This window comes from Pelobates fuscus, chromosome 7 (genome assembly GCF_036172605.1).
Source record: "Pelobates fuscus isolate aPelFus1 chromosome 7, aPelFus1.pri, whole genome shotgun sequence".
Taxonomy (NCBI): Eukaryota; Metazoa; Chordata; class Amphibia; order Anura; family Pelobatidae; genus Pelobates; species Pelobates fuscus.
In genome coordinates, this window is record NC_086323.1 from 174,128,734 (window position 1) to 174,200,822 (window position 72,089).

At 44.4% G+C, this 72,089-nt stretch overlaps 1 protein-coding gene across 2 annotated transcripts; it reads right to left on the reverse strand.

Moving 5' to 3' along the window:
• Window positions 1-10,060: 10,060 nt before the first annotated feature.
• TAMM41 (TAM41 mitochondrial translocator assembly and maintenance homolog) lies at window positions 10,061-37,981 on the reverse strand. 2 transcript variants are annotated; one of them, XM_063427571.1, is made up of 9 exons: window positions 37,967-37,981; window positions 37,521-37,753; window positions 35,737-35,919; window positions 34,399-34,491; window positions 23,453-23,603; window positions 17,681-17,826; window positions 17,405-17,570; window positions 12,745-12,807; window positions 10,061-10,279 (listed from the first exon to the last, which is right to left on the reverse strand). In XM_063427571.1, exons 2-9 carry the CDS (start codon window positions 37,656-37,658, stop codon window positions 10,203-10,205), a joined length of 1,017 nt encoding a protein of 338 aa, XP_063283641.1. In that variant the 5' UTR covers window positions 37,659-37,753; window positions 37,967-37,981; the 3' UTR covers window positions 10,061-10,202. The 2 variants fall into 2 exon arrangements, with proteins under 2 accessions (XP_063283641.1, XP_063283640.1); XM_063427570.1 differs by lacking the exon at window positions 37,967-37,981 and adding an exon at window positions 37,914-37,952.
• Between the last annotated feature and the right edge of the window lie 34,108 nt (window positions 37,982-72,089).

Here is a 72,089-nt window from a genome sequence, read left to right on the forward strand (position 1 = left end):
TCGCGCGCCCGCAGGACCAGCCAGCTGGGTGACACCACTGGACCCCAGGGAATCCCCTCAGCTCTCCCACAGGTAAGGAGGCTGGGGGGATTAAATAAAAAAACAACAAAAAAATAAACGTGTGTGTGTGTGTGTGAGTGTATGTTAGTGAGTGTATGTTAGTGAGTGTGTATGTTAGTAAGTGTGTGTTAGTGTGTGTGTGAGTGTGTTAGTGTATGTTAGTGTGAGTGTATGTTAGTGAGTGTGTGTATCTTAGTGTGAGTGTATGTTAGTGAGTGTGTGAGTGTATGTTAGTGAGTGTATGTTTGTGTATGTTAGTGAGTGTGTGTTAGTGTGTGTGTGAGTGTATGTTTGTGTGTGTGTGTGAGTGTTAGTGTGTGTGTGAGTGTATGTTAGTGTGTGTGTGTGAGTGAGTGTATGTTAGTGAGTGTATGTTAGTGTGTGTGAGAGTGTATGTTAGTGTGTGTGTGAGTGTGTTAGTGTATGTTAGTGAGTGTGTGTGTGAGAGTGTATGTTAGTGTGTGTGTGAGTGTATGTTAGTGAGTGTGTGTGTGTTAGTGTATGTGTGTTAGTGAGTGTGTGTGTGTGTTAGAGTGTGTGTGTGAGCGTGTGTTAGAGTGTGTGTTAGTGTGTGTGTGTGTTAGAGTGTGTGTGTGTTAGAGTGTGTGTGTGTTAGAGTGTGCGTGTGTTAGAGTGTGCGTGTGTGTCTGTGTGCGTCTGTTAGTGAGTGTGTATGTATGTTTGTCACTGAGTGTGTGTCTGTCAGTTAATGTGTGCGTGCGTGTGTGTCCGCCCCGATCCGCCTCTCAGCTCCGAATGCGCATTCATGGCAAGAGCCACGCGCGCATTCAAACCGCCCATAGGAAAGCATTTCCTATGGACGTTCAGCGTCTTCTCACTGTGATTTTCACAGTGAGAATCGCAGAAAATCCTCTAGCGGCTGTCAATGAGACAGCCTCTAGAGGCTGGATTAACCCTCAGTGAAACATATCAGTTTCTCTGAAACTGCTGTTTTCAGCTGCAGGGTTAAAACTAGAGAGACCTGGCACCCAGACCACTTCATTGAGCTGATGTGATCTGGGTGTCTGTAGTGGTCCTTTAAGTGTATGTGTTTATGCATGCACTGGCGTACATACCGTGGTCGCAGGGGTCGCAGCCCTGCGACCAGGTGCCCGCCGCCATGTGTTGCGGACCCAGCCCGCGCAGAGTAAGCGCGTGCGCGGGGGGGGCCCACGGATCAGTTTTCGCACCGGGGCCCCATGGGTTGTGTGTACGCCACTGATTGTGTTTATTGTTTTTTTGTATGATTTTATGCATGTAGGGTATTATTAAACTGTAAAATTTGTGTTAAAATGCCGTAATTTTGGGGGTCTGGAACAGATGAATCTAATTCACATTAATTCTTATGACAATTTTTTATTTGGTTTTCAAACAGCCTTCTGGAACAAATTAAGTTTAAGTTCCGAGGTTACACGGTATGGTTGTTAGGGCCCAAAATTTGCAATCCCCTTGTAAAATCACCACAACTACTAATTTAGTGAATACACTGAATACAATAACAATTGTACTATTATGACAAAAAATAAATAAAAATCTAACAAAGTAATCATATGGAAAACGTCAGTGAGCACCTCTACAATGGAGCTGTGCGAGTGGAGAGTAATGGGCCCCCACACTAGGCTTAAAACTGTTTTACGACAATGCAATAGAGCTGTGCAAATTCAAATGACTTGAGGCCTGTTTATCCTACCATAACTACAAGAATTTGCAATGTTTTGATTGTAATTTTCTTTGTCAAGTCCAGACGAAGACCACTAGAGTCGAAACGTTACCAAATCCACAAGTAATGCTGGATAAAACTGGTTACTAACTATAAATCTTTAAAGTTGCAGAGTTCTTTTGCACTTACCTACTTCTTGTTTCCAGTTCATAAGAATTTATTGCTTAGCCTGTAAACCCAAATTGTGTAACGTGTTGGAAACACATAATCTATGTCACAAAAAACTGATATTCGTAGGCACTGAATCTAACCAACGGGCAGTCAACATGTAGCTCTCCACATGTTGCGTGTTGCGTATAGCTGGATGAAAAAAACATTGTTGTTCATTAACAGGTGAAAGACATGCAAGAAAATGCAGGTATTACGGCGTAACAATAAAAGTGGCCCAAACATATTTTTTATAAATAATGACAACCTCTGTGACATCGCACTGAGCTCCAAGACTGGTAGTTGTGTTTGTTGTAGTGTATGAATCATGTTGTAATCATTCTTGGACCACATCCAAACAAGTAAAAGAAATGCAGGGCCCAGTGCCTGGAGGGAGAAGGTAGGGCCCTCTATAAATAATCCATGATATACTCTACCAAGGAGAAAAAAACAAACACAACCAAATAGAGCTCTCTAATACCGCCCTGAAATCCCACGCCACATTACAAGATTGGTGCAATCTTTTAAACAGATGGAGAACATGACAAGGCAAGGGTTAGAAGCTGGGGAGGAGGATAACCTGTTCTTCTCTCTAGAGGAATAATAGGCCTTAAGCGTTGTTAAACACAAAGACAGCTCCTCCGGTTCAACACAAACTGTCCTCCTTCAGGACAAATGCAATGCTCTCATGTTACAGGCAAGCCCTGCAACAAAGTCAGACAATGACAGAAGCTGGTAGAACCATGCAAAGAAAAGCTGGAAATGTATCCCCCAGAACTGAATATCTTAAAGTGCCATACTTGGAGAGCCTGGTTGTTAAATTCATGGAAATTGCTAGTGCCACACATGGAGATATCAAAATAGAGCTGAACACGTATTATTCATGTCACCTGTCTGCCACTTAGAAAATGTAACAATTTAAGATTCTAAAGGACCACTAAAGTCACCCAGGCCATGAAGTGAAAAATCAGAAAAGGACAAAGATTACTTTGCAGGGTTAAACATACCTCTAGTGTCTGTCATACTGACTTAAAATAAAACCTAATCTTAAGAAACTGGATTTAATGCTTCTCTATTAGAAGCATTGGATGTGCACAACGAGCACACCGCGCATGTGCATCAGGTTCCCAGTGCTCTCCTATGAGAAGCATTTGATTGGACCATTGCCCTAGGAAGTCATGCCTCCTTAATGACGTCGCAGAAGGTGGAGAGGTGAGTCAAATCTTTATTTTCTTCATTGTGTTAGAAAAAAAAAGGGGTGGGGGTGTATGTAACTATGGACAGGGTATTCCTCTAAATCAGGCTTCCCCAAACTCCGGCCCTCCATTTGTTGCTGAACAACTCCACCATGATTCTATGAATGAAATAGATAGGCTGAGAATCATGGAAGTTGTAGTTCAGTAACATCTGGACAGCTGGAGTTTGGAGAAGCCTGCTCTAAATAGTACTTTAACCTTTCAGTGCCCTATGTTGACAGAAATGTGGGCTGCTTAGGATTTCGCTGAACCATAAGTTGGGAAGGTGCAGATACTTAAATTACAATGTTTGGACATATTTATGTATTCCATAAAGCATTTAGACATTCAGTTAAATAAATATACACGTTGGTTCAGTCCCTAGATTTCTGTAGATTGTGTCCTACTCTGCATGTACATACATACAAGCAGTGGTGTATCCTGGTTTTGTGCTGCCCTAGGCAGGACAAAACTCAGGCGCCCCCCTCCCCCCGCGCCACCCCCACCCAACCTTTCCCCCCGCCCCGCATTCTAAATACACACACACACACTCGCTAACAGAAACACACACACACTAACAGACACACTCACTAACAGACAAACACACTCACTCACTAGCAGACACAAACTAACATACACACACACTAACAGACACACACACTAACAGACACACACACTAACAGACACACACACACACTAACAGACACAAACACTAACAGACACAAACACTGACACACACACACTAACAGACACAGACACTAACAGACACAGACACTAACAGACACAGACACACACTCACCCACCCACATTAACCCTTTTTTTTTAAAATTTATTTTTAACACATTTTTATTTTTTTTTAACACGTTTTTTTAAAATTTATTTCTAACACTTTTTTTTTTAAATTAATTTTTAACACATTTTTTTTTTTTTTATTTAACCCCCCCAGCCTCCTTACCTTTGGGAATGCTGGGGAGGGGGGTGTCTCTTCCTCCCTGGTGGTCCAGTGGCTGCTGGGCGATCGGGCGGCACTGCCTGCCGGGCGGGCGGGCGGCGAGGGAGCACTTCCTCTGAGCGGTCTGCTCAGCTCCCTCGCGCGCCGCAGAGTGAGGCTGGGAGCCGGAATATGACGTCATATTCCGGCTCCGCCTCCCAGCATCACTCTGCGGCGCACGAGGGAGCTGAGCAGACAGCTCAGAGGAAGTGCTCCCTCGCCAGCCGCCCGCCCGCCAGGCAGTGCCGCCCGATCGCCCAGCAGCCCGCCGGCATGTCTGTTAGCCGCAAGGCTAACAAGACATTTGCCCTGGGCATTTGGGGGCGGCTTTTTTTGCCGCCCCCTGGAAAATGCCGCCCAAGGCAAATGCCTTGTTTGCCTCGCGGCTAATACGCCCCTGCATACAAGCATTGTGCATATATATATATATATGCGTATAGTAAAGGGTGAGCCAAGGGTTTGCAGTTGCAAGTATTTTCTTAGTCTCCCGTTTCATGGTTTAATTAACCACTCCTATTTATAAAGATGTTACAAGTCTCTGCACCCCCTCATGTGGTTAGGCAAAAAAGTTACAGATAATAAGACAGTGTCATTGTCTCCCCCCCCCATATTCTATAATACTTTCACATATATTAGCCAATATATTCTTTATATTTGTTGCCCCATGTATTGTATATCATATACGTTGCAACTTTACCTTTAAATTACCCATACCATATCACCCTCACATTGCAGCCACACATATACACATTCTGATAAGAACACACATACATCCACATGCAGTCACAATGTGCATTGGGCTGTGTGTATTTCTGATTATGCCTGGCATTGTCTACCTCTGCATGTGCCTAAGAGTATGTCTCTGACAGTGAGTATCCTTGTGTGTTAATGTACGTCTCTGTGTATGTATGTGTCTGGGGCGGTGTGGGGTAGTTGCTTGCGGTGTGTGGTATGTATGGGGGCTGCCTGTGGCATATGTGCATTGGGTTTATGGCGAGGCTATGTTTCATGATGGTGTGTATAATGATTGTATTCTGAGGGTGACTGTGGCAGGGTAGGTAAAGGGTAATTGTGGCTGGTTGAGTGTGAGAGGGCTGAGGCAGGTTTTGGGGTGAGTGCTACAGGTTTGAAGGAGGGAGTGTAACAGGGAGAGGGGAGGTAAGTGTGACAGGATTAAGGGGGTTAACGTGACATTGTGAGTGTGGCATGGTTGCTGGCGTAAGTGTGACATAGTTGGAGGAGGCAGTGTATCAGGATGAGGGGAGGTGAGTGTGACAGGATTAGAAAGGTTAATGTGACAAGATAAGGCTGAGTGGTGAGTGCTACAGGGTTGGGTTGAATGTGGCATAGTTGGAGGAGGGAGTGTGACGGGGCAAGGGGAGGAGAGCGTGACAAGATTAAAGGGGGGTTTATGTGAAAGGGTGAGTGTGACATAGTTTTGGGGGAGGGGTATGATAGGATTGGAGGGGTTAATATATTAAGATGAGTGTGTGGTGTGAGTGTGGCAAAGTGATGGAGGATGAGTGCGACAGGGTTTGTGGGTGACTGTGACAGGATTAGGTTAATGTAAATTTGATTGTCTGTGGAGGGTGACAGTGTGTGGGAGGGCGACAATGTGACCAGCTTCCCCACGCTATATATTTATTTCTGCAGTAAGCTATTCCCTATTGGTCCAGTGGTCTCCCTCCCTGATGGGCCGGTGCCTTGATATCCAGTTTGCAGCTGAGCCGGGTGCAGACAGACCATGTGGATATCTTGCAAGCTCTGGCACTGGTCGCTATTTCACGGTCTGCAGCTCTGCACCAGGTGGAGCTGAAGATTCAAGGGTGCGCTGGGCTTTCGCTCCCCTGTGGAGACTGAGTGGAGGCACCCGGCATCACACAGAGTAAGCTACTGAGCCCACTGCCGATGTCTGGCTCTTGGTTATGGGCAACAAGGCCCCAGAGAGCGTGAAGCCTTAGGCTACCACCTAACTCAGCTATTTAAAGAGCCACCTCTGGAGTGGAGTGGACTTCATCCACACTGGTGCTGGAATGTGCAGGCTCAGCAGCAGGTGAAGTCAAATGCTGGCCCTGTCAAAGTGCAGCCTGCGGACATGGCCCCATCGGTACCCATGCACGGGCCTACTTTGCATGTACATACATTCAAGCATTGAGAATAGAAATGAAAGCGCATGCACATACATACACATGGTCCCAGCAGTAGGCCTGCCACGGGACTGCCTGAGGCCTTGTACATGATACTCACACTCACACATAAATACACCCACCACACTAGGGCACATTGGGAGAGAGTTAACGTGATTGTGGAAGAACTTATCAGCTCCAGTCACCCACGCTGCTCCCCTTGTCGTGCGAGCCAAACGCATCACCTGAACGGGAATATTATATTTACCATTCACCCTGGTAAATAGCTCCTTCTACAGGTTCACACAGGCCAGAATCTATATAGCAGTTTCTTCTCGGTAGTATCTTAGATGCTGTGGCTTGAATGGCGCGTTTGTTTATGTACTTACAAAAAGGGATGTCATGCCCACCCTTAAAATGATTATGTTACATCATTGACCTCATATTCAATTAATTTGGAGTCGCTGAGATGACATGGACCAATCAGAAAGTGTGTTAGCCTATATAAAGTTAATTTGGGCCCTTGCTCATTGCCCTATTGTGGTTTTTGCCTTAGAACATTTTAGTGTTTATAGTAAGTCTCTGTTGACATCATGATATTGACCTTGGCTTGTATTTGACTGGGTATTTCTGGTATCCTGACCTGGTTTGTTTCTGACTTTGATTACTTCTGGTATTCTGACCCGGATTGTTATTTAATTTATTCATACTTCTAATATCCTGACCATGGCTATTTCTGACTTTGTCTTTATCTTTATTTATGTTAAGTCCAGCCACTCTAAGGCCCGATAAAACGTCTATCTTGTACCTCTGTTTGAGATGGAATTTGCTATTTCTGTAAGTCGGGGTATGACCCTATGATCTCTGGGTGATAACACCTAGTATTCTGTTGAGTGGCCTGGTCAAGCAGTGGGGCCCATGTACACTGGACATTACTGCAGAACCTGGCCCATTTACTAACTGCACTGACTACATCGTCTTCACTCTTGTGTGGAGTGCTACAAGGAAGTGATGTTAAAACACTTCCTCCCAGCATGCATGGAAGCCGTGCAGGAGGTAAGGAGAGGAGCCTGCCATCCGCAGCCCTCTGCCACATTGATCCCCACTGGACACCAGAGAAGTCACCCTCCATCTGCAAAATAGCAACTAAAAAGGAGAGTTACTAACTAAAACATCCGTTTTAATGTATGTGTATGTAGAGTGTGTGTTGCAATGTATGTGTATGTAGCTGGGTGTGTGCTTATCAATGTAAATGAGTAGCATTGTGTGTTTTTGAAGTGTGATTTTGTGTGTATGTTTATCAGAGTACATGCAAAAAATACATTTTTGCAACAATGTGTATCTGTGTATCCAGTGAAGAATGCATGTTTGTGAGTGTGTGCCAGGGTACCTTATTGGTAAATTACAAGACCAATAGCGATTTATCAGAAATATGCAGTGTTTCGGCTCTAATAATCAGAAGATGTTGTACCGATCGGAGAAAGACTAAATGTGTATGAGGCACAAATCATTATACTGCCCATAATTTAAGCTTTGCCTAGGGACTCAGAAAATGAGTACATATATACAAATACATAAATACTTGTTCATATATATATATATATATAGTGTAATTACACAGATAAAAATACATATTAACACCCTGTTCAAGTGGAATTCAAAGCAGGTTCAGCTTATCCCCTATTACTGAATTAATAGTGGCATTGACATTGATAATAAGCATGTGTACATTCTATATTGTTGAGTGAGCTGGAAATGGGATGGTCCTTGATTAACAAGGATAGACCTGATTTTATCAAACTGCTCCCACACGGTTTGACAAAAAGAAGTGGATGTAACACATGGGCTCTTGCCAATGCAACCTCTACACCGAGCAGGTGGTTATTTCTTAATCTGCTCTTTTTAATGCATAGTCAGAGAACACTTCCATTGCTGAAGAAGCAAGCACTGAAAAAGATTATTCTATGTGATGTAAAAACTTTTGAACTAGTGAAATGCTTCTCCAGGATTTCTGATTCATATATGTGAATAGCACTTTTTTATTATTATTAAATTGCCCTATTATCCTTTGACTTTATTTTTCTGAAAAGTCCATTACTGGATATTATCCAACACCATGACAAGTCCTAACATGAAAATTAGCCCGGAGCTGATGTGCATTAGATGTGATGATATTCCCTGTCACAACTCGTTCACTCCGTAACCATTACAGAGAATAGGACTGGAAATTTCCAGTGTTAATAAAAGGTCTGGTGAGATGCAAGCTTTAATAAGCCACTGTTTTATGCAGTACGGACTACTGTATGATCCGGCACCAGCAATCAGTCAGAAATCTCTGTTCTGTGCAGTGTTAACAATCTGTTAATCCAAGGAGGTATCAGGTTTCCATTTTGAAATCAAAATTTATGTTTTTGCTTGTTTTGGCACAACAGGAAATCACAGATTTTTTTTTTTTAAACCAACCCTGGAAACTACTGCTCAAGAGTTTACGAGTAAACTTCATTAACCTGACTCATTTTTTTCCACCGAGATTATTTCTGTGCTGTCTGGTATCACGCTAATACCATCTGCTGTGTCATCTTTACCACGACTAGGCCCCTGGTTGTAGACCAAGCATCCCAGGTGAATGTCCCAAAACATCTTTTTTTTTTTAATCCAATCCTACCAAACCTCAATGACTGATATCCCATTTTCTTTCCTCTCACATTATGTCTGGACCACGCTTTTCGTCATTCTTTTATTCATCTCCCTCTTCTCTTTCTCTTGGCCTCATGTCCTCCATTACATTTTTTTATAGGCATACTTTTCACCTTCCATCCTTCATACGACTTATAACAATTGCTTGGTTTTCCATCCCACCCTCTTTTAAAAATTGTGTTCCCATTTTGCCAGTCCAAATCTTTTATGTCAGTTCTTCCCTCTGAAACGAGCATCTCTGAATCTTTTAAACCAGTTCCCCCACTAACTTTATTGTATCCTTCCTTTTTGTGGGGTCTATCTACATAGTTATTCGTTCTCTGTGCCATTTGACTTCTATCCTCTTTCCAATTGAAAATGTCCACTTCTCTTTCCATCCAGACATGCAGACTGCTGTCTACAGCAGTAGAGGGATCTGGTGTTAAGATTGTTCAATGTTTTCAGGTATTCCACCAGCAGTATAGAGATTCTGTTTTAAATGTAGGGTAACCACTGTATGTTATTACAGCACGGGGCTGTTTGTGTACTATGAAGTACAAAGAGTGGCTAGAGTGTTAACCCCTTAAGGACACATGACGTGTCTGACACGTCATGATTCCCTTTTATTCCAGAAGTTTGGTCCTTAAGGGGTTAATAAAATATGTGTAACAGAGCCAATATTAGTTATAGCTCATACCCTGTTTAACTTTTTACTTGAACATAAACAAAGAGGTTTTTAAAGTAAAATAATTAGAATTTAAAAACATGTTCTCTGGTTGTATTATTTAATTATGCAATAACTGTATAACAGTATACACTTTGACAGTACGATTTGTATACGTACTCAAGGATGCTGTGGGTTGCCTGCCAGGAATGATTACAATAAATAAGTATCTGTTATATATATATAGACACACAAACAAAAATAAACATCATTGGGAACCCTTTAAATGTTGCTGGAGGGGTTAATAGAAAGAACACTGTCATTCATCTATGTACTTCCTAGCTGGCATAATGTGCCCAGAACCATGGTGAAAACTAAGTAAATAAATATCTAAGTCAATAAGGATTTTATTTATACAAAAATTAAATGAACAAAATGGCCCAGGTTCCTCAAGTATAACACATTATATAGCGTTGTTTAAGGTTTATGATTTGCCTGATGTGTTTATTTTTTTTTTTTTTAATATATTTTGTTGAACACAACATCTTAAACATTTAATAAAATAGGAAAACAATAAAAAGAATCAAGACTTCTTTCTTAAAAGACTTTTCACCATTTTGTAAATTTTCTTCGCGCTGTATGATACAGTCTTCTTGAGTCCTAAAAAGAATAAAAATAAATACAATCTAAGATGAACAAGATATTCATCACACTTGGGATTCCAAAGCTTCTGAGGTAAATGACTTGCTGTGAAGGAGTCTCATGTCAGCATATTGACATCAACAAAGAGGATTGCCATGCTTGTGGAAGTGCAAGTTTTAAATACTGCTACCAACCATGTGTTTCAGAGAGGAGCATCTTAATTGTCATTGGGAGCTGCAACAGTTCCTCCATGAAAGTGATAAAACCATTTCTTCCACTTACCTGGATTCCACTGCCGAAGTCTCTCCTGGATGGGTCTCCTCCTCCTGCAATGTCACGGTGGTGGGGGATCTAATGTACATGTGCAGTGAGTGCTGTATGCGCATTAGGCATTTCTCATAGAAAAGCACTGAATCAATGCTTCCCTATGTGTAGATTGAAAATGCTGAAATGCAAAGAATGAATGTCCTCGTGCAAAGTGTGAAGACGTTGTTTCATGGAGTTTCCTTAAAACTGAAATGTTTTACATTGCAGGGTTAAGGGAACAGGTGCATGAAGTGGCCTGGGTGCCTATTATGGATAGACCTAGTATCGGTTATTCTGATTATTGAAGCTGCACTCTGCATACTTCCGATAAATCAATGAGGCGCCACGTCGCTACCTCACATCACCCCCCCCTCCCTACTGCGCTAGCTGCCTGAGAGTGATAGGAGTGTGATTGCAATCATCATGTTCCATTAATGCCAGATTTGTGTAGAAATTGTGTTGCTTTTTTCAAAACTGTAAATGTACAGAATATAATCACTGGCTGTCAGCAATCAACCGAAAGGTGATAATCTGTACCGGCATACGGCTCTGAAGAAATTATATTGGTCGATCCCTAGTGCCTATAGAGTCCCTTTAACAGAGTGCCCCCTCATTCTACTCTAAAGAGTAGATATTTTGCAGTTTAAAGTTAGCAATAAAAAACAAAACAAACCAAACATGATATTTACTAGCAGTAATCATTAACTAACTTCTGAACATAATACAGTTTACCTGGTTAAGAACAGAGTTGGCACAATGCCAGGAGACAATATAGTGGGAGTGGCAAGATAAGGCTGCAAACAGCATTGACGTTTGCAGCCATAGTGCTACCAGGCCAATCAAATCTGTAAAAACAAACATGACCCCTGGACTCTGCATTATGATTCTAAACCTTAACTGCCGGATCTGATCTACTCTCCTGTCTAGACTTTACGTGTCTTTACAGTAGTAGAAAAAAAAAACAACAGCCAGTAACAGTACAGCAAGCGACAGCACTATTATTATCGTTATCATCATTTCTATAGCACCAACATATTCTGCAGCATATTACAGTTATATAATTGGGATAGCTAACAACAATTTACTGAAATTAGATTTCATGTACTGGACTTATCTGAAATATCAAAATGCCTGTGTGCAAAAAAAAAAAAAAAAGGCCCTCTTTCATTTGTTCAACCCCAAGCACCAGATGTGTTTGGTACTGAAAGATAGCGTTTTAAAAACAAAACTGACCATAGCGCCACTGTTCCTAGAGAGTGTCAGCGGTACTGCTAACCTCACCACATCCTGCAATGTCATAGAGGAGGCGTTGCTTCCTCCATCTGTTATCCAATCAAATACTCTTCAATCCAAAACTCAATGTTTTCCTACGAATTGTAACGTCAGTGCAGTGAAAGCACCTTTAATGGCTATCAGGAAGTGTTTGGTGTGTTTAACCCCTTAAGGACACATGACATGTGTGACACGTCATGATTCCCTTTTATTCCAGAAGTTTGGTCCTTAAGGGGTTAAAGCGGATCTGTCACTTCCGGGGGTCTTAACCACAAGACCATTACCAAAAGTGAAACCTCCGGTTATGGTCTGGTGGACGTAAGATGCAGGGGAAGGTAGTTTTACTTAGCTGAAACTGTCACTTACAGTTGCCGCCATCTTTGCTCTGTGCATCGTCTTCAGCCTCTGGCTTTGTCTGCCTGAAGTCACAAGAGTACATCACTGAGTCTATGGAGCATCCCACAAGAGCAGGGGTTCTCAACCCAGTCCTCAGGGACCCCCTACCAGTCCAGGATTTGGGGATTACCTGCACTAGAGCCTCCATATCCCGCTGTCTGAATCCTACATTTCAGTATAATTCCATTCCAGTAACGATCAGTATTTCATAAAGATTTTCTCTTTATGCAACACTGAAAAGTGACAGAGCCACTTTAACCCTCCATATAAACATAGCCGTTTCTACAAAACATTTTACATTGCATGGTTAAAATGACAGGACCAATGCACATGAGATAACATGAGATTAGTGGTCCTTTAACCCCTTAAGGACCAAACTTCTGGAATAAAAGGGAATTATGACGTGTCAGACATGTCATGTGTCCTTAAGGGGTTAAACATATTGCAAAATATATATTACTCAATATGCAGGAAAATGGGTATACATAGAGACTGGTAAAGCATCTTACCGGCAGTGAGGATTCCCTTTGTACTTTGAGTCAAACTGGATGACTTTACAATGCCACAAATAGCTGTAAACAAAGAAGGAAAGTGTGTGGTTAGCATGCGGTCACTGGTAAACACCTCCAGAGACATCATACACACTCATAATCTGGCAAACTGGTCAATCCTAAATATGATAGTCCATTTGGAAATTTTCCAGTGGGATACTCCAGGCCTTCAGAACATTGACAAACTTAGCAAAGGCCCTGCACATACTGCCCGCTGCCACACACGTACTATTTAAACTGCAGAATGTGCAAATCTCTAAGCTTGCAACCCAGAACTCCTGTGTGCTAGTGGCCCCAGTGGGCAATTGCCCCCATCACCCTTGCCAGCCCTCACATGCATTTACTGTGGGTACAACCACAATACTACCTGAGCTCTACAAATAAAACTTATTAAGCAGCCTGTGATTATCCGAAAACAAAACAACAAAAAAGGAACAAGAAAAAAAAAAAAAGGAAGGAAGGAAGAAAGAAAGAAAGAAAGAAAGAAAGAAAAAGAGAAATGGCATAAGTGCTGCCCTCTGGTCATCAAAAAAAGAGACATGGAAAAAATGTGAGAGAAAGCACAGCAATAAAGAATTTGAATAGAAAGAGCATAAAAAAAAAGAAAATACAAATCAAGCCTGTTATCACCGACAAAAGAAACAGAGCAAGAGTATAGCCAGGGGATCGTCAAAATGCAGACTGAAGACTGAACAACAGCATGCACAAAAAAGGCACAACAAGAACGCAACATGCATGCACTTGTTTGCTTTAAGCCATTCTTTAAAACTGCTAACAGGGAGACATTTTGGTGATCTCTGTCCTGTAGGTTTGAAAGGATGAAAAGAGATAGAATTTAACACCTGGGATCACTCAGTTCACTGGGCCCTAATGCTTTATATCCTGAAGGCAGAATAACCAGGAGCTTCATATCCCGTGTCAACAAAAGTAACTGATCTCAGGCAGAGGAGCTGATGACATAAAAGACTTTAGGTGCTATTAACTAGCTAGTGACACTTTACTGCATAGTAAGCCTTATGAGCTGTGACAGATGGAAACCATTCTTATTTCACTAGCTTATTTCCTTACCCCAGTCACAGAATAGACAGCTTCCAATTAGGGGCAGAAGCAAAGTCTTCCTATTTCAGCACCTCTAGGTATGATGTCAGGATGAGGTGACATATATTTAAATCCAAAAATGTGTTTGTGACGGTTTTTACCCCACTGAAGGTTTTTTTTTTTTTTTTTTTACAATCTTTACTCAAGCAGGGTTTGATATCAGAATGGATAGTAAGTGCATATGACACAAAAACATAACAGTATCCTTACTAGAGAATCATACAATTTTAAAAATAAAATAGACAAGGAACAAAATAATAAACTTGGCCCATAACACGTGGAAGCATTTACAAGTACCCAGGGGTGAATTGTGGAATAGATCCAGTGGTTAGAAAGTACCCCTAAACCCTAGAGGCAGTTGAAGGGATGGTATGCTGCATTGCATACATCGGATCTGAATATAGAAATAAGGGCAAGTACTGAGCAAAGAAAATATATCAAGTAAAGTGGAGACATGTCTAATTTATCTATTCTCTTGTAAGTGCGTTTGTCCATTAAAATATTCTGTTTCAGGCCGGTGCCTAGCAGCGGAGGTGAACGGTCGCATGCTTGAAGAGCTCCGGGCCGCGACAGGGGAAATACCCTCCATCCACACCCTTAACCGGACAAAACGAATCTCAGAGGGACCCCATTAGAAGGAAGGACGTAATGGGCCGAAAATCGAAAAAACTCCGACCTGAAAGGCCCGTGCCGGGCATGGATATCGGTGAGCTCTGGCGGCAGGCCCGCAGCGCATCAGGCCCCAACATGGCGTCCCTCCATGGCGGGTGCTCTGATTTTTTCGAAGAATCCTCGGACGAAGGAGAGGAGGAACTCCCTCCGGGTCACCCTCAGCCACCACCGGCCAAAACGCAGCATTCACCGCCGGCCAAGGCCACCACGCCTGTAAGCATGGAAGCCATAAGAGAGCTAATGGCAGAACACCATACAAAGATCGCGGCGGATGTTGCCTCGATCAGAGACGCATTGCAAGGCTTGACAGGCCGCATTGGGACCGTGGAAGTCTCCATGACCGCCCACAACACCAAAATGCAAACGCTGCAGCAAGAAGTCCAAGAACTGAAAACGCTGGCAGGACAAACAGAGCTAAGGTTTGCAACACTCGAAGACAAACACCGCATGAAGCACCTTAAGATCAGGGGCATCAGCGACAGCATACCTGATACCGAACTCCCCCACCTTACCAGGCGACTCCTTACAGCTCTGCTGACTCCAAAAACAGCTAAAGCGGTGACAATAGATGGAGTTTTCCGTATACCGAAGCCCACTGGGGCCCCTGCCACTGCTACACGGGACGTTATTTTGCAGTTCCAGACATACAGGGACAGGACAGCGGTACTGAAAAGTACCAGGGATCAACCGTCCTACCTCTTCGAGGACATGTCTCTCTCATTTTACCCTGATTTATCAGGAGCGACGTTGGCGTGGAGGCGATCCTTACAACAATTGACAGCCCTCCTGCGAACACACGGCATCAGGTACCGATGGGGCCCAGCACATACCCTACAAATCACCAAGGGAGACTCCGCGCTTACAATACGCAGCATACAGGAGGCACCAGTGATACTACGAGAGCTACAGCTCCCAGCGGACTCTCTAGCACTACCAACTCCGGCGGACAGACACAAGACCCCACAGACTTGGTGCACAGCAGGCGCAGCGGAATTCATTCCCAGGAGGCAAGCAGGAGCTCCTAAAGCCAAGTCCACCACTTGAAAAGACTGGGACTCTATAACATACTACCGGGACTTTGACCTCTAGCACTGACCCTGAACCAAACACGAAAAACCGGGGACAATAGCCCCTCTCTGCGGATGACCGCACTCCCCCATCCAATGACACCCACACACCACACACTACCATCCGGACCCTCTTTAGGTACTGTCAAACCCCTCACTTCACCACCACCATGGGGACACCCCAAACAAGCCTTTCTGCCCGACAACACAGATCAAGAACAAGAATCTGGCCCTCACCTAGCTCACCTAGCTTCCAATGCGGAGACAACTCCCACCGCCCTCCATACCCATATCCATGTCCATAGGGGATCCCCAGAGACACTCACTATCCGACGATACCCGGGCATCACACAGGCCCCCCACTAGGCACAGAAACCCCGGACACGTCATATGCCATACATACCTACAGGTAGACAACTCCCGATACTCGAGGAGACATGGGAGGACGGGCTTGACCTCAGTGGCTCAGTACCTGAAGATACACTATTTACATACATGTCCTATTAGACGAGGTTTATTTTTGCTGCTTTGTTTTCCCCCTTTTTTTTTTTTATTTTTTTTTATTTTTAATTTTACTATTATTATTTCCACGCTTGTCAACGATTATCTCTGGGACAAACAAGGTCCAACTCCACCTTCCATGAAATAAGGACTCTTAGCCCAAACACCACTAGCATAACGATTACAGGCAACACATGGTACGGCATTAGGTAATATCATATTATATTAGGAGGTATAGAGACGTTTCTCTAAAACGTATCCATGTTAAGGTCACGCTAAAACAAGCGCTAGAGCGAGGTTTAAACGTTTTAATATGTCTGCTTTGTTTCACTCATTTACGACCTACCTTTATTCAAGCCTCACTTGTCAGTTAACGGCTTGGTATACAATAAGTCAAACTATGCCTTGCGACATGACCAGAATAGTACTCTGGGTTACCCAAACTTTGATGTCTAAACCCATCAGCGAAGTACCCTTTAAACTTATAATCAGTTCCCTTAAGGCGCGCTGAACCAGACGAGTCATTTAGCAAACTGTTCATGGTAACTCATTCATTACTGTCTAATCTGTCAACATGCTTATTTAAAAAATATTGTGCAATTTCTTGCTGCCACTGTTTTACTTGCTTATGTTCCAATATAAATGCACGCTGTTGTGGCGTATGAAAACTGTATGTACTCACCTGCACACCAAAAATAAAGAATTCAAAAAAAAAAAGAAAAAAAAAAAAAAAATATTCTGTTTCATGCAATACTGCACTATTTGCTTTTTCTCTGTTTCTTTACATTTGAAATATATACTCTTTTGGATTACACCCCTGTTGGGGAGTCAAGCCTAAATATTACCATTTTGTAAGTGCTCTTCCCTCCCCTACCCTTTTTTATATCTGTGCATAACTGTATTGCACCATGTGCAGTTGTTTTCTCTTTTAGATTTTACATCACCAGCTTTATATCATTTTTATTGTTTCATCTTTTTTATAAGGTTGTATTTAATTTATTATATACTTCACATTTTATTATAAGGTTATCCCTGTCCTGTGTGCTTTTAATTATTATAGTTTTCCTTTTTCGATATACTTTCACGTATATTACTTTGTTCAATAACAGAAATTACATCCTGCCACACTGGGAAAACAAATAACAGAAGCTACATGCAAAACTAACGGACCTAGCAAACGATGTAATGACCAAGTCTTGCAGAGGTATATGGAATAGCTGTGGGCAAAATGCAGTATTTTAGATTCCCTTGCCCAGCACCTAATGAAGATCCCAACTCACCCTGCTGCACAACACTCCCACAGTCTGGATCATGTGCCACTTGTAGTAACATTTCTTCCACATCTCGATTTTTCCCAGGAGGATCTACAAGAAGCGTTATCTTCTGCTGTAATGTCTTTGGTAATGCCATTAATTGTATAAACTGACCCTCTGGGCTCTTATCGATCTAAATCAGCAAAATAAAGTGAGATGCTTTAATGGTCGAGTAAAGGACAATAGATGTGGTGGTGTTAATCTTTGCTTTAATGTTATGGTACATTGCTCATTAAAGCTCACCTCTACTCTGCCTGTTGGTGCTTTGTACACGGCTTGTGAACACTCCTGCAGGATATTACTGAACAGTTTCTGGAAATGGGCAACATTGGGCCTAACAATGTTCAACACTTTGGCTTTATCTTCACCAATTATCATTCGAAAATCACCTAATTAAAAAGATATATGTTAATGTGACTCACTATCTGCACAGTGAAACAGTAAAATGTAAGCATAGTACAGGAATTGAAACAGCAACATTTTAGAAACATAAACATTGCTATGAGACACAAGTCAGTCTGCACATCTAGTTGCCCATCATAAAACTCAGGAAATGGCCTCCTCCACACAGGCCTGATCTTATAGTTTCTTTCTTCAGGATCACCATCATGCACATCCTAAATATTCTTAATTAACTTTAATGTTAACCGTTACCACATCCTATGCTATTCCAAGTATCGACTACCCTCCCTATAAAGTAGCATTTTTATACTGTCTCTACAATACAATCAGGTGTCTTTTTTTTTTTTTTTTTTAATTCTTTATTTTTGTAGTGCAGAGGCTTTATACAGTCACTTGGGAGGTACCCCAAAGGCAGTCCTCCAGCGCATTATGAAACATTGAAACATAGGGGTACAGGAGTGGTCTTGCACATTTTTAAAGTTTAAAGATTACTGAAGCATATTCACTACATATAGAAATCAACAAATCAGTTAGCTAACAGGCTTACTTGTGTATGTGATTAGGTTAGCAGAGTACGCTGCCCATTTTCTATAGGTACAGATACATATGAGAACTGTGTCTGTATGTCACTGATTTTTCCCTCATGAATGCTTAGTAAAGGAGACCATAGTGACATATATAGAGCAAGCAGTTGTTAAAGACATTCCATGAGAGTATACTTGACACTGATATTAAGTTGAAGCTAGAACATAAAATGCCGGGATTACATCACTGTTTATAATTAAGGTAAACTGGTTTGCTGAGACATTCTATGAAGCATTACTGGTCTCCTGAGTCTAGTAGGGCACTTTGCTTAGTAAGGTATGCATTCTGGAAAATCACTCTATGTGGCATTCATACTGGTTCTACATATTCCTACCCTAGGCAACAAGCTAGGCACAACTTAGCAATAAGTAAACTATGCTATCGTTACAGGTTATTCTGGCGTGTCACGGTTGTAAGATATTAGTGGGTTAGCTGTCTAGTCACCCTGGTGCGCCTGGGTTCTTTGTGCCTCCTCCGTGGGAAGGGGTCGGCAGTCTAGTGGACCAAGGCCTTATCATATGGGGGCAGTCCCGATTTCATCCGATACCTGCTCTGTTGTGTCTGTGTGGTAGGGTGCAAGCGTCCTCCAGAGCAGGTATCAGGGCTTGTTTTGTTCTGCCTTGTTCCTCTGGGTTGCTGGCTTGATGTGTTAGGCTGGATGTCTTCGGTCTTCCACGGGTGTGTGTCCTCATTGTTTAGGAGCCGGGCATTATCCACCGATCCACCGCTTTCCAGGCTGGTCTGTTGCAGGCTGAGGTGAGCACAGGGCCAGTCCGTTGGTGGGTTGGTCTCGCTGGGCAGTTGGTTCGGTCCCCTCGGGCGGGAATGGGCACTGCGCCGCGTTCTGTCCCCTCGGTGCTGCCGCTGACATTTGCCTTCTCACGCTGCTTTTTCCCGTGTTGGTGGCTGGAGCAGTTGGGAGGGTTGGCACGGTGTGTTCCCGCTTCCCTATTTGGCGAGTTCGGGTGTCAGGGGCTGTTAGATCAGCAGTGGGCGCCAGGAGGGAGGGAGCCTTCTCCTTGCTGACCGTGCACATGGCGCCCGCCATTTTGGATGTAGCGGTCAGGCTCCCCTTCCCCGACCATGGAGCCACCCTCATGGCCACCGGGTGAGGACCGGGATCACCCCCCCGGTCCATTGGGGGGGGGACGGAGCCGGATCCGCATCAGTCTGCACCTTTGGCCGGGTACTGTGGTGCAGGATAGTGTGGCAGCGGCCGTCTGCCCCACTCACCGCAGAAGAAGCAGGCCCGAGTTGGGTCATCAGGATCTTCTCCCCCGGGGGACTGAAGCTCAGCGAGCCAGCCTCTCCCCGGGTCCAGCAGGCCCCTGGCACTGGGCATCTGTGTTGTCGGCTCGGTTTTAGCTGGCAATGATTTTAGGGGATTTTCCATAGCGTTTTGCAGGAGCCGCTTTGACTTGCGACCTTCCAGCTTGGCGGTCCAGCCCCGCCCCACAATCAGGTGTCTTAATGGCTTTCACCATACATTTAAAACAGCCTGCACTCTATTCATCTTGTCAAGTAACAAATGTAACATTTAATTGAATTAACGGGACAGTTCACTGCCAAAAGAACACTAAAATTACTATTTAGTAGATATAACCTCAATGAAAACATGAATACTTTTGATTATGCATTTTTCCCCTTTAACCCCTTAAGGACCAAACTTCTGGAATAAAAGGGAATCATGACATGTCACACACGTCATGTGTCCTTAAGGGGTTAAAGTATATCTAAAATCAGCTTGCAAAAGTTGCAATTCTCTTTGCTGCCTTTGCAAGCCCTCCCCTTCTAACCCTGCCCAGACTTTCTGTGGCTGTCCAATCACAGACCAATGCAGTTCAATGAGAAGTCTTTGCAAGGCCAGCGCTCTGGGCAATTTCCTTCCTCTTGAGTTTAGCTTCATTGAGCTAACCAAATCAGGAAGTTATAGGCCTGTGGTCTGATTGACAGCCAGGTGGCTGTAACAAAATAAATGTATTAAAGTGCCAATTTCTATTGAAACCAGAACTACTTTTTTTTTCTATTGTACTATTTTACAGCGGCGTGTGGGGGCCCTAAATAAAAAAAGGGGGGGGGGGGAGGAGATACGAATTGTCCCCTCCCCTATCCCCAGCCCGTGAGCGGCGGGTGGTGGCCCTAAATGAATAAAACGAAATCCCTGTAAAATTTAGTTTGATGTCTTCTTTTTTCATCCCCAAAAAAGGGCAAATAAAAGTCCACAATACCCGTCGGAGTTTAAAAAAAAAAAAAAACATTAATCCATCTTCACCCATGGAGGGCACAGCACAGACTGAGCTCCACAGGGCAGGGAAAGGCTTATAAAGCTCTGATTGGTTGGTTTAAGTCAATCAGAGTGCTCTGACAAGTAAATTTAGAGACTGACAGGCAAGTCTCTAAATTTACCTGTCACAACACTATGGTTGGCTTGAAATCCAACCAGAGTGCTCTGTGTCATTTTACACAGAGTGGCAAAGTTCTTTGCCCCTACTCGCTTTACTAGTATTAGTAAATTTGGCTGAAAGATCAGTTTAGGTCTTTCAGCCTTTTGGTAGATAACTCCTTGATACCGTGGGAATTTTGGGAGCTATCTACTAAGCGGCTGCAAGATGCAGCCGCGGCACAAATAGGATTGGGGTTTCATTCATATGAATGAAATTACGATACGCACAAAGCCCCAAAATGCGTCCTAACATGAATGAACAAACGTCTATTAGGACGAAATTCGGTAGTTTCGGCTGCGTTTTGTCTAACAGGAGAGAACAGGACGTTCGGGAATATTGACAGGAAGCATCGCGAGATCACGGAGGAAAGGTGAGATTGTGGGAAAATTGCTTTGATCACCGGAAACGCAGCACACTTTGCTCCTCCGCTGGTCAAGCATAGGAAACCTCTTTTGTTTTAAAGAAAACTAGAGCAGACAGGAAGAAATGAAGAACAGATCTGGACAGAAGGAGAGAAAAGGAATCGATTGGGGAAAGGTAAGTTCGGCATGACAGTGCCGCTTTAAATAACTTGTCATCTAACATATAATGTAAATGTAACCTTGCCACAAAATTGTGATATATTTTCAGCAAAAAGGCATTTCTTGTATTGCATACCACTAACACAATTAATAAGCAGCACATGTAACACAATACAAGAGTGACCTAGTGACTTGAACTGATAACCACTAAAATTAAATAGAACAAATCCCGGGATTGACCAGAGGCACTCCAGTGATAACCTTGTACAATTCAATCCTCTATTACATGATGTTGTAAAAATGTACTACAGGTACCATCTGTTAAGTGTGAAAATAGAAACAGCATGGAGCAGATGCCAATATTACATCACTACATCCCAAAGGGATATGATATAATGTGGAATGTATCCAAGGTCATTTATCCACACAGACTAATATATAGTTTATTTAGAGATCATCCTAGACCAATAGTACCTGGCAAGGGTAACAGCCTGCCAGAATTATTCTCATACATACTGTAGCCCATACAAAAATTTTGAACTCTTACAGTACATATTTCCATTTCTCTGCATATCCCTTCGCCCCTCTTAATGTAATAGCTTTCCAATGATCCAGAGGGCTCTGAACCGCTTATAATGTGGCCTAGTTGCCCTGCGGTCTGGACAGCTTCCTCGCGCACAATGCAATGAGCCAGCTGGAATATGACGTCACCCCTGCATCGGCATCACAAGAGACCTGTGCAGGAAGAGCACAGTGATTCCATCACAGCAGCAACCACTGGCCACCAGGGGGAGGATAAACTCCAGCCCTCACAAAGAAAGGTAGGGATGCAGGGTGGACCTCTTAATTACTAAATGTGTGTGTATATGCCAGTAATTATGTGTGTATGTGTGTATAGGTCTGTGATTATCTGTGTGATTGTGTGTATAGGTCTGTGACTGTGTGTATATCTGTAATTGTATGTGTGCGTCTGTGGCAATCCCACATAAGGATAAATGAGTTATATACTAAACAAATGAATATCAAAAATAAGTGTTATAATATACATAAATAATATAATATTATATATGCGGCCCAGGGAAGCCAAAAAGGTTGGACACCCATGGTGTAATGTATGACCAGATGTCTCATCACTACTTGATTTTTTATCACAGAGTGATTTGCTATGTTTCACTGAGAGTTAATCCAGCCTCTAGTGGTTGTCTCACTGACAGCCGCTAGAGGCGCTTCCGCGATTCTCACTGTGAAAATCACAGTGAGAATACGCTGGACGTCCACAGGAAAGCATTGAGTAATCTCTGGTGATTCGGATCTTAAATACGGCAAACAGGTTGTCCCCCTATATTGGAAACAGGACATATTGCCGCCCTTACGGTCTGGTTTGATAGAATGGAAGACTTAAGACGACTGGAAGAATTGATTTACATAGCACAGGACTGCTCCCAATTACGTAGATATTTGGACACATTGGTTGACGACTGCCTACAATACTGACTTCCAGAGGTTGCTGACATATGAGACCTGAGGAGAGTGGTGCGTGAAAGGAGGGAGGAGAAGGGGGTCACCTTGTAATGGGGTCTCAGGTTGCCAGCCGTGAGTAATAGGGACGTTGACCCCCCTTATTTCTGACCTATAGGCCCCTACGTTGATACACCTCGTTTGAGACAGTTTTAAAGACAACCGCAGTCCACTTCCTGGATGTACTTAAGGCGGGTGCAAGAGTGTAATGCTCCTCGCTGGCCAGGACAGACTGGCGGGGGGAGGGAGGTGCTTCTTCGCTCTTGAAACAAGAGTAGATAGAATTGGTGTATTCTTTGTATGCGTTATTTATCAGTTGTTCAAAACACAAACCACTAGTTCACCTGAGTAAAGCAATGAGGGGGTGGGGGAATGAGTGAGCCGAAAGGAACTTTTTCTAGTGTTGAATATATAATGGCCAATTGCTATCAATATATCGTAGCTTTATAGCTATACTTAAATGGTTTATATACGATAAACTATTTAAAATGTTAACATTTTATTTAAGGAGTTCCAAAATGTAAATGAAAATTCCTTATACAGACCAGAGTAGGAGAGTCCAGCTATTTGCAGATACAGCTCTTCCTCAGTAAAACTCTCCGGCAGCATCAGAAAGGCTGCAGTCAAAGCGCTTTTCAAATTGGCGTTAAGGGCTGTGCGGAGGCGGCCATTCTCCTTCTGTGTTAATATTTTAACCTGGAAGTGAAAAGTTATAGAAACTGAAAACACGCAAATATGGACAGAGTTATTTATGAAAGTTCAGGAATTTAAATCAAGATTGATTATAAAGATTGGGTATCCCCAAGGTGCCCCAATAAATCAATCTTGACCTTTTGACCCCACGTGTATGGGGTCCGGAGGTGGTCAACATTTACCTCACATCCCCATCCTTGATCTTTGTTTCTTCTTCGTTAACTAGAAGTCCTGGTGAATGTATTGTTTAATACAATTTAAACACTATACTTGCTGGCAGCTTTTGCTTTAACAGATAAATTTGGTGTATGCACATAGCATGCAGCGGTGTACAGATATTCAAATTTCTACTATTTATCCAGCAATTGGGCTTATTTTTTAGCAGAAGAGATGTAACTGAATTTAATAAGCAAATTCTAGGACAGCTGCTTAACTAAGATATTTGCATTTAAAGAATATAATGAATTTGCAAATACTGACTTTCATGAATAGTCCTTTGTGTAAAACCAAACATATGTTCAAACTGATATTCGATTAGTAATTGTCTGGACTTATCGGTCATCAGGATATACAAGAAATATCTGTTTTATATGCGGTGGCGGCTGGTTTTAGATAGTGGGCCGCTAGTCTCCACCCCTAGAATTTGATCCTACCCCTCTCCTTAAACCAGCCCCTGACCTGCTGGACTTTGCCCACTTAATGTGCCAATAACCATATTATATCAATAATATATTAAGACTATTACTTACAGTGTCATATGGTGCCCAATTTGTTTGTATATATAATAAAGTATTTTAAGCATTTTGATCATAATGCCTTAGCAATTAACCAGTTCAAGTACATGGTCTCATGGGAAGCGTAGTCAGCAAGAACTGCAGTGCTAAAGGCTAGATACTACTTCACAGTTTATATCAATATGTATATGCAAAGTATCAGACCAATTCTACTGTGCGCTTTCAGTTCCTGCCAGGATGAGACTGCAATGGAAAGCTGTCAGCAGGGGAGAGAGTGAGATTCAAAGCATGGAGCTGGGGGAGAAAGTGCAGTGATGTATTCAAAGCATGGAGCTGGGGGAGAAAGTGCAGTGATTTATTCAAAGCATGGAGCTAGGGGAGAAAGTGCAGTGATGTATTCAAAGCATGGAGCTAGGGGAGAAAGTGCAGTGATGTATTCAAAGCATGGAGCTAGGGGAGAAAGTGCAGTGATGTATTCAAAGCATGGAGCTGGGGGAGAAAGTGCAGTGATGTATTCAAAGCATGGAGCTGGGGGAGAAAGTGCAGTGATTTATTCAAAGCATGGAGCTGGGGGAGAAAGTGCAGTGATTTATTCAAAGCATGGAGCTAGGGGAGAAAGTGCAGTGATGTATTCAAAGCATGGAGCTGGGGGAGAAAGTGCAGTGATGTATTCAAAGCATGGAGCTGGGGAGAAAGTGCAGTGATTTATTCAAAGCATGGAGCTAGGGGAGAAAGTGCAGTGATGTATTCAAAGCATGGAGCTGGGGGAGAAAGTGCAGTGATGTATTCAAAGCATGGAGCTGGGGGAGAAAGTGCAGTGATGTATTCAAAGCATGGAGCTGGGGGAGAAAGTGCAGTGATGTATTCAAAGCATGGAGCTGGGGGAGAAAGTGCAGTGATGTATTCAAAGCATGGAGCTGGGGGAGAAAGTGCAGTGATGTATTCAAAGCATGGAGCTGGGGGAGAAAGTGCAGTGATGTATTCAAAGCATGGAGCTGGGGGAGAAAGTGCAGTGATTTATTCAAAGCATGGAGCTAGGGGAGAAAGTGCAGTGATGTATTCAAAGCATGGAGCTGGGGGAGAAAGTGCAGTGATGTATTCAAAGCATGGAGCTGGGGGAGAAAGTGCAGTGATTTATTCAAAGCATGGAGCTGGGGGAGACACTACTACTTCACTTCTTTACACTGTGCGTCGAAACACTGTGATATGATAATTTGTCACACTTTTCATGCAGCAGACATGGAGTCAAAATGGAGGCTGCATCAGGGGAAGTGCAGTTGAACCACAACAAGAGGACATAGTCTTAAATTAGAGGGGCAAAGATTAAAAAATAATTAATTTACTGAGAGGGTAGTGGATGCATCGGATAGCCTAAAAAAAGTAAAAACATTATTTCATGTTTTATTTTTTTATTGCAACTAAAGCTGGTGGGGCATTGTGTCATCTGCCTCTATGGGCGAATCACTACTGATTAGATTATATAAGCAAAAACAAAATGTGAGGAAGGCTGAACTTGATGGACGCCAAGTCTCTTTCCAGCTATGTAACTATGTAACTACATATCAGAATGTCATTCCAGTAATCCTGGTTCCTTGCAGTAAGTGTTAAAAAAAAAAAAAAAAAAAAGTCTAACGTTCTAGTGGTATAAAAGATATCCACCACTGTTTTACTATTTATTTATATGTCTATAGGGTAGATAGAGTTACAAATAATGAATTAGGCATAAAGAAAAAATATGGTCCTATATAAACAAGCTAAAAGGATTATTCAAAAACGAAAAAAAAGACAATGCATTGAGAACACAGAATGCATGCTGTACTGTATTAATATAAATTGCTCACATATAAGATGAAACGTAAACAGGTCATAAAAGATTAGAGAGGACAGTGGGTATACAGTGTGATTAGAAGGAAGATGCGTTATACTTGCATTTACATGGAATTTGGGGAACATTTTTTCAGCTTTAACCCTATACATGCCTCAATATTACAACCCAGTATACTATTACTCTCACTTGAACTACATCTTGATAACGAAGCTTTTCCAAACAGATTGCATTTTTTTTTCTCAAACACCATATATATTTTCAAGATTCCAAAAACATTGCAATTCAGGTGCCAGCTGGATGTAAAATTCAAAAATCCAAGGTTAAGAGTTGAATAATTAAAACAGCTCCAATTAAAAAGATTAGATTGGCTCCAGGGGCCATAAGCAAACCAGAATTACAACTTCAGTTCAACTTCATTAACCCCTTAAGGACACATGGCATGTGTGACATGTCACGATTCCCTTTTATTCCAGAAGTTTGGTCCTTAAGGGGTTAAACAATGCAGCCAAGGACTGATCGGAGAAAAAGGAGCCATACCTCCACCAGTGTGTTGTATAATAAGCACTTATGAAGTGCAATTATAATTTTCTGATATCTAGACACTACTCCACATACATCAGACATAAATTCTGTCCTCTGTACACAATTGCTTCCTCAGAGAATAGGCCATATTTGTTTAACTAATATGAGTTTATACACAATACCTTCTGCGCACTACTGGTGCGGACCCACCCTGTCTGTCTCCACCCTGTTTATGGGATTAGATCCAGTTTACATAAAACAAAGAGAGAAAATATAGGTCAACTTCATTCACTGCGTGGAAAACATTAATAGTTTATTGGAGAAATGATACCATACTTTGTAAGCATGATGGGCTATTTATACTGTTTATTATATTAACTTAAGTTAAGTATTAGTATATTAACTTAAGATGCCATGTCCCAATTACCTAATAGTGATAAGGTCCACAGCAGAAACTTTACGCTTAACAGATTTTCACATTTTAAATGTTTACAAAGTTTAAAAGGTTACAGTGCTGTAGCTCTGTGCTTCAAAAAAAAAAAAAAAAACAACCAAACAAAAAAATAATAATTAGATTTTAGCATTTCAGCACAAGGGGCATCTGTCTAACCAGCGCAGTAAAAAGTGTACCATTGTAATTGGGGCTGCAATGACTCTTCGGCTACGCTAATGAATGCAACACCATAAGTCACTATAAATGAAACTCGTTTTCCAGGATTTGTAAAAATATATTTACTTAGCTCTATGCTTAACATTTGTGAGGTGTAAAAAAAAATTAATTTCCTTTTTATCCGGGAACTGCAAGCCTCCATCTTAGCTACCCATCAATCACTATAAGTGTAGTCCTTCACACCTGGCAATTAGCATAGAAAAAGCACACAGGGAACAAAATAATTTAAACATTGGTTTTATTTCTCCCTTTTGTTAGCAAGGTACGGCCTGGCTTTACCTCGTCTCAAACGATCACTTAGTTAACACAAGTGTAGGTAGTTAGATAGTGACTAAATATAATCAACTTAGATCCATGGGATCTCTATAAAAAATAGGTTATTGAAGACCACAAACAAGTCACTGATGAATGAGAATTTTGATTTGCTACTGACAGGGACCAATCACAGACTTGTAAGGGAAGATGTGTGTTACTGCAGTGCTTTCCCATTCCTACAACAGGGCTCTCAAAGTCTGCTGTGTATGTATACTTGGTTTTGCTATGGTCTTTAGTGTATATAATTCGGCAAATATATATATTTTTTGGCCAAAAGTATATTTGAATACAGTCTAATAGTATAGGAAAAAAATCTATACAAACACGTTACCAAAATCAATTATTAAAATTCCACTATATTTCATCCCGCTAAGTCTGTAACATTAATTAGTAGATGTTTCTTCCTCAATCCAATTTGTTCTGCTATAGTTGCACAGATAAGCAGAATTTTGTTTCTCAGCCAAATGCGTTATGCTATAGTAATTCTGTTAAGTGGTATTTATAAGACGTTTTGCAATCATCAATAAATGTAGGCTTAATAGTGTGTGTTTTAACATGGTTTACTGCAGGTTGGTGGATGATACGATCTGTATGCATATGTTTCTTGGACATTCATTGTTTAAGAATTGCTGCCCTCTGGGGGAAGAAAAAGTGTAGTCTAACTGTGCTGCTGAAATATGCATATGCTTTTAGTTTTTAACATACAAAGAGCCACATTTGGTGCATAATATGGGGAGGGAGGGAAAATGCAGCAATACAATAAATAAATATAACTTACAAGTGCCCATATATTTGGATAGTTGGGAACAGGAGGTGATGTGGGTCCTGCTCAAACGATATGGTTGTAAATTACAATCCAGCGTCAGGAACGATCAATAAAGTTTTATGAATTTTGTACGGAATTGTGTAAAAAAAGCATTTATAATCCAAAATTCATGTTGCTTTACACTGTTGGTTATGCTGCTAAAGTTGTAAGAAAAATAAAAAAAAACATATTTAAAATTGGGCCCATCTCAGTAAGTGTCCATTCCCTCATGTTGAGGTCCATAGGCCATTATTATAAGGTAATCAAAAACAAATTTGCCACTATTGCACTACATTTCAAGTTGAACAAACACCTCTGTTCTCCTGTCTACACAATTGTCACTGCTACACATCGCCCTTGGGTCACTTTTACCCTCCTTTTTACTATTTTTACTTTATTGTAGAATGAATGTGAGGTATTGCGGTCAATTTCAATGTTCATCATATTCACTGATGGTAAAGTAGTACAATCGTTGCTACATTTTTGTTGCTTCACAAGAGTATTTTCTCCCTGTAATCTTTTTTTCTTAATGTACATTTCTGCTTATGTTGTAAACTTTCAGTACTTTTTAGGAAGTTAAAGCAGGGCAGGGTCATATATTCCTTTTGTATCAGTGGGTCTCATTATTTGTCCTCCATTTGTATAATTAGCAATGTTTGTTGTTCGTCTGTCTTGGGCACATAAAACCACACACACACATATTAAATTTGAAATTCTCATGTAGAATATCACAGACCTTGTGTATCCTACAACAAAGTTCACAGATCTGTATTCGACCAAATCGATCTCAACCCTACATCTAGCTCCAGCCGTGACCCTGGCAACCCATGGCTCAGTTCATCTTAGCCTTACCAAAACATTGCTATAATAGCAACTCAAACTATTGTACAAATGCACAAGCTCAAATACTTGCTTTTGGTGTAACCCTGGCTCCAGTCCTAATTCCAAATAAAACCTTAACGCTACTTTTAACGCTAGCCTTAACCATGTTGTGACCCTGACCCTTGCACTAAACTGTTCACCAGCTATAACCCTAGCTCAGACATTAGCCCCTTAACCCGAGCAACTAAATCTTCTTCAAATTTAAACTCAAATCATTGACAAAACATTTGCTTCAGGTGCATATATCTTGCCCTACCTCTAAACCTAGTTAATCCTTGACTTGGCCGTAAGTATAATCCATGTCCTAGCTGTAATGCTTACTCCAGAACTAAACCTAGCTCTTACCTTAACTCTTAATCTAACAAGTCTTACCTGAACAATTCTAACCCATGCAAGCTGTAACCCTCTCCCTAGTCCTAGCTCTAACCCTAATAGTAGCTTAAACCCTAGTCCAAGCTAAATTATTTTGTCATGCCCTAACCCTAGCACCAGCATTCAGAAAAAATGCAGTGTTTACATTACAGTCTAGTGAGAACTCTACTGGCCACTCCTTAAATGGCTACAATATGTGGTTCCTGGGGCAGTGTTGCACAGTGTGCAGCACTGCCATTCAGTGTCTCCACCCTCAGGATGGAGACACTGAACTTTCCGCATAAAGATGCAATGATTCAATTCATTCTATGAGGAGATGCTGATTGGCCAGGGCTGTGTTTGACTAGTGCTGACTCTGCCCCTGATCTGCCTACTTGACAGTCTCAGCCAATCCTATTGCTAGTGCTTGGTTAATTGGGGGAGTGTTCCTTAATTGCCACCTGTGTGGGATTTGTATTCCCATATAAGCACACCCCTAACTCACTGAGCTTGCTCACATTGCTTGAAAGCAGACTCTTTCAAGTACGAGTTAGAAAACCAGGAGTTTAAACTAACAAGGTGATTGTTTTACTGTTCTGTATCTGGGGAAATGAGTGTTAGCAAGATTGCTGGTTTGACTCAATGCACATCTTGTTGCATGTATGCATGCCTGGATGTACCCGTCAAGGGCCCATACCTCTGATGGTTGTGTGCGAGTGGCTTTTCTGGAAGCTCAGATTGGAGCTCTCGAGAAGCAAATTGCAACATTGAGGGAGATCGACAATCTTGAGAGGAGTCTGCTGCTCACTGAGTAGAGTTTAGTGGGGACAGGTAGTGGAGTGGGAGGAAAACTACCTGTCCCCACTGTGCCTGTTCTCTGAAACTGCTATTTACATCTGAAGGGTTAAAACCTGGGGGGACCTGGCACCCAGACCACTTCATTGAGCTGAAGTGGTCTGGGTCACTATAGTGTGAAATGAAAGTGTGGGTACACTACAAACTGGCATGGGGGTGTTAGTTAATAAAGACCAGGAAAAGGCAGACATTTTAAATAACTATTTCTCCTCCGTATATATTAAGGAAGAACTAATGGCAATAGATGTGCAAATGATTGCGGCTAAAAAAATTGCAAAATAATTGTAATTGGTTAACTTGAGACAAGGTGCTGCAGCAACTAAAGAAAGTTAATATAAACAAAGCTCCAGGGCCTGACAGTATTCATTCACGAGTACTTAAAGGGACACTCCAGGCACCTAGACCACTTCTGCCCATTGGAGTGGTCTGGGTGCCAACTCCCACTACCCTTAACCCTGCAACTGTAATTATTGCAGTTTTCCGAAACTGCAATAATTACCTTGCAGGGTTAACTCCTCCACTAGTGGCTGTCTACTAGACAGCCACTAGAGGGCACTTCCTGCTGCATAGCACACGCTGTGTGAGGACCTCCAGCGTTGCTCAATTCCCCATAGGAAAGCATTTTCAATGGAGAGGTCTAATGTGCATGCACGTGATGAAGGGAAGGAGTGGCGGCGACCCAAAACCACCGCCGAGGGACATGGGGGGGGTCTCAGGTAAGTCACTGAAGGAGTTTTCACCCCTTCGGCAACCCGGGATGGGTGGTGGGAGGGAGAGGGGACCTGCAGTGCCAGGAAAACGTATTGTTTTCCTGGCACTGGGGAGTCCCTTTTAGGAACTAAGTGTAGAAATAAGTGAACCTCTGTTTTTAATCTCTCTCTTTTCTTTCAGGAAGTTTTCCAGAGTATTGGAGGAAGGCAGATGTGGTTTCTATATTCAAAAAGGGTTCAAAATCATTCCCTGGAAATTATAGACCTGTGAGCTTAACTTCGGTGGCTGGAAAAGTATTTGAAAGGTTATTACGGGATAATATTCAAGAATTCCTTGAGAAGAACATGGTTATCAGCAAATATCTGCATGGTTTTATGAAGCACAGGTCATGTCAAACTAACTTGATTGCATTCTACGAAGAAGTAGGTAGAAGTATTGATCAGGGTGTTGCAGTGGATGTGATCTATTTGGATTTTGCCAAGGCATTTGATACAGTTCCACACAATAGATTAGTGTTCAAACTCAAGGAAATCGGTCTAGATGAAAATGCTTGTTCTTGGATAGAATATTGGCTTAAAAATAGAGTACAAAGAGTTGTTGTTAATGGTACATTTTCAAGCTGGACAGAGTTGGCAAGTGGTGTCCCTCAGGGTTCTGTTCTGGGACCCCTTCTATTTAACATGTTTATAAATGATCTTGAAAAAAGCACTGAAAGTCATGTTTCAGCATAGGCGTGCGCACGGGGTGTGCCTGGGCACACCCCAATCCCCGCGGCACGCCTCTGGAGTGAGACCGGCAGGGGAGATCTCGGGATCTCCCCTGTCGGCTCATGCAGAGCCGGCGCTATCCGAGCGCCGGCTCTGCTCTAAGCCTCCCTCCCCACAGGCAGGGAGGGAGGCAGGAGAGGACCTGGGGAGCTCTTGCCAGCAGCTCCGCCGGGTCCTCTCGCGGGATTCTGAGCGTTGCCGCGGTTACCGGCAAGGCAGGCTAGAGTTCACTCTCCACTGGACCACCAGGGAAGGCAGCAGCAGAAATGATCCCCCCTCCCAGGCATAATGTAAGAAGGGAGGGGGGATATTAAGAAATCTGCCCCAACCTCCACTGGACCACCAGGGAAGGCAGCAGCAGCAAGGCCCCCCCTCCCTACATAAGGTAAGAAGGGAGGGGGGGTATTTACCAAACGGCCCCCACACAATACACACAATCCCCCAAACATACAGCACACACACACACACAGCACACAAACTGCACCCTCACACACACATCACCCTTACACATACACACTAACAGCACCCTTACACACACAGCGCCCTTACACACACACACTAACAGCACCCTTACACATACACACTAACAGCACCCTTACACACCCAGCAGTGTATATATATATATAAGTGTGTTTTTGGCGTGTGTTTTTGTGCTTTAGGGTGCACACCCTTATACAATAGGCTGCGCACGCCTATGTGTTTCAGTGTTTGAAAATGACACTAAACTCTGTTAAGTAATACAATATGAGCAAGATATTACTTTGCTGCAGAGGGATTTAGATAGACTGGGGGCTGGACACTCAAATGGCAGATGAAATTGAATGTTCAAAAATGCAAAGTCATGCACTTCAGCGTAAAGAGTGCACAAGCAACGTATACCCATAATGGAAGCAAATTAGGGATAACAACACACGAAAAGGACTTGGGAATTGTTATAGACAACAAACTATGCAACAATGTGCAATTTTTAGCAGTGGCTGAGGCCAGTAAGGTATTGTCATGCATTAGAAAGGGATGATAATATCATTTTGCCTCTTTATAAATCACTGGTAAGACCACATATTGAATATACTGTGCAATTTTGGGCACCTGTTCTAAAGAAGGATATTATGGCACTAGAAAAAGTGCAGAGGCAGGCTACACAATTAATAAAAGGAATGGAACATATCAGCTATGAAAAAAGGTGAACACATTTAAACCTATTTAGTTTAGAAAAACGTCGCCTGAGAGGAGATATGATAACATTATACAAATATATTCGGGGGCCAATACAAACCATTGTGTGGAAATCTATTCATAAACCGGACTTTACATAGGACACGAGGTCATGCGTTTAGACTGTAAGAAAGAAGATTTCGTCTAAGGCAAAGAAAAGGTTTTTTTACGGTAAGAACAATCAGGATGTGGAATTCTCTGCCTGAAGAAGTGTTTTTTATCAGAGTCCATACAGATGTTCAAACAGCAACTAGATGCATACTTTCAAAAACATAATATTCAAGGTTATAATTTTTCAATGTAGTGTAATAACTGCTTGATCCAAGGATAAATCTGACTGCCATTCTGGGGTAAAGAAGGATTTTTTTTTCCTAGCTTGTTGCAAAATTGGAAGTGCTTCAAACTGTTTTTTTCGCCTTCTTTTGGATCAACAGCAAAAAACAGATGGCGAAGGCTGAACTTGATGGACGCAAGTCTCTTTTCAGCTATGTAACTATTGGGAAAGCATTGTGATTGGTTCAGAGAATCACTTCTGATGATGTCAGGCAAGTAGGCAAGTCAGGGGCAGCAGACTCAAAAATACAAGTAATATTTTACTAAATTTAGGGAGGCAAGGACGGCCAGATGTTGGTTTTAACACTATAGGGTCAGGAATACATGTTTGTGTACCTGACCCTATAGTGTTCCTTTAAATCCAGTCCAAGATCTAACCCCAGCTGCGTTAGGAAGTCTGTGATTTGACAGCCATCGATAGTTTGGGTTGGGGAAGAAGGGGAGGGCTTGCAAATGCTGCAGAAAAAGAGACCTGCATTTTTGCAAGCTGCTGTTAGATTATATAAAATACATGCATGTTTTCATTGGGGTATGTCTATGTTAAATAGTGATTACTTTATTTGTATGTATATGGTAAGTGGAGTATCCCTTTAAGGTAGGGAAAACAAGAAAGGATAGAAACCATGCAAACCACCATGAGCAGGTTAAAGGGAGCTACAGAAAGAATATTAATAGACCTAAAAGACCCAATGGGGTGAAATCAAAAGGCTTTATAGCATGTTGAAATATATGTGATCTTGTTTCTGGTAGGTATTAGAAGTAATCTTTGTAAGATAGAAGAAATCCATTAAATAACAAATAGATATTTACCGGCTTATGTAATCGTCCAGCAATGTACAAAGTCTTCCAGTGAAGTAAATCTTCCACAAGTCTGTCTGTGCTGACAATACCATACTTTATAACCTAAAAACATACAGGTCAAATTAGACCAGGTAACAGTGCATTTCACCCCAAAAAATATATAAATAAATAAAAAATAAAAAAAAGAATGTGCACACTTTTCTACAAGACTCCCGCCATGACACCACCCTGCCAGCTGATATGTATGACAGAAGGCAGTTAACCTAGAACATACATTTAAAGTATTCCTATCATGGGTACACAAACGTATGGACAATTGAAAGAGCATAACAAGCATAAGTTATTATTGAACAGCTCCTAAAGCAAATAAATACATATTTTATCTTTATAATAAATGATATTTACTGCTTTAGGAGCTGTAATAGCTAAAGTTGAATCTGACTTGACAGACAAGTTTTAAAAAGCAAATGTTGGATCACAAACAGTGTTGCATGAGATAACATACGGGAGAGATCTGAGCATTAAAATGGGGTTAAACAAAAGAAGATGGTAGTTAGTTTATATGAGAATAGAGGTATATAAAAGTTTGAAGGGAAAATATTTTCAAGTTTAAAAAAATTTAAAATTAATGTGGCTCTGTCACTTTTTCTTCTGCTTGTCCCTCATCCTCTCTGATGATCTTCCCAGTACTTGTTACTGACTCTGGAAAAAGTGCTACTTACATTTCCAATGTCTTGCTGGGTCTTTATTCATGGTGCCACCATATTGGTACTTCCAATTATGGTGCACACAGGAAGTCTACTCTTCTGCCCTTTTTAGGGTGTGCGTGTTAAATCATGTGCATTACCAGTTCACTAATGACAACACTGATGAGTAAAAGAATCCCATTGACAGCCAATATTACAGAGGAAGGAGTTACGTAGGATACGGATATCTCCATCATTTGTCAAACTGCAGTTGTTACATAATGAAAAGTAGTGCCTACTTTTCTTTATATGTAACATTTTACAGAAACACTTTTACAGAGGAAAAAAAACGGACTGACCGGGGCACAAAATGTAGCACTATACAAAAACAAAAAAAGTTACAGAGCCGCTTTAACCCCTTAAGGACACATGACATGTCATGATTCCCTTTTATTCCAGTTTGGTCCTTAAGGGGTTAATGGAGAGAACCATTAACTCAACCATGAATTTCCCATAAACAATTGGATTCATGAAATATTAAAAAAACTATAGAAAAAAAAAAAAAAACAACAAAAGATAAACAAACCACAATTATTTCAGCCATCTATAAAGGACCAGCTAGAGAAAATATTTTTTAGAGGATATGTCAATTCCCACTTACTTTCCCATCACAAGGTACTATGGTGTTATAATAAACTCCCGCACCATAGTCATTCTGTATAGTTGTGATGTGTCTGGGGCCCAAGTACTTCAAGACAGAATAATGAGCACGGTTTTGTTTGATATTCATTGTATGCCATGTAACTGGGTCATCAACCGCGAAGACAAAGTCCAGCATATTGTTCTTTAGGGAGAAAAACACAAACAAAAACTTTTATACAAGGTAAGTTAGGTCCTCCATTGCGGAGTCATCCACAAAAACTAGTAATCATTGCTGCCCAACAAATGCATATGGTGCATTTGATAACACAATTTATATTATACAAACCATGTGCCAAAATTTGTTTAAATCATGCAACTTACATTTCCATGGTTATATGCAAGGGAAGTCTGGCACAACCCAATAAATATAAAAATAATGCAGAAATAAAGATTTTAAATATATTATGTTTAATCAGCCTTCAACAACTAGTTTTGACATGGCAGTGTCCATACCAAAGTTAAGTCTACCTAAAGGTGAATATCTCCTAAATGCAATTCGGTGGAGGACATACCTGTGTATGGTGGGCTCATTTTAAAAATTAATGCTCAAAGACGTTTACATATAAAGTTAAAGGACCACTCTAGGCACCCAGACCACTTCAGCTTAATCAGGTGGTCTGGGTGCCAGGTCCAGCTAGGGTTAACCCATTTTTTTTTATAAACATAGCAGTTTCAGAGAAACTGCTATGTTTATAAATGGGTTAATCCAGCCCTCAAAGCCTCTAGTGGCTGTCTCATTGACAGCCGCTAGAGGCGCTTGCGTGATTCTCACTGTGAAAATCACAGTGAGAGCATGCAAGCGTCCATAGGAAAGCATTGATAATGCTTTCCTATGAGACCGGCTGAATGCGCGCGCAGCTCTTGCCGCGCGTGCGCATTCAGCCGAATGGGAGGAGAGGAGGAGAAGAGCTCCCCGCCCGGCGCTGGAGAAAGGTACGTTTTAACCCCTTTCCTTTCCCAAGAGCCCGGCGGGAGGGGGTCCCTGAGGGCGGGGGCACCCTCAGGGCACTATAGTGGTCCTTTAAAGTAAGGTGGCGGGATCTTATTAAAGAAAGGATTACAAAACAGAAGAGATGATCGTTCTCTAAACTGCATGTATTGTAGTAGCTAAACAGCTATGCTAACTGATATAAAAATATATTCACCACTCAAGTCTTGCTTTTTGGCCACATGTTCTGTAAATGCTTTGCAACCTGGATATATTTTAAAGAATGCTAAGTTAAAAGTATGCCCAAAACAGTTCCATGTAGCCATTCATCAGGATACGTTGTGGAACACCAAATTGTATTTTGAACATACCAGCATCATTTTGTGTTTAACAGTCATTTGGTTAGTAAAATAGAGAAAAAAAAATGTTTACGTAGTTAAAAATATATCATTATTAGCAGACAAAATGTGGTCTCTTTATATGCAAAACAGAGTCCTTTAAATATCACTATCCAACTAACATCAAACTTCCAAAATACTTGCTCTTTATTTGATACATGAATCATTTGGCAGTATCGTTCACATATTTATGCAACCCTATCTTAATCAACATGTAACATAAAGGCCTGATCTAGCACTTATAGGAGACAGTAAGATGGACAATCATTAATCATGTCATCATCAGACTGGTTAAACACTCTTAATCCTACACAGAGACCTTCACCTTGCCTCAGAAACATACATGCATTTCCCAATTTCATGAGATGAAATTCTATGTGAAAGTGAGGTCAAGTGGTTCCTTAATGTCCTTCTTACCCCAACATTGTTGTGAGCAGTGCCCGACTGCCTGAACACGCCTGACCCATATGCAAAGGCAAGGCTGATGTCCTGTGGGAAATAGGTGAGGATCCTCCTGAACTGGTATCCTGTGCTCTGGATTGCTTGTATAGCCATGGCTGCTCATAGAGGGCACACTGCTAGGAGAGACATGCACCATACACATGGCAGCAGCTACAGATCTATGGCACACTGCACTGGCAACATGCTAGCTGGATAATCACAGATTATTATAAACACAGATAATCACAGTTAGTTACACAGAGTATCCAGCTTCTCTCCCTGCACTCACATGCATACATACATACATAGCATTATATAGAGGTTTAGGATATAAACAGTCAGGTATAAACACAATGTTCACACACACACACAATGAACTATTGAGAGCAAAAAATCCTCTACTTTACACTGCACATGGACACCTCACTTCCGGGTTGCTCTCTGTGCTGTGATTGGACATTTCTAACGCCTCACGCGATTGGCTGCCAGTAGCAGGTTTCTGATTGGCTGCCAGTTACATGTCAGTACAATGTGATGGATGGATTTAACAAGGCAAAAAGCAGGTGCTATCCTGGTGGAATGTGCTGAATAGGGAGCAATCACTATGGAAACCAATAGAATGTCTCCTAGAATTCAGCACTATAGCTCCCAGTATAACAGCTCATTTTCCTATCTAAATCTCCACCATAGTGCTATTGTCATCATTTGTAAAAAATAAATATCTGTTTAACAAATGGTTTATTTATGGCATTGTGAAATTATGGTGTCAGTTGACTCACAGTTACATATCTCTTGTTGGTCTGCCCAGCTAAGACACAGTTGATACCGCCCTAGTCTTCCTAGCTCCTGGCTGAGGCTAATAGGAGTTGCAGTAAGAGTCTGGATGTGTGCATGTGCAAAAATACAATACATGATCCACAACCTAATCCAGGCAAAATCCGCGAAACGGACACCCATCCAGCCCTACAACCCACACAACCAGATCCAGCAAGGCAAGAGGCACCGGCAGATGCCTTTTTTACAGCCCCACAAGCTCCCCAAGCGGAAACGCAAAACACCTACACCTCGCCAGTGATCCGGGACCTGGAGGAACTTTTGTTCCGGCCGCGAGCAGAGAGGGTAGGACCTCCACCACCCCCCTCACCCACTGAAACGCCGGCGCTCATACCTGCAATGGGACGCAGATCCCAAAAACCAGCGCCTGATGGAGGGGATATCAGCGCGCTGCTGCAACGCCCGGCGCCGCCGCGCCCCGCTCCCATGCCCGCGGGCGAAGAGCAGGAGCCAGCTCACGCTCCCCACCAGGAGCGGAGGGGACAGGAGTACCCCCAGGCTACACGGCCAGCGCAGGTACAGCAGCCTGACTCCCCTGAAGATGCAGCACCAGCCACTAAGGGAGACCTCAAACTCCTGCTTGCTGACATCCACAAGCTTTTAGCAGCTGACACTGCCCTCCTCAAGACAGAGGTACAACTGGTCACAGATCGGGTAACAACTACAGAGCAAGAAGTAGGGGAGGTTAAAACACACCTGACAACACTGGATGAACAGGTACTAACTATACAGCATCACCAAAAACTTGTGGCACTTAAAATGGCGACCATAGAGGACAGACAAAGGAGAATGCACATCAAAATTAGGGGAATCCCAAATGCAATCACTGCAGAAGAACTGCCTCATTACGTAAGGCGTCTTCTAGCCAGCATACTCCCCCACGCAGCTGCAAAGAAAATAGCCATAGACGGAATCTACCGGCTCCCGACCTACACTCACCTGAAAACACCGGCAGCACGAGACGTCATCTTAAGGTGCGTCACAGTTCAGGACAAGCTCCATATCATGGCGGCGCTTAAAGACCGAACGCCACTGCCCTTCGAAGACACAGAGCTGACCTTCTATCAGGACTTACCTAGGGCCACACTACTGTGGCGCAAATCATACGGTCCAACGGCAACACAGCTTCGTGCCGCAGGCATAGCCTACAAGTGGGGAGCAGGAGGGTCTATGGAAGTCACCCGCGCAGGGACAACACACGTCCTCTCATCGCCTGAGGAAGCCTCCAAATTTTTGAAAACCCTCGGCTTGCAGCACCAGACCCAGAAACACCAAGGAGAACGCATGGAACGCATGACCGCCTCTCCTAATACCCCGGGAACAAGTGAACTGGGGGCACTGGGCACATGAACACTAACCGGTTGATAAAACCCAAGATTTGATTAAGATGGACTGATATTTCCCACCATCCCCATCCCAACGAAGGAGAAAGCCTCCAATATTACACACAAGCTTAAACCCCCTCCCCCCCCCCCCTGCCACCCCCATGGTTAGGGGTTTCTTGTCCCCATGCCGAGGCAGAGCGCAACACCACTGCATTATCCAAAGCCCTAACACGATAGAACCTATCATATTTCTCACACCGCTGACAGAAGCTACTGTAGGGCCTGTAAACTACCAAGACTGCCCAGCATGCAAGCCATACCACAACCAACTAGTCCCACAGTAGACTACAACATATCACACAGACTGCTTAAACGACTACCACACACAGCTAGACCTACTCCACTGTGACTAACTTCACTGTTATCCTTTCCTGTTACGCCTTATCTGAAAATGTGCTTTTAACCTTATGCCATGTTTTGTCTCGTTTAACATTCTATGTATACATATATATAAGCTTGTTACCACTGAAATGGCAGCAAATGCTTGTTTGAAAACCTATGCACAACAAAATAAAGAAAAAAAATACAATACATAATTAAACAAACGACATTCAATTATTTTAAATCACGCATGGTAACTTGAAGAGACATTTTGGGAGATTGCATATATGAATATTGCTTATTGAAAAATGCAAAAAAGATTAGGTACCATATGGAAGAGAGAATAGAAGATGCACCTATATATTTTAATTTGCAATTTTGAAGAAAACAAAATATATAAAGCAACTTCGCTTCAGCTTGTGAATGTAACCTTACTAATCCTTCCCCAATTTGGTACCTAATTTATTTAATTTGTTCACAATGTCCTAACACTATAGTAGTGCATCTTTAGGCTCCCTAATATGGGGCATATCCTGCCACTTACTCTCAATAATCCCTATGCAACCTCAAAACTCCAAAACAGCTACCATAATCTTACTAATACCTACCTTTCTTGCCCCCTAACCTCTTAATCCCCACAGACTACTCCAAAATTCACTAACACCTCTTTACCCTGCACCACAACCTACTAATCCCCTCAGCCTACCACATAACCTCTAATCCCACCATCCTGCCTCTAATCACACTAATCCCTAAGCAGTATGCCACCATTTCTTTCTTTTAAGCGCTCACCCGTATTAGATTATGTTAACATTTTATACAACCTTTTTTCACTGCCTACCTCACATTTACCATAAAAGGTACCTCAGGGTACAAGGTGGCCATATAGGAAGCCATTGAATAAGAATTGAAGCCAGAGAGGGTTGTTTGAGAGCCAGTGAGGTCACATAACCCCAACCCCTCAAACTATGCCGTCATGTGCTATCTGAAAGTGATGTCTGAGCAGCATAAGGAATGTCTTCAAACAGCACAGAGCGTTGTCACAGGAGGGAATAGCATGCATCCTAGGTAATGCACCCCAATCCTGCTTGTTTGCCTCCATGAGGCCACCTTGTCGCCCTCCATGCAAGTTAGTACTTGGAATATATGATGCAGGCAACGTTTATAACCAAATAGTGGGATAAAAAAAACTGTGTCCTTATATAAAAATATGGCATAGTTAAATAAAAGGATATTGAATTATCTGTATACACTGATCACCCACAACATTAACACCACTAAGGTGAAGTGAATAACATTGACTATATCGTTATAATGGCACCTGGCAAGGAGTTGGGTATATGATAATTTGTTTCATTTTTGCAGTATTCTGTGAGCTACACTTTGTTAGGGTGGTTTACTCTTTTGGTGTGTATTTATAGTAACTATCTTGAGCTATTTTATTAGGCAGCAAGTTCACAGGAGTTCTTGAATTTCATGTGTTGGAAGCAGGAAAAAGTCGAACTGAGTGACTTTGACAAGTTCCAAATAGTGATGGCTAGACAACTTGGTGAGATCATTTCCAAAATGGCAAGTCTTGTGGGGTGTTCCTGATATGCAGTAGTTAGTACCTACCAAAAGTGGTGCAAAGAACAACCAGTGAACCGATGTAAGGGTCATAGAAACCCAAGACTTTTGATGCATATGGGAAGAGAAGGCTTATTGATGCACATGGGAAGAGATGTGATCCCGTTTGAATCACTCACACAGAAGAGCTACTGTAGCTCAAATTGCTGAAAAATGTAATGCTGTCTATGATAGAAAGGTGTTAGAACACACAGTGCATCACAGTTTGCTTTGCATGGGGCTATGTAGCTGCAGACTGGTAACCCTGGTGATGATCCCTGTCCACCACCAAAAGCACCGTCAAAGGGGACGTGAGAGTAAGAACTGGACCATGGAGCAATGGCAGAAGGTTGCCTAGTCTGATGAATCATGTTTTTTTAAGATCAGGTGGAAGTCCAGGTTTGTGTGTGTCGCTTACCAAGGGAAGAGATGGCAGCATGATGCACTATGGGAAGAAGGCAGGCTGGCGGAAGCAGTGTTATGCTCTGGGCAATGTTCTGCTGGGAAACCTTGTGTCCTGGCATTCATGTGGATGTTACATTGACAGATACCACCTACCTAAAGATTGTTGCAGACCATCTGCACCCCTTCATGGCAATGGTGTACCCTGATGGCAATGGCCTCTTTCAACAGGATAATGTACCCTGCCACACTGCAAAAACTGTTTTGAGGAACATACCAGAGAGTTCAAGGTGTTGCCTTGGCCTCCAAATTCCCCAGATCTGACTGAGCATCTATGGGATAACCTGGAACAACAAATCCAATCAATGGAGGCCCCATTTTGCAACTTGCAGGTCTTGGTGCCAGTTACACAGGACATGTTCAGAGGTATTGTGGAGTATATGCCTGGAGTCTATGCCTCGATGCATCAGAGCTGTTTTGGCAGCACAAGGGGGACCAAGACACTACTAGGCAGGTGGTGTTAATGTTGTGGTTGATCTGTAGCCCCATGTAGCTAGAGCGCAGCTAAGCGAAAAAAGGCCTTGACAGGGGTTAGGAGGCGGGCTTAGGAGGAAGTAAGCAAGGGTTGGATTATGGGTAAGTAGGATTGGCTATTTAAATGAGCAGCCATTTTAGGTGAGTCATTCTAACTTTCTACCTGGTTGAGTTTGTGTTCACCTCGGTGTGCGCGGACTTTGCTTGGTTGGATTTCCTTTGTCTCCTCTGCAGGGCCATGGACGACGTGGAGCGTTTGCTGGAGGGGATCAGGTCGGCAGCACGGCATCAGGGTGTCGACTGGCTACGGGCACAGCTCGGCCCTGCCCTGGCGGAGGCGGCGGATCGGGACGGTGATGGCGGGAGACCGGTCAGGGCTCGGAGGCCCCCGAGGAGGCTAAGCCCGGGCGCGGGGCCCGGTGAAGTTGTCCCCGGAAGCAGTGGGGTTTCGGTTGCGACCGGCAGCAGGCCCGGGAGCCGCGTGGTCGAGGCCTTGCCTCCCCGCGTGCGGACGGAGCCTCGGACGAGCACTCGGCGGCAGAAGGATGTCGCGGACGGGGGCGCTGCTGCTTTCGGGTCGGAAGTGGCCGGGCGGCCCCCTGGTGTTGCAGGACCCACGGAGGGGAGGTCTGGGCGGGCTTCCCCCCCATCGGAGAGTAACGAGGATGACGAGGCTGGATCCGGGAGACCGCATGGCCGGCCTGGGAGGCAACAGGCAAGTGCAGGGGGCTCCGGCCGGGGCCCTCTTGGCGGGAAGGTCGTTAGGGGGAGCTCTGCCACGGAGAGGGGCGGGAGTAGGCCAGTTGAGGGTGCCCAGGCCATAGTCCTAAGGGGGAGGGTTCTGGGGCCCCGAAGCGTAAACGGGGATCGAAAGGTGTGAGTTCCAGGGGCGGGGGGGGGTCTCGGGATGTGGCCAGGTCAGAGAGCGGGTCCCCCGTAGGGGTGGTGGGTAGGTCTGGGCTGTCGGGGTCTAGTCAGCAGGGGGGTAGGGGTAAAGGGGCGGTGGTAGTAGGCGCGGGAAAAAGGGTTCCGGAGGCAGTCAGTCGGAGGACCAAGGGGGGTCGGGGACCGGGACCCTCGGTAGTGGTCGGGCGGCGGGGGGGCCCGGATTCTGGGAGTGGTAGCGACAGTCCATCACCAGTTAGATCGCAGGGGTCCCGGGAGGCGCGGGGGAGGTCGGGTAGGCACTGCTCCCCCTCGGACAGCTCGGCAGGGGAATGTGCGGCAGCCCCTAGGTATGGTCGGCAGGGGCGGCCTAATAGTAGAGACGGGAGGAGTCGTAGCCCCAGGGGTTCCAGGGTGCCACGTGGTGGTAGAGGTCAGCGGGAGGCTTCGGTACAGAGCAGGCGCTCCCGGGGTCGTGACGGGAGGGGTATTGATGTCCGTTACACCCTACCCAGGACTTCTTCTCCTTGTCCTAGATCTCGGAGCCGTTCCGCCTCCTCGCAGGCTGGGCACCGGGTGGGCTCCCCGGTCGGCGAGACAGCAGCGGAAGTTCCTCTTCCTGGATGTCGGGCGATCTGCACTGCAGCCCCCACCGTCCCGGTGTCGGGGGGCTTGGCCGGTGAGTCCAGTGGGTCAATACACTCTAGTGCTTTAATTACCACACTTCAGGCACTACTCCACTCATTGGGGGCGGGGGGTGACACTAGCGGCATTGGTCAGGTGTGGGCTCCGGGTGCTGTGGCTACGGGCTCTCGGGTTGGGAATTCCACAGGGCCTAGTTCGGGCGGGGACATGGTGGTGCCGCAGGACGTAGGGGAGACTGGGAGCGAGCGGGCTGAGTTGACCGGGGGTATTCCCGACGCGGCTAGACAGCACGCGTATGTGTCGTTTGCGGGCCCGTTGGGGGTTCATTTGAAGCAGGAAGTGAAGGATAAGATATGGAAAGGGGAATTCTGTGAGATCTTCTCCCTCCTCCCATTGGAGGACTTTATAGACCTCAAGGAGGAGGATAAGAAGGACGAGAAGAAGGAGGAGGAGGAGAAGAGGAAGCGGTATCGCAAGATTCCGAAATCCTTTGGGAATTGGCTGAGGGCTTTTTGTGTGCTGGCTAGCGTGCTCGGCGAGAAATCGCCGGGGTTCTGCTCCTCTCTGTTTTGTTATTTGGATGGCATTTGGGAAGCGTACCGGACTTACGGGGGGTTGGCGTGGTGGCGGTATGACGAGCAGTTTAGGCAGCGGCTGGCGGCTAACCCGGGTATGCGGTGGGACCAAATGGACCTGCCGCTCTGGATGAAGTTAATGATGGCGCAAAAGGCGCAGCCCTTTCAGAACTCGGCCGGCGCTAGGGGGCAGTCCGCCTCGTCGGCCGCCTTACCAAAGGGCTTATGTTGGCTCTATAATGAGGGCCAATGCAAATGGGGGACCACCTGTCGCTTCAAGCATGAGTGCTCCGGCTGTTGAGGCGCTCATGGGCTCAACCGCTGCTTCAAGAAGGGGAAGTCCGGTGGCGCCGGTGCTGCTGTCGCGACCGGGGGAGGGGGTGCATCCGCTTCCCCTGGGCTTAACCCCAGTGAGGCTAAGCGCGATGGAGCCATGGCTAAGCCGCTACGATAACAAGGCGGATGCCGCTGTGCTCCTGGCGGGTTTTGCGAAGGGGTTTTTCATTCCGTTCCAGGAGCGGGAGGGGGGATCGGGGAGGCTGCGCAACCTGAAGTCTGTGGCTGACTTCCCGGACGTGGTTAGGGAGAAGCTGGGCAAGGAAGTCGGGCTGGGCCGCATGGCGGGCCCGTTCGCAGTGCCTCCGCTGGAAGGCCTGCGGATTTCTCCACTTGGGGTGGTTCCCAAGAAGGAGCCGGGTAAATTTCGACTCATTCACCACCTCTCGTACCCGAAAGGGGAATCGGTGAATGACGGTATTCATAAGGACTTGTGCTCGGTGTCTTATGCATCTTTCGACCGGGCGGTCGATCTGGTCCGGCGGGCAGGGCGTGGGGCTCTGATGGCGAAGGTGGACATTGAGGCCGCGTTTCGGCTGCTGCCGGTCCACCGGGACTGTCATCACCTGCTGGGGTGTTTCTTCGAAGGGAACTACTTCGTGGACTTGTGCCTGCCCATGGGTTGTTCCATTTCGTGCTCCTATTTTGAGAAATTTAGCACTTTTCTCGAATGGGTGGTACGGGTGGAAGCGGGGAATCGTTTTATTGTGCATTATCTGGATGATTTTCTGTGCGTGGGGCCGGCTGATTCCTTGGATTGCCTGCGCCTGCTGCGGACGGTTGAGTGGGTGGCGGGCCACTTCGGGGTTCCGCTGGCGGCGGATAAAACTGAAGGCCCGACCACGTGTCTGAGTTTCCTGGGTCTGGAGATTGACTCTGGGTTGGGCGAATGTCGGCTGCCCCGAGATAGGCTGGACAGGCTTCGAGGGGCGGTGGCTGTTGTAGCGGGGGCGCGCAAGGTTACTCTGCGGCAGCTCCAGTCTTTGATTGGGCTGCTCAATTTTGCGTGTCGGGTCATTCCGATGGGAAGGGTCTTCAGTTGCAGCTTGTCGGCCGCTACTGCGGGGGTTCGGTCCCCGCACCATTTCATCCGGGTGTCGGCGGCCATGAAAGCGGACTTGGGCATTTGGGATGCCTTCTTGCGGGATTTTAATGGGACGGTGTTGTTCAGGCAGGAGGGCCAGTCATCGGCCGAGCTTGAGCTTTTCACGGATGCATCGGGCAGTGTAGGTTTTGGGGCATATTTTGGTGGCTGCTGGTGTGCGGAGAGGTGGCCGGACTCTTGGGGTTCGAGCCCTCTTATGCGCAACTTGGCTTTCCTTGAGTTGTTCCCGTTAGTGGTTGCGATGGCACTATGGGGCGACAGGCTGCGTGATCGGAAAGTGGTCTTTTTCTCGGATAACATGGCGGTGGTTCACGCGGTGAATCGTCAATCTGCGGCCTCAAGGCCGGTGGTTAGGCTGCTTAGGCGACTGGTATTGCTGTGTATGTCTCGGAATGTTGTTTTTCGCGCGCGGCATGTTCCCGGTTATTTGAATGAGGTGGCTGATGCTCTGTCTCGTTTTCAGTGGTCCCGATTCTGGCTGGTGGCGCCGGGGGCTTCGAAGGACGGGCAGGCTTGCCCGGACGAGATTTGGCAGCTGGGAACATCCTGCTTGGAGGACTTGTGAAGGATTCCCTTGCGCCGGCCACTTGGGCCTCGTACAGTAAGGTTTGGGGCTTGTGGGAGCGGTCGCTGGACGGGCTGGCCATGGTCAGCGGGGAGGCTCTGCGGGATGCTTTCCTGTGGTACACCTGTCAGTTGCTGGCAAAAGGGGCGTCGCCTGCCATGGTGGACAGGTCCATGGCGGCGATGGCGTTTTGGTTCAGATGGCATGGGAAGGAGGACTTTACTAAGACTTTCATTATCAGGCAGGCCCTGAAGGGCTATCGCAAGGGACGCAGGTCGCCGGATACCAGGTGCCCGGTGTCGGTTCGACTACTGGGGGATTTGGTGGCTTTGTTGCCTGAAATCTGTTTTGATGGGTTCGAGGCTTCGCTGTTCAAGGTGGCGTTTATTTTGGCATTTTTTGGGGCATTCCGAATTGGGGAACTGGTGAGCGCTAATAAGAGGGTGCAAGGGGGCCTGCAATTTTCGGGGGTTCGTGTCTTGGATGGGAAGGTGGTGGTGCACCTAGGCAGATCCAAAACGGACGTCCGCGGCGTGGGCCGGGACGTGGCACTGGGGGCCTTGCCGGGCTCGGCTTTGTGCCCGTTGGCTGCTACGGCAGAGTACCTGGCACGGAGGCCGGCGATGGGGGGTTCCTTGTTGGTGCATGCCGACGGATCCTCCCTCTCTCGGTTTCAGTTCACGAAAGTTTTTCGGTTGGGCTTGGGCAAGTTAGGACTTCGGGCTGAACGATTTGGAACGCACTCGTTCCGTATTGGGGCTGCCACGGAGGCGGCTCGGTTGGGATTGGGGGACGAGGTGGTGAAACGGATCGGGAGGTGGGAATCGGTAAGATTCCGTTCCTATGTCAGATTGGGTCTGTTGGAGTAATGAGATTGGGGACCGTTTTATGCAAAAAAAATAAAAATAAGACATGTGTTTTGGGAATAAGAGACTGGTAACTGGCTGTACTAAAATGGTTCACTGTGTTATTTGGGCTGGGGTGGGGGTCTCTGTCGGACTTCCCTCATCATTTGTTTTTCCCCCCAGGGCGTGAGGCATGGATCGTGGGCCATTCGTTTGTCTTCTGGGCCGAGAGGAGGGCCGCAGCTCGAGCGCAAGGCCAGCAGCTGGGTTTTCCGAGAGGCCAGTTGGCAGTTCGCTGGTTTGGGTATCGGGGTTTCTGCTGGGGGGATGTTTGTGGTAAACTGTTTGGGATGCTGGCGGCGGGTTACACGCCAGACTTACTGGTCCTGCATATTGGGGGTAATGACCTGGGCCTTACGCCGCAACGCCGGCTGGTGAAGTGGATGAAGCAGGACATCAATAAGTTGAGGGGCCTGCTTCCGGGGGTCATGTTGGTTTGGTCGGAGATTGTCCCGAGGCGCCGGTGGCGGCACGCTCGGGATCCGTTAGCTATGGATAGGTGCAGGAAGAAAGTGAATAGCTTGATGGCAAGCTTTGTGCGGAAGGTAGGAGGTGTGGTGGTAAGGCACCTTGAGCTGGAGGAAGGGTTGCCAGGATACTACCGCTCGGATGGTGTTCACCTCTCGGAGGTGGGTTTGGACCTGCTCAACTTGGGTTGGCAGGATGGTATCAGGATGGCTCTGTTTATTCGGGGTGGCGGAGCTCAGACAGCTTAAGGGGTCAAGGTCTGAGCTTGTGGCGGGACGGGGAGCCGAAGGAGAGGAAATAGGCTCCCCTGGATGAACGTGAGGTGGAATAAACAGATTGTGGTCATCGGTGGTTGAGAGGTTTCGAGTCCTGGAGGTGACTCAGAACCTGGTGGGGCAGGGGTATCCGGGTATACCCCTGCCGTGGTTAATGGATGGTTGGCACTTTGGAATGTTGGTGTATGTTATAAATATGTTATATGTTATAAATATGTATAGGTGTTATTATATGGGGGTCATTGCCTTTTGTATGGTAGCCGAAGGAACAGGATGCGAGGGGGCGGAGTATGGGGGGCAATGACCCATGTTTAATATGTTAATTTATTATTGTTATTATTATTATAATTATTATTATTATTATAATTATTGGTTAATAAAGCTGTGGACAAATTTCCCCATAATACTTAGTGTCCGTGTGTTATTGGGTTAGGTTATGGGGGTGTTTTGTCCTGGATTCCGACTGCCCAAATGGCGACTATACACCTGTCATGTAGCCCCATGTAGCTAGAGCGCAGCTAAGCGAAAAAAGGCCTTGACAGGGGTTAGGAGGCGGGCTTAGGAGGAAGTAAGCAAGGGTTGGATTATGGGTAAGTAGGATTGGCTATTTAATTGAGCAGCCATTTTAGGTGAGTCATTCTAACTTTCTACCTGGTTGAGTTTGTCCCACCCACCCTCCCTTTGTTTGTTATGTGTTTATTTAACCCGTTTCTTTCACAGCGGCGGGACGGGGAGCCGAAGGAGAGGAAATAGGCTCCCCTGGATGAACGTGAGGTGGAATAAACAGATTGTGGTCATCGGTGGTTGAGAGGTTTCGAGTCCTGGAGGTGACTCAGAACCTGGTGGGGCAGGGGTATCCGGGTATACCCCTGCCGTGGTTAATGGATGGTTGGCACTTTGGAATGTTGGTGTATGTTATAAATATGTTATATGTTATAAATATGTATAGGTGTTATTATATGGGGGTCATTGCCTTTTGTATGGTAGCCGAAGGAACAGGATGCGAGGGGGCGGAGTATGGGGGGCAATGACCCATGTTTAATATGTTAATTTATTATTGTTATTATTATTATTATTATAATTATTATTATTATTATAATTATTGGTTAATAAAGCTGTGGACAAATTTCCCCATAATACTTAGTGTCCGTGTGTTATTGGGTTAGGTTATGGGGGTGGTTTGTCCTGGATTCCGACTGCCCAAATGGCGACTATACACCTGTCAAGTGCCTGCTGTGAATTACTAGAGTGTGACTGTTTTGCAGTGAGCACTCACCCCACCAGGAAGTGGCTCAACCAATCCTTATCCTTTATTTTCATTTGAAAGTAAACATGTCCCAGGATTTATGGAACATGTAGCTTAGCACTTGGCAGCAGTTCCATTCATCATACAACCTTGGGATCACACTAATTAGAAGCATCCCTTTCTGGTTTCTTGGGTACAGCAGGACTTTAAGGGGTAGATGCATACCTGCCAATGTTCTACTGATAAAAACTTATGAGCGAAATTGTTCAGTAAGCTAAATGCAACCTCCCAGCTTATTTACAGCTCTGTTCACATTTTGTTTGCTTGCACAGAGTTTGCCCAAGTCAGTGGCTGAGCATGGAGCACTGTCGCTCTTTGAGCATGGCAAGCAAACTTCTGGTCCCAGGACACAAGCTTTGTGAACTGTCCTGGCCAGGCCAAAGTGATACAAAATATGATTGCCATTTTTCCTTTTTGCATCAGCTAGTAATAGGTCACATGAATTGCTGCAATGTTAAGAGCAGACTTAACAAAATGTCCAACCACAAGTTTCAGCAGAGCAGACATGCAAACTACCGTAGTGGTTATGTTGCTAGAAATGCCCTGGCACACTTCCAGAGTAAGTAGTCAAATAGTTTAATAACAGTTTTAAGAATGACCAGAAGTCTGTCTATTCTGCAGTTGGAAGCTACTGCATTGAGATAAGCCTGGCGGTGCATGGAGACGCTCCGGGGATTGCTCAGGGGAGTTAATTGAAGTTCTTTGCAGGAGCTTCACGCTCCAGGTGAGGTGGTGATAGTCACCCAACAGACAGGTCTGCTGTCAAGCATTTGTTCCTAAAGTGTATGACTAATGTTCTGGGAAAGTAATGCACTCCTGGCACCATTACCACTACAGTGGGTGGTAGTGGTTAGGGTGCTTGACATGTTAATTTAATCTTTTTGTCAGCTGTGAAATGGCATATTTGGGGCAAAGTAGTCTTACAATGTGTATTTTTCGCAGTGTATTTATCTGAATCTCTCACAAATTGTGAACCTCTGATACTACACCCTGTTCCAAATTATTATGCAAATTCTATTTTAAGTGTCACAAAGATTAAATATTTTGTTTTTCAGTTTAACTCATCAATGGCATTGTGTCACCGAAAACAATCTCGGACACCTGTGATAATTAGATTGCCAGATGAGCCCAATTTACGGAAAAGCTACTAAAGGAGGGTGTTCCACATTATTAAGCAGAGCACCATTTTCATGCAATATGGGGAAGAAAAAGGATCTCTCTGCTGCCGAAAAGAGTGAAATAGTTCAATGCATCGGATGAGGTATGAAAACATTAGCTATTTCACGAAAATGTAAGCGTGATCATCGCACTATTAAGAGATCTGTGGCTGATTCAGAGCACAGACGGGTTCGTGCAGATAAAGGCTGTAGCGGATGGCAGTGGGCTGTCCTCAGAATTATGTATATTCGTATGATTTCGGTTTAATTTTGCCATGTTTATGTCAAGTGTATGCAGCATTCGCTGATTGTTCAGTAAAATAACTCCAGTTATTATACGAGTGAAACTACCGAACAATCAGACCACCCCAGGAATAAGTGTGCCTCCAATTACCGTTCGCAACAATGTTCCAAACGGGTAATTGGCAATTTGTGCAGTGTGTACTTTGTCCTCTGGGTGGCCGCCATTCGGGAGATGAACACGTGGCGGCGGCCATCTTAAACTCCCGAACATCTGTGTTTTGCCGTCGAGTGTCTGGAACCCAAATCGGACACTCGGTTAGGCAAACACCGCTGAGACCTCCACACTGCCGCCAATTTGTGTAAGAACTACCGAACGGCTGCTCGTTCGGTAGAAAGAACCCCACAAACAAGGGGATTTACACAAATCCTCCCCAGTTCTCATAACCCAAGCCATTCGTGTGTTTCATTCCCTTTTCTGTGACCAACCGTAGGGCCAAAAATGTACGGAACCCTTTTCGGCTGTTAACTCCAGCGCGGTCGGTCTTTTTAGTACCGCCAGGAATTTGCCGAACCCCTGGTCCGATGTGGGTGATTTTTGGATATGTGTCTCACCCAGATCAGGGCTACCAGGGGATGTAATATTTAAAGGGGTACCCCTATGTTTAGGGGTACATCCAGAAAACAAGGGGAACTGTGTCCTGCATAATGGGATTACGTGTCATACTAAGGGGAGGGGATGTGTGGTTGGCAACTCGTGTATGATTGATGTATTGTGTAATTACTGTAAAGCCCTCCCTTGCATGGGAGAAAGCTTTAAAAGAAGGTTGTGTGATTAAAAGTTCAGTTCTGCTCCTGATGCTGTGTCGTCCAGTCATTGGGATTGATGTTGGGATATTATTGGATTGTCTTGCCTGCTGGAATTATTGCCTTATGGATTTTTTTTTTTGAATTCTTTATTTTTGTCGTGCAGGTGAGTACAAAGCATAAGTAAAACGCCACAACAGCGTACGTAGATGTATACAAGATAGATCGTGGCAGGAATAGATGCACATTATTATTATTTTCCTTTGAAACAAGTGTAACATATCAATTGCAACCGATTGAATAAACTAAGTTAGATAGGCAATGTCATGACTAGGATCACGCAATTTAAATTTTAAATAATGTAAGTAACTAGTTTGGCGCTACCGAGGCTGCACACCTGATAACGGTTGTTAGCTACGTCGCGTCTAAGGCTTTGTATTTGAGTAGCGGGTAAAAAAAAAGAAAGAACTTTAATATAGCTAATTCTCTGCGTGTGTTTAAGGTAAAGCATATGACAAACTGTTCAACACTTTGCTTTACGTATTTTGCTGTGTGAGTATAAACTGAACCTTACTGTTATAAGTCGTGGTCAGTAGGGCCCCATGTATAGTGTTCGTCAGCCATATCATGCTGGTATGTGTTATGTATTCATTTTCTAGGGGCCTGATAAGTGCAGGCTGGGGCCTAATTGAGAAGTTGCTGGAGTCATGATAAGTACAGGCTGGGGGTTCATTATGAGTGCCTGTATGTCACAGCATGTAGATGTAGCGTATGGTATTAGTACAGGCCTTGTATTTGAATAGCAGTTGTGGTTGTGGGTGTCTAAGCAGTCTTGTTGCGTCAGTTAAAACAAGTCGGCAGCATAGAACAACTAAAATCAAACAACATTTAAGGAACAAAAAGCAAGAAAAAAGGCATAAGAGATTTTGTTATCGGACAGTTTTGGTTACGCTCGTTGTATCAGAATTCGCGTAGTCGTCGGGTTGCGGGCCTGGATTGTGCCCGGTAGAAGTAGAGTGCGGGAGAGCGTCCCAGTGTTTTTTGTCCTGTTTCATGTTGCGGTAGCTGTGTGCGGTCCTGCAGGAGGGTGTCGCGGCACAAAGATCGGTGCGCTGACCGCGCTCTTCCCCAGGCTACTTGTGGGTCCAGTCGGTGGGTCCGTGGCGTCCATTGCCATCAGTGGTGGTCTCAAGACCTCTAGTGCCTTTGTGGCTTCTTGTGAGTTCCACACCACCAGTGGGCCACTTGCGCCTTCTATATGTAGGGCACGGCCTGGGCCCCAGCGGTATCTGATGTTTTCCTGCAGCAGGAAGGACGTGAGCCGTTTGAGGGATCTTCTCCAGGACAGCGTGCCACTTGAGAGATCAGCGTAGAATGATAGAGTCGTGCCCTCAAAAGTGTAGGCTGGTAGGCCCTTGATGGCCTCTAGGACGGCCCTCTTGTCTGTCATGTTTGACAGCCCTGTGGCAGCTGGTGGTGCTGTTGTTGGAAGCGGTATACGAAAGATGCTGTCCATCGTGACAGATTTGGCTACTTTTGGGGTTAAAAGTGCAGTGAGTAGCCGCCTGGTATAGTGCGGAAGCTCGGCTTCTGGTATGGAGTCCGATACCCCCCTCAGCTTTATGTTGGTTTGACGTCTCTTGTCTTCTTGTGTGGCTAATTGCTGGTCATGCAGGGATGTTAGTTGCTGCAGTTCGTGGACTGCCATTTGTAGCTCTCCAATCTGGCGTGTATGGTCGCTTGCGGTGCATTCTACAGTCCCAAGTCGTGTGGCGAGGCCTTTCAGATCCTCTCTTATTGTGGCCACTTCTGCGGATATTTTACCATGATGTGCAGCCATAAGTTCTGTAATAGCCTCCTTAGTCACCGGTGTGGGTGCTGGAGCTACCACACGTGGCCTAACTGGCGGCGGCGAGGCTCTGGTCGGCAGGAGGCTCTCTTCTCCGTCGTCCGACGTGCCATCCGAAAAATCGGAGCATCCACCGTGTAAGGACGCCATTGTAGCTCCGGCCGTCTCGTGGGCCTGCTTCCACATATCCCCTATGTTCATTCCCAGACGGGGTTTGTCCGGCTTTTGCTTTTTCATTTTTCTGCCCATGAGGGTCGGGTAAGTTGTGGGGTACTCTGGGGGGTGTTTGGGTCATGATCGGGTGTCGTTTGCCGCTATTAATCAAGTTTGGAGTCGGGAGCTCTGCGGCCATGCGACTGTCTTCGTCCGTTGCTAGACCGGAAGCCCACCTTATGGATTTTTAATACTTGTTCCTGAGCCTCACTGCGATCTTGAGTGGAGATAACCTGTGGAATATCAGCTTTCCGCTTCAAAGGCACATTGAGGAAGATTTCTGCCAGATCCATGCATCGGATCAAGAGAGCAGCTGCTAAAATACCATTACATAGCAGCTCTGGAGTTCCACTCTACACCTTGATGTCTGTGGGACTCCAGAGCTGCTGGTGCCTCTGGAGTCCCACGGACATCAAGGTGTAGAGTCTTCCAGAGTCTTGCAACTGTGCATAAACCTTCTATTCGGCCACCACTAACCAATGCTCACAAGCAGAAACGGCTGCATTGGGCAGAAAAATACATGAAGGCAAATTTTCAAACAGTCCTGTTCACTGATGAGTGCCGTGCAACCCTGGATGGTCCAGATGGATGGAGTAGTTCCAACAAGGCTGCGACGTCAGCAAGGCGGTGGTGGAGTCATGTTTTGGGCCGGAATCATGGGAAGAGAGCTGGTCGGCCCCTTTAGGGTCCCCGAAGGTGTAAAGATGACCTCTGCAAAGCATGTGGAGTTTCTGACTAACCACTTTCTTCCCTGGTACAGAAGTGAAAATTATGCTTTCCGTAATAAAATCATCTTCCTGCTGCAAAGAATACATCAATGGCTGCTATGGGGATAGAAGGAGAGAAAGTCATGGTGTGGCATCCATCCTCCCCTGACCTCAATCCTATTGAGATCCTTTGGAGCATCCTTAAGCAAAAGATCTATGAGGGTGGGAGGCAGTTTACATCCAAACAGCAGCTCTGGGAGGCTATTCTGACATCTTGCAAACACATTCAAGCTGAAACTGTCCAAAAACTCACAAGTTCAATGGATGCAAGACTTGTGAAACTGCTATCAAATAAGGGGTCCTATGTTAAAATGTAACGTGACCTGTTAAAATGTTTAAAAAGTTAAAATGTTGGGGCGGGGCCTGACCACTGACTGAGCAGGACGCAGGCTGAGGGAGCTCCTCAGCCTAAATACTTTCCTAAGCAAAAAAAAAGGACAATCTACCCTCTAATTCCCTCTGCAATGGGCATGCCTCGACAGGGGAATGTGGGGGCAACCTATTGGGGTGAAACCTCGAAGGCAAAGCGTACTCTTGGAGATGAGGGTTCCCTGCGGCCTGTAACTTCCTACAGGGCGGGGGATGCGGCCGGTCCCCCGTCCATCATACACCCCATGGACAGCTTAGGTCCCGCTTTCCCCCCCTCTGGGCCGGTGGGGGATATCCCGGCCCCTGCTGGGCTATATGCTGAGGCCCCCCAGACATGTTGCAGCGACAAATTGAGCGCCGAGCGGCGGCACACAAGATGGCGGACGCACCCGCGCCTCTGCAACGGGACCCAGTGCCGCGTCAAGACGACCACATGGACTCACTTAGCCACATTGAAGAGCGTCTGGAAGCAGCCTTCAACCGCTTTTGGGCAACCTTGATGGACCGGATGAAGCGGGCACCCCCTGCAAAACTACCACGGGTGAGAGAGCACACACACGGCGGAACAAGGCCCAAGAGACCCTCCAAAGGCAAACCAACCTCAAGGTCAGCAAAACACCATACCCTGCACCTCCCTGGGTCTAGGACCACCCGGGGAATACCCCCAACGCACCGAACACGAATGCAGAGAGGATCGACACGCAGACACCTGCCCCAAAGCAGCAAAGCCCCCTGCAAACACCTGGATGGGTGGAACTGGGACTCAGGGAACCTCCGAGTTCATAACAACACAGTACAGGCCCTGAAACAAGCCTGTGGTATGGGGAATGCCTCAATCCTGAAATTTAGCATGACTCATGCCTGTGGGCAGTACACATGTGGAAGATGGGTACCCAGCCAAGGTATCGGCTGATATTCAGACTACATGAGCTGGCTGCCAACTAAGCTAAGTCTGACAGGGACTCTAACCCAGGCGGCAGAAAACCCAGCGGTACACAAGCGACAATCATCTTATTATTTGGTTTAACACTGTAATTCTATTACTACGTTTTTATTAGCCTGTCTTACTCATTTTAATTTTACATCTCCCTATCACTATGCCTAGGATTTGTATAGCCTAGTATCACTCGCTCAATAGATAACCCAGACATGCTCTGCCTAGCCTGTAACTTAAATTGAAATTAACATAATGCTTAATCAGCCTGCTACCATACCGTTTTTTTAATGATATAACAATTTGTTATTTAATGCATAGCTCGCAGATTATCACCGGGATATCTCATCACCTTTTATATATAAGTGGCTTGTTTAGCAACATTTAAACCTGAGAGTTGCCATGTTGACAGCTACACTTATAGTGCACATATAATGTTAATTGTTACAAATTTTATTATCTCTATAGTAACATAATATCACATACAGTGCCTTCACTTACGTTAAGAGACGACAACAAAGTCGATAGCAAAGCTGTGTAATTTAACGCTGTCAGCCATACATGTATGATCACTAACGGATCCAAGCAACAACCGTGCAGATTACGCTGTCAAGCTGTATTATATGTCTATCTTGTTCAGTTAACCCTAAAAATGTGCAATGCCCTTCATGCCATAGTGTTATACCTTTCTGTGTATCATCTGGTTTGCTTCAGCTGTTGTGGCAGAACAAACTTGCCTGTTACTTATTTGCACAAATAAAATAAAGAATAATAAAAAAAAAAGTTAAAATGTTGTTATAAGTTTGATTAAAATAGCTTTTGAGTTCAGTAAATATGCTGCAAACACAACAAATGACAATTTTCAGTTCTTTACAAACTATAAAGTGTTTTGAAACTTACTGTGCGTAATAATTTGGAACAGTGCATTGTAAGTTTTTTATGTTTAAAAAAATAATGTTATCATTAGGTTTGTTCAATAAAATTTGAATTGTACTCTTAATAGTTGATAACATGAGAATTATGCTGACTGTTATTTACATCAATTATTAAAGTAAGTGAGAAAAATATAAATTGCCTTAAAATTTTGTAACAGGGTGTATATTGTAAGCTGGAGAAGTGCCTTTTTGACATAAAAGAAGTACAGTTCTTGGGATATATAATATGTGGTACAGGTTTTAGAATGGATCCAAAAAAACTAGAGGTTATCTTAGACTGGCCGTTGCAGATAGGATTGAAAGCCATTCAACGCTTCTTGGGTTTTGCCAATTATTATAGGAGGTTCATTAAAGGGTTCTCATCCATAACAGCCCCCATTACCTTCATGACTAAAAAAGGAGGAACCCAACAAGAATGAGCTCCTGAAGCTCTTGTTGCATTTGAAACACTAAAAAGGGCTTTTGCTTCGGCTCCTATTTTGGCACATCCTGACCCTTTTTTTGCCTTTTTTGTTATAAGTAGATGCTAACGAGTCCGGTGTAGGGGCAGTTCTCTCCCAAAGATCAGCAGCTGATTTACCCCTTCATCCTTGGTGGTTATTTTTCGAAGACATTATTTGACACCAAAATAACGATATGGCATTGGGGACAGGGAGTTGCTGGCTATAATCATGGCCCTGAAGGAATGGAGACATGTTGTGGCGAAAGTGACCTCGCCGCTGGTTTTTGGAGGGGCCTGTTTGCCAGCCTCTTGCCTTCTGACTATGGCATTTTGGAGATTGTGCCCTTTAAAAAAAGTAATTGGGCTTATGGACTCCTGTTGGAATGGTGCTGGCCCTTTAAGCACATTATTGGGGCATAATGAGAATTGGAACAATGCCCCTTTAAAACTGTGTCCCCGCTGGGGCGCGAGGATCCCTCATAAGTCCCACAAAACAGGACTAGCGCAGGCCACGCTGACACTCAGGGTGGGCCACCCGGGTTTACCACCTGGACTTACAGCCAGAACTGTGTGTATACCTTACCGAGCTTCACTATGCTGATTGACACCGGAGTGAACACTTGCGACTACCCTTTCCCCCTTTTTTCGTTTTTTCGTTTTCGTTTTTATATTATATGCCTTTCAATATTTGCCAACAGACTGTGCCAGATTGTTCCCACAATTGTAGTAGAGCCCTAACCAGCAGCTACCAATAGACCCACACACAGCTACACAATATGGCAATTAGCCCATGGGGTCAATATAAGGCTCAGGACAGTACCCACAACTTGATCCAGAAGCACCCTGTATCGAGAACCAACCTATCGAACCGCGGAGGGACGACTTGCTACAGCGTCAGAACGGCGTCAGGAGAGGAGATGCCGAAAAGAGGACTCGCCTTGCCACTATCGAAACCGGTGCCTACACGTCACATCCCCCCTCCATCTCCAGACTTATATTCTCACCCTGATGGGGGTGCTATTTGGTTTTGTTTTTATCTTTATCCATATGTCTTATCCTATCTTTAATCTTATTGTTGTTTGCATTTTATGGTCTTCAAATATGAGTATGCACTGCCCAGACCTACAAGCTATATAGCCCAACACATAGTTATTAATGGATAAGCGAGCGTACATGACACCCACTACGTTATCACAGGACTCTTTTAAACAAGCTGACAATTACACACCGGGGCAGCCACTTGGGCACCAAGCTGACCGATAGCAGACCTTACCAGGATCCGCCACTTTAGACACACTAGCCCAGCATGCACTCAACCTACGGGTTGACCGGCAAATATACTTTACATTCCTCTGAAACGTATCCATCATGCGTCGTTATTTCTTTTTATCCTAAAAGTATATGTAAACCTAACAAGGCATGATGTTAAGCTGGAGCTTTTTAGACAAGCTGACATTTACACACCTGAGCAGTCATTTGGGCACCAGGCAGACAGCTAGCAGACCTCAACAGGACCCACTACTTTGGACACGCTAGCCCAGCATACACTCAACCCATATGCTGACCAGCAAATATACTTTACTTTCATCTTATCACCTCTCATGACATATACAGACAACTTAAACAATCACTACTTTCAAGTTACAGTTTGCTAAAACTTACCTACCATGAACCGTTATGTCTTGTTTAAAAAAAAATATATGCAATCCTAACACGTCACGATGTTATGCTATAACTATACAACTCGAGCCTGCTGACGTTGTTATGACGATACAGGCACTGTGTAACCACCTGCATATTACAAATAAAGAATTTAAAAAAAAAAAAAAACTGTGTCCCCAGAGTCCCCAGACTGTGAAAATAACTTGTGCATATTTTTTTTTCCCATATGGTTTGGTAAATGGGGCTTACCGAACCAATTACCGAACAGGCGGACCACACACAAGGGGAAGTGTGCAGCCTATTGATCTCCCAGGTTGGTTGTTAACCGCAGGTTAATTGCCGACCGCTGGGTGGCCGCCGTTCGTACAGTCGAACACGTGGCGGCAGCCATCTTTATTTAGTCGAATGCGGTCAGCGGTGTGTGCCGTCAAATTCATGGAACTGAAATCGGCTACAAAACGGCACGAACACCGCTGCCCCCTACCTTCTCCTCCACTTCGACACTTCGGCTGAAATCAACTTAGTTATTTTTTTGTGTAAAATAGACCGACCGCACAGCCCAAATCTATTGAACTCTTTTGGGCAGGAAAGCCATACTTGCGGTCGGTCAAATAGGACTTCCACCTAACTTTTAAACCACTGGAGGGAATTGTATGATTTTTGAGTATGTTTATATATGCAGTATGCTGATTCAATATGTAACTTATGGAGATTGTATGAATATTTTGGGAGTTATGAATATTGTATGAAACTGTATATTTTCCTGCCTGTGATAATTTAGTTAACCCATTGTGTTCAATAATTATATCACAGGCAGAGGGGAGGGTTTGTCAATCTTTCTTTTATTAAGGCATGTGCAATAGGGTACAGAACAAAGAGAGGGGAAATGCAATAGTGATATACAGGTAGGGGTAATACAGCGTTAATTACATTTCCTGCTAAACAATGCCTAATTTTTTATTTTTATGTAGGTTAACGAGTTTAGGTTCACGTTTGGTTTTGAAACGAGGCTTGCTATGCCACGACAATAAACACAGGCCTTCCAAGAAGCGTAAGGCTTTTGAGGCATATGATAGTACTGCGCATTTTTTTTTTTAAACAAGAAACAGGCTGAGTCATATAATGTCACTTAACACGAGAACAGTTAGATTGTGTGGAACATCTTGTTTGGATTGACATTGGTGTATGCAAATATAATAATTCAAAGTAAGGTAACAGACTAAACACTATGTAATTCCCTGAAACATTCTAAAGGCGAACAACCTGTTAACTGTGAGTTATGCCGAGTATCAAGCTTATAATGGGAAACAACCTGACCTGTCCTGAATAGCTATACTACAATGCTGGGTTACACTTAGAGTACAAAGAGTTAAAGGTATGAGCTAAGCAGTTCGTTATACAACTGTTACCTTGCGTGCTAAGCTTAAATATGAGAGGTCCAATCAAAGCAAAATCAAATAATAATAATCAAGTGTATCTACTAGCAGGTAGGTGCAAAACAAGGTATGGTTTGTTGGTCACAGTTCAGCAGGGGCACATGTGGCCAGGTTGGTATCTGGGCTGTAGGTCGTCGTCAGCAGTGATAGTGTCCCTGAGGGTGCCAGGCATGTAAGCTGGGGCCTTGCACTACAGGCTGTTTGAACTCATCCCCTTCAGCCTATGCCCACCGGGTGTACAGACCTGTCCATCTTGAGGGTGGCCTGCCCGGGGGCGTCGTTGGTCTGAGTGTGGAGCTTCGTGTGAGCTTGGTCATGAGGCTTCCATGGTGCCCTTAGAGTGGCGGTCGAGGCATGGGTGATCTGGATTGAGCAGGGTCGTCGCGAGGGAGGAGGGACCTCTCCCCAGCCCCAAGCTTCTTGGTGGGTCGGCTTCGGTGTGCCACAGGCTCGGGAACGCAATTGGACCGGGCCTTTCCCTAAACGGGCGCTGCAGATAGCCCCGGTGTTTCGCCGCCGCCAGCGGCGGGCGGGCTTCCAGCGAGGTGGCAGAAGCTTTAGAGGGAGCCCCCTAGTGACCCGCAGCTTGGGTGGGCAAACAGCGGCAGTTGCAGACATATGGGTACAAGCGTTACCCGGGGTCGGTCTGCTCCGTCTCCTCATCGCCATCCCTGCTGTCTGTACTTCGTGGACAGGGGAGGCTCTGGCGAGGCGTTTTTCCAGCCGGTCCCAGAACCTCTGAAAAATCAGATCCAGGCTGGTAAGTTGGGGTTGTGTCGGTGGAGGCCTTGGTGTGTCGTCCGCCAGGTTGTTGGGCTCTATATTGGCAGGGCCCCAGCCAGGGTGGGCAGTCGTAGGCCTTGTTGCCGAGTGTGTCAGATTGGGGAGGACCGGGATAACCCCCGCCGGTCCATAGGGGGGGGAACGGTGGCTTGAGCCTTGTCTCCCACCGCGGCGAGATGGCGGGAGAGCGGCCGTCTCCCCCGCCTCCGCCACGTGTGTAGGCCTCAACGGCTGTGTGAGCGGGAACAGTGCGGTGAGCCTCGAGAGTGGTATCATTGTGCAGGTCTCGGTGCCCCAAGTCGTTTGGGAGTCAAGAGGGTTCGGTTCACGGGTTCTGCTCCGCTGGAACCGGTTCTTGGCGCTGTAGAGTGCGGGAGCAACAGAGACCTGCGACCGTCCCGCTCTGCAGTCAGGCCCCGCCCCCCAGAGGGGAGGGTTTGTGTGCCTTGGCTGGGAGTGTCTGACTGTATTGTAATGTGTTTGATTGGTTGTTCTACAAGGCAACGTGGGTGGTAACCTTGTGGAGAAATATGTATAAAAGAAGCAATAAAACCCCAGCTCTGTCTGTTCCTGCTTACACTCCAAAACTGTGTGTCGTCCTGTTATTGGAGGGAAATAAGATTTGCTCCTGTGTCTGCTGTTCCAGCTTACAGGATATTCACCAGGGAAAGTCCTTGTAAGGACTAGAGCTAATTCCCCATTCGGCTCCAGGGAGGAGCGGTTCCAGGGCCCCAGTCCAACCACGGCAATTGTGGGCAGGAGTGCTGCGGTTTGTCCCCTGTTCCAGCTAGGAAGCGGTCCTTTGGCAGAGGTACCTAGCCGTGGTACAGGGAGCTCCACTACACATGTGTTAGAGGGATCCTCTATTCCTATAACAATCCTAACAGACCAGAGGAACTTGTCTGATTTTGGAGAAGCGAAGAGGCTATCAGATAGTCAAGCACGTTGGTCTCTGTTCTTGTCTCGTTTTAATTACATTGTGACGTACAGACCTGGTTCCAAAAATCCGAAGGCTGACGCCAATTTGAAGACCAGTCTAGTCCCTGAGCCCAATTACAGTTGATTGTCCCTAATGAATGCTTAGTGGCCACAACTAAAGTACAGATTAAATCAGCACTGAGAGTTATTAGAAAACCAAAAGGATCAAGCTCCAGAGGATACACCTCCTAATAAGTTGTACATAACATAGAGAATATGTTCTCTCTCTCATGCATGAGCTATGATAGCGAGTCATTCAGGTAACCACAAAACTGAAGCTCTTCTATCCAAACAATTCTGGCGGCCTTCTTATAGAAAAGACGTTCGGGATTATGTAAAATCCTGTATTGTTTGTGTGTCAAACAAGTCATTACACAAACAACCCTGTGGTTTATTACAGCACTTGCCTATACCCAGAAAACCTTGGTCAAGTCTGGCAATGGATTTTGTAGTAGACCTCCCTGTATCCGAAAAGATGACAGTGATACTGACAGTCATTGATAGGTTTTCCAAAATGTCTCATTTAATTCCTCTACCTATACTTCCTAACTCTTCCGAATTCGCCAATATATTCCCCAGTCCGGTTGGATGGTTTACCTACGCAAATTGTCTCAGATAGAGGGCAACAATTCGTATCCCGTTTCTGGAGGGCCTTTTGCGAACAATTGGGCATCACCCAAAAACAAATGGTGCTACAGAAAGACTGAACCAAGACCTCGAACAATTCTTATGCTGCTTCATATCTGAACATCAAGATAATTGGGTTAAAGTCGCACATAATAACCATATACACGAATCCACCCAACATAGTCCATTCTACATAAACTATGGGTTAGACCCCATTATACTACCTAAAACCTCTCCTATCACTGAAGTACCTGTTGTTGAGGAAAGGGTAAGAGAAATTCGTAAAACATGGAATGGCGTACAGCAGATCCTCCTGAGGAGAGATCATGGGAAGACGCTCTGAATGTCCATACTGCATCGATTGGTCCATTCTTTCCTGGTAGGTGGTTCTGGGGGAGGGGGTACTGTCATGATTTCTTACCTTATTCCATCGTGCCCACGCGGTGCAGGATCCAAGACAGACTCCTCTTCCAACGAGTTCAGCATGACCCACGCCGTCTGCTGGAGTCACGCCCCTTTTTATGACGTGGTACATGCGCGCCGGCGTCATGATGTCATTGACACGGTCCCACTTCATCAATACCAGCCCAGAACATTTTGGGGGCGTAGCCTTAAAGCAAAATACGGTCCCTAATAAAAGGGACGCCTTTTGCCTTGTTACTTGCCCTATTGTGGTTCCTTGCATACTTACTAATGTTTTGTGTACTGACCCGGCTTGGCTTTTGACGTTCCTGTTTTCTGGTTCCCTGACTCGGCTTATATTTTGACCTCCTGATTTCTGGTATCCTGACCCGGCTATTCTTGTATCATTCTCCTGATCTCTGGTATTCTGATTTTTGGCTATCCTCTGACTACTCTTTTTCACCTACTTTAAATACGACCATTCCAAGGTTCGGTAATACGTGCTTGAGTTTTCTGTGGGTTTACATACTACGTGTTAGGTTATCACACAACCTTGATAGGTAGATCCTAAATATAACTTGACAATGCCATAAGAGTGAATCCTGAACCATTCTAATGATTGTTTTCCAATTTCCCAGGTTTTTAAAGCAGTAGTGTCCAATTCTGACTCTGCCAAACTACTTGCTTTTACCAACCAAAAGTTAATTTAGAGCTTTATTGTAAGAATCAGCAAAGCCAGTTATCCTGAGCCTTTGTACCGTTAGACTATCAGCAGGCCATCAGATTCAGGGTCAGTAACTTGACATATGTTTGCTGAAGGCACAAAATACATTATTTTATTATTTTATTTTTGTACATGTGAATACATCATCCAACGGGTGGCAATACAGCTCCCAGATCCCCTCAAGGCTTTGCACTAGAAAAAAAACGAATACCATCCTGTCGGTACATCATCCTTTAACACTTTATGGTAGTGGCTCCGATGGTTACTTAGATACAATTAAAATTGTATTAGATTACAAGTTTTCCAGATCCAGAAGTAGACGTTGCAGGAACTTTTTATAACATTTGTTAACAATAAAACTAGATTGGAAAATAAAAATATAGGGAAAGAAAAAACAATTTTGATATATAAACACCTTTTTCTTTATTTCCTGTGTAAATGGAAATATTTTGTGTCAAAATGGTTCATTGTGTAAACAATTGTTATATATTACTGTGAATAATTCTGCAAACATTTCCTTGGCAGTAGGAAATAAATAGAAAGACATTCTTGCAATCAGTACACATTATTAGCCAGTAGGGAGCACTGCTTCAATACATTCAATACTTGCCATTGATCTTCTAGGTCTCCGCTCTAAGCTCACAAGCTTTGCATCTGGCTGTGAAAATGATGTAATGGACCACCATTTGCTTTCCTTAGCTGCACAGACAGCTACTTTTATTCGTTTGTATTTTAGTTTATTTAGCAAACTGCAAATAAGCAAAAAGAATAAAACCCCATGAGCTTGAATTTCTTAAAGAGTAAAAAAAAGTTTAAAAAAAAAAAAAGAATCATAAAATATTTGTATATTCAATTTCCCCCTTAAGCCATGACTGAAAATTGACTGATGTGTATTCATTTGCAGTTTTTGCCTTTTGGTTTGCAAGCAGACTGTGATTTTGATGTTATATTTTCTGAAATATGGATCCATCCATAAAGTGATTACTCTTCACATATACGGTGCCCTCCCTAAGGCCTGTAAATAATAGAAGAATTCACAGTAATACTTATACATGTAATATGAGAAGGGATGTTTGGGGGGGAAAAAAAATAAGACACTACTATTATGATTAAATTTTTTTTGAAAATACATCAACAGATTCTATGAGTTTTAACAGTAACTATGAATTTCATGGTTTTACATATCATGACATAATTACCATACCCTGTTCCTTAGCAAGTCTTAAATTAGGTATATACAACCTCAGATAAACAACAACACATGACATTTTACATATTGTGTCTGAGGTTATATTTACCTAAAATTAAAACCTGCTAAGGAACAATATGTCCTGAAATGTAAAACCACAGAATTTAAAGAGGGTGTACTTCTTTTTCCCATGAATGTGTATATATATCATAAATTCATAAAATCAAATAACCTCCATAGACGAGACATCTCTACTGGTAACCCTGGATGTCCCCTGTACACGATCAAACCTCATGGTGACTGTGTACAGGCTCTGAGGAATGTCCTGAGCGAATCTTCACTACATACAGTACCCCCAATAGAATTCATTTTGGAATTTCTAAATATTGCTCTGTCATGCAATTACTTAAAATTCGAAAACCATTTTTTCCTCCAACTCTCTGGCACTGCCATGGGACTGCCACAGTCATATGCCAACCTTTATGTGTTTTTTTTTTTAAATTCTTTATTTTTGTAGTGCAGTGAATAACATATGGCTTGTTATGCCCCAATAGCAATGAACAAGAGAGTGTAGGATACATAGTTTACATGCAAACAGGCATTACGTTTAGGATGCACAATGGTTTTTTTTTTTTAAATAGGAATAACAGGAATATAAACAAGCTTATTTAGAGATCTCTCTAGATCAAGATTATGACAGCTACAGTCCATGTATAGATGGGATTAAGTAGTAGAATACAAGAGGTAACAGAAAATAGCAGTAGGAGCAATCAGCATGTTAACATTAAATGCAGTCGAGTAAGTTAGGCTCCGTGAACAAACAGCCTCTTTTTTTTTTTTTTGTCATGAGTTAAGGCAGACATAACAGTGTATATAGAAAAGCTGATATACAAGCTAGACATGTTATCTGGGTGCATATTTTTCAGATAGAACAATAGTTAGGTAGTTATATGAAACAGGAGAGATAATGCGCTTAACAGTTAACAGTTTGCTTATATAGAATAACCTGCTTAGGTAAAGTCGCTCATAGTTATGCTGGTGATGCTTAAGGTTATACACGTGTGACTTGCTAACGATATAACATAAGTGCCTTGAGAGTCTAATATTAGGATTGAAGAGGTAACATTAATATTGAGCTTATAACGTAAACAGGCTTAGTAAATTATGTAGCTATGATACTATAAAGTAGGTAATGTAACTTTAGCTTAGACATAGATTAATATCCCAAAGTTGCTTATGGTGTAAGCTGGTATACAGCTGAGTTATTTAGCAAAACATATACACTTGTATGCTTTTATGTCTCTATGCTTTTATGCCGCTGGGCCAGCAGTCTCGATCCCGAGTCCCTGTGCAGTGACTTGTCTTGGCCTGCAGCCATATCCCAGAGTCAGTAAGTTAGCCAATGCCCTGGCTAGGCTTCTGTATTACATACGTGTATTGTCCATTGCGGTGAGCCATGCCTTTTGTCGAGAGCGAGGTACTCCCCGTGCCCCAGGCCTGTTCCAGGGCCTGCACCTTGTTGCTACAGACTTGGGTCTTCTTTGCGTCAAAGTGTTTCCCAGCCGGGAGTTTGCAGGGAGCTTTACCGTGTTGGTGTCGGCTTGTTGTTCCCTCCTGCATATGTGGTCTGAGCTTCGGGGGTGTTCCCAGGGTGGCTCTAGGCCCAGGAAGGTGTAAGGTGGCGCGGTGTGCCTTTGATGCGGTCGGGTTGCCTTTGGGGGAACTCTCGTGTTTCTTCTCTCGTAGTGCCTGATTTCTCACCCGTGGTGGCGCCGCAGGTTGAGCTCGGTTCATCCGCTCAGTTAGGTCGGTCCAGAATTTTTCGAAGGCTGCATCCAGTCTCGCTTCAAAGCGATTAAGTGAGTCAGTAAGGTCATCTTGATGTTTTACCAAAGTTTGAGTTACTGGCGCATCCGCCATCTTGGGTGCCACTGCGAGGCATTCTGCTTGTCGTGTGGGTAGCTCACAACGACCTCGGGGGACCTTGGAGTGGGGCCCAGCAGGGACCGGGATGACCCCCCACCGGCCCAGAGGGGGGGGAAAGCGAGACCAAGGCTGCTTGCAAGTCGAGTAGTGGACAGGAGACCGGCTGTGCCTCCCGCCCGGTTTCTGTTAGTAGGCCGCAAGGCGCCCCCTTCACCACGGGTGTATTTCGCCATCGGGTTTTTACCGCAGTGTATTGCCTGTGTGTTTCCAAGTCGAGGTATGACCTTGATGGGCGAAATGTTGGGGCAGATTATCATTTTTTGGGCGTAGATATGCTTTAGAGTTGAGGAGCTTCCTCACCCTGCGTCCTGTTCAGTTAGCAGCCAGGCCCCGCCCCCCATGTACATTTTTTTTAATTCCTTTCTGTTCCACACACTTTCTGTTCCACGGTAACCTTTATGTACTGAAACATGCTACAACGCTGTCCTCGGGGAATAAACTGAAAGCCAAACTCAGTCCTGTTTTATGAGGTGACATATTCACTGAGAATATAAAGGTGGCCGGCCTCCTGTACTTTGTCTATAAGAGTTGCCGCGCCATTCACGTTCATTCAGAAATATGTTTATTTCTCAACGGCTTCTGCCTTTTGAAGGTGGCGTGGGTGCACTCGCTATGTAGTGGTGTAGGGACACTGCGCAGCTCGGGACGCCATTTTGTCACTTCCAGCTGCCGCTGCTCTTTATGTGTGTTTTTAAAAACTCAAAGATCCTACAAACGTTTGGAAGTAACATCAGACATTACCATCGTTTTGTAGATGACCTATTCCTAATTTGGACTGGCACCACCGAAGAATTGGAACAAATGGTACTGGAGATAAACCAAGCCCCTACATCAGTGAATCGGAGTATGAACTACAGTCCACAATCAATACAGTTCCTAGATGTTATTATCTACTAAAATCATGGGAAATTGTAGTTCACTTTGTATCGGAAAAAGACAAATCAAAATACCCTACTAATGGCCTCAAGTTTCCATCCAAAATTTTTTAAAGCATCTTTACCTATATCCCAATTTTTGAGGGTATATAGATATAACAGTACAATGGATAATCGTGATATCCAAAAGAAATGTGGAACAGATTTAGGGCCAGATGGTACCAATTTCATACATTTGAAACAGCACAAAAGAGAGCTGCTGAGATCTGGGAGTCCGAAAGAAACAATAAGAAAACTATCAAGGAATCGCTGGAACCTAAGATATTTCTTCCTTTAACTTTACACACGGGCAGATCGGTGGTTAGAGAATCTATCAATAAACATTGGGGACTGTTGTGAGCAGACAAACAGCTACCTAAAACATTCCAACGACGACCTACGTTTAGCTATAAAAGGAATAGAAATCTGAGATATGCTGGTGAGAAATGACCCCAGACACTGCTACCAACAAGCCACCAAAATTGCAAGGAAAGGATGCTTCAAATGCAGTGGCTTTGTTACCTGCAGTCACATGGTTAGTGGAGCCACCTTTGCTCATCCCCATAGTGGCCAGAGAATCAGTATCCCTCACTATATCAAATGTACCACTGACCATGTGATTTACATGACTACATGTCCCTGCAGACTGTCCTACGTGGGTAAAACCAACCTCACCTTAAGGGATCAGATACGTGGACATTGATCCACCATCACCACCGCATTCAGTGACAAGTACAGCGACAAACCAGTGGCAAAACATTTCCTCACTTTGGAACACAGCTTACCGACCCTACAGTTTACAGCGATTGATCACATACCCCCCTACCCAGAGGTGGAGACAGAGCCAAAATGCTACTACAACATGAAGCACGATGGATACACCGGTTGGATACTGTAACACCAAAATGACTCAATGAGAACATTGTATATTCAGTGTTCCTTTGAATACCTGTCTGAGTTTATTTGTAGATTCTTTTGCTAACTAAAACTTTTTTTCCTTTATTCCTCTCTCTGTAATGCAGTACCGCTTCATCCTACCCGAATAATTTATCGGTAGGTTGTATACAGATATACTAGCATCCCCTTTTGAATAATACAATTATCTTTATGTCATGAAAAATGTTCTTTGGATATATTAGTACAAATATGCTGCCACCGATAAATTTAACTGAATATCTTATCTAATTGAATACCTTAGTTCATATCTCGGCAGCAGCTATATAACACAGAGTCAGCACTATGCTCCTGTGGACAGGGACGGAATTTCCTATAGGCTAACTAGGCTTCAGCCTAGGGCTTCAAGATCAAGAGGGGCCTACATTCAAATTGTTAGCAAAATTAAAATTACACTATTCTAAAAACAGTGAACACTAAAACACTGAACCGAAAATAAGGAGAAATTCTACGCATATGATATGACCAGTGGCGTACTAAGGGGGGGGGGGGGGGGGCGGTCCGCCCCGGGTGCCACTTACTAGGGGGTGCCCGGGGCAGACTGCAATGCCCCTCCTGCCACGAGCGCTGTGACCGGCAGTCTGCAGCTCCGCAATGTGCAGAGCTGCAGACCATGGATCTCGCGTGCACTGCCCAATCAGAGCGTTGCCGCGGGTTACCACGGCAACGCTCTGATTGGGTCTCGCGAGATTTATGGTCTGCAGCTTTGCGGAGCTGCAGACCGGAAATGAGGGCCATTGGACCACTAGGGACCCCACCGGACCACCAGGGATTTAAGGTAATTTTTTTAGTCACCCCCCTCTCCTCATCACCCCCCTCCCTCTCACAATCACCCCCCCTCTCCTCATCACCCCCTCCCTCTCACAATCACCCCCCCCTCTCCTCATCACCCCCTCCCTCTCACAATTACCCCCCTCTCCTCATCTCGACTTTTTTTTTATTTATTATCCGTGCCACATTTTTTATAAAGGTTAGTACCAATCACAACATGTTTCATTTAACATATTGATATATATCACAGTAATGATGTATTTTATTGTCTCTCATGTAATTTACAAACTTAAAAATGGGAGGTGAAAGGGCCTCATAAGTGGAATAGCCTAGGGCCTCTTTTCATCTAAATCCGGCCCTGCCTGTGGATATCTATATTATTCATCAGTCACTGAATATTTGTGATTATATACGACCTATGACATATTAGAATTATGTCTCCTAGTGGTGCTAAGTCTGGTACTTAATAGAGTATAATATGTTTAATAATATGTATTTAATCTGTCCATGACATGCGCAATTATTTTAAATATTTATATATATTTTCACAATTTGGGGAATGGTCGCTTAGTGATATGGTTTCCCATACATCACGTCACATGACGCACGGCACGCACTTCCGGGTTCAGATTGAGGGGATGAGGGAGTTTACCACGATTAGTGAGTACATTTCCTATATGTACATTGACAGTAGGTTTACACACCGTTCTTGAGGAAGACCCAACCGGGTCGAAACGTCGATCAGATGGATGTAAATTATTTGATGAATTAAAATTCCACTTTATTTTACAAAGACCACAGAGTGCATCTCTACTTTCATATAATATATATATATATATATATATATATATATATATATATCATAAGTATCTTAATAGACATTGATAAATATATATATATAATTATCAATGTCTATTAAGATACGTATGTATGTATGTATGTATGTATGTATGTATGTGTGTTTGGGGCCACACCGGTTATGATTCAGGTAAGATTGTTGTTACTAACCTTAATATGGAAACCGAAGTATGCTGCAGGCCAGTAAATAAAGTGGGCCTACACTACCAGTATATACTAATTAAAGGGAGTGGAGGGTGGGGCAAATTATCAACCAATTACGGTAAGGTAGGGAAGGGGGGGGGTCCCTTTTAAAGGTCCACAAGCCCCTCCCACAACTACAGGCAGCCCCTCCCACAACTACAGGCCCTGCCTTCCAATTTGTGTTGGGGGCACCACCGGTTATCATTCAGGTAAGATTGTTGTTACTCACCTTAATATGAAAAAGTCGGTTGAGGTGTGCTGAAACCGACGTATGCTGTAGACCAGTAAATAAAGTGGTGAAAATAGAACACATTTTTTGCTTAAACACATTTATTGAGAAATACACATAATACAACCTAAGTACTTTAAGAGGACATTTTCTCAAAGGCTTTACGCATCTCTTGTTCTGGTTGAGGAATGTATGTTGTATATGCTGATGACTTCCAGCAACCTAGCGATTTAATGATATGGACTGGAACGTCCTGGCTGGATGCCGTAGATGCGGCCCCTATTCAAAATGAGTATCCTGAATAAATGCTAGGGTTCAGGCCGAGCCTTATTAACAATAAGCGGACGTAAAACATGAATTTGGACGTAGTGAGGATAGCCCCGTGAAGTGACCGAAGCGGCAGTGAGGTGTGATTTTGTAGGGTGAGAAGGTAGGAATCAAAAACCTTTACTGGGCACCAGGAATTATTTGTGAGGTAAAAAGGAATGTGGACAGGTTGACCTAGCTGGCTTGTTTTGGTCACGGGTAGAGTGAGAATGAAATGATCTAGATGTTTCCTTAAATATGAGACGCAGAGTTGTGCATTATGTTGTCCACTTATGGTGAACTCCCATGGCCTCAGGAAGCCGTAGAAGGCCATGTATATGGCGGTCTTAATGACTGAGTTAGTCTGGGGTTCGAACGGGGCTGAATCTAGTACCTCTGACGTATCTTTGAATAACTGTTTGATGATGGGTAGCCTTTGTTGTGGGGTAGGACCGTCAGCCTTGGATACCCTGGGGTATGAGGAGAGGAAACAAGAGTTATTGGGAAAAGGCGGCGTACATATGGTGCTGGATGCCTGTCTGGTATAACTTAATTGTGTTGTGTGATAACCTTAACTTGAATCCAAAGAATCCAAGTGGCCTTTGTTTATAACGTGGCAAATCACCTGATTGTTTGAAAAGCACTGTACTGTTTTGCCTGACCACAAATGGCCCCATGCTACTG

Excerpts from the sequence above, each read along its gene's own strand:
- TAMM41 (XM_063427571.1), bottom strand. The coding sequence starts at position 37,658 with ATGGCTATACAAGCAATCCAGAGCACAGGATACCAGTTCAGGAGGATC. Across the intron at positions 35,920-37,520 it reads CTGCTCACAACAATGTTGGG|AACAATATGCTGGACTTTGT; the intron begins GTAAGAAGGACA and ends TTCTCCCTAAAG. Across the intron at positions 23,604-34,398 it reads CTGGACGATTACATAAGCCG|GTTAAAATATTAACACAGAA; the intron begins GTAAATATCTAT and ends TTTCACTTCCAG.